This window comes from Vulpes vulpes, chromosome 12 (assembly GCF_048418805.1).
Source record: "Vulpes vulpes isolate BD-2025 chromosome 12, VulVul3, whole genome shotgun sequence".
NCBI classification, from domain to species: domain Eukaryota; kingdom Metazoa; phylum Chordata; class Mammalia; order Carnivora; family Canidae; genus Vulpes; species Vulpes vulpes.
The window spans coordinates 74,395,137-74,467,225 of NC_132791.1; the positions used below are offsets into that span (position 1 = coordinate 74,395,137).

At 44.4% G+C, this 72,089-nt stretch overlaps 1 protein-coding gene and 3 pseudogenes across 1 annotated transcript; 2 read left to right on the forward strand and 2 right to left on the reverse strand.

The window, feature by feature from the left end:
- Nucleotides 1-24,276: 24,276 nt before the first annotated feature.
- Nucleotides 24,277-28,625, forward strand: LOC112912134 (putative olfactory receptor 2I1; annotated as a pseudogene).
- A 1,594-nt stretch (nt 28,626-30,219) lies between these two features.
- UBD (ubiquitin D) lies at nt 30,220-31,267 on the reverse strand. Its single transcript, XM_072731925.1, is given in 4 exon segments — nt 30,220-30,482; nt 30,485-30,535; nt 30,538-30,736; nt 31,244-31,267. Coding segments are annotated over 4 exon segments (537 nt in total).
- A 6,317-nt stretch (nt 31,268-37,584) lies between these two features.
- Nucleotides 37,585-39,373, forward strand: LOC112912132 (olfactory receptor 2H1-like; annotated as a pseudogene).
- Nucleotides 39,374-65,227: 25,854 nt separating this feature from the next.
- LOC112912131 (tripartite motif-containing protein 26-like) lies at nt 65,228-71,847 on the reverse strand (annotated as a pseudogene).
- Nucleotides 71,848-72,089: the final 242 nt, after the last annotated feature.

Consider the following 72,089-nt stretch of genomic DNA (forward strand, 5'->3'; position numbering starts at 1 on the left):
ACCTGCCATTCTCTGAAGTCTGTTTCCATAAGACAAACCCTTTGGTTGACAAAAAGTCCTCTAAGCAAAATATTTAGTCTCTAAGATCAAGAAAAGCATAAAGAGCAAAAGTAATTTCCTTCTTTGAGAAACAAGGCTCCTTGTCTTCTGACAGTGTCTCAGACATTCCTCTTGCTCCTTACCTGTTAGACTTGCATTCTCTACCTTGGAAAGTCATGTTTCACTCCCAGGACTCTATTACTTGTCTCTTCCACCATTTGAAAGAACACAGGGCTACCTGGAGTCTCCCAATCTTTTATCTCTCAAAAATGTTGTGACTTTAGAATTGGGGCATGATAGACATTTTGATGTTGGGGAAGTAATTTCCCATTTGCAATTAAGCAAAACTCATGGAGAATGGAGCTTGGGCCATGGGGAAAATATTAAAAATAGCATAAACTGTTTACAAAGCAAATGAATTCTCCCTAATTCTGTCATTTGGCTTTCCTTCCTGTAGAATAAATTCTGCATTTTTTAAGGTCTTTCCTATATTTTTTTCTAACCTCAGTATTTATAAGCACATCCCAGCTTCAAGGAAAATTTCAAATCCAACCATGATTCTCTTAGGGTCATTTTACTGAAATATTTATTTTTTTCCCCAAGAAATCAATGCTTCCTTGAGAGCTGAGAATTGTGGGGAAAAATACATTTTCTAGATTGAATTTTAATTCTATAGTCCTTCTTGATAGATGATAGATTATAGATAGATAGAGATAGATAGATAGATAGATGATAGATAGATAGATAGATAGATAGATAGATAGATAGATAGATATGCAAACTCATAAATCTCAAAATGAATATTTAGGGTTTATTTTGTACAAGGCATCTTTTCACTAGAGCTTAGGATGAAATATATTATTTACCCTTCACTAGAGCCTCACCCATATAGTATATTATCATACTTCTGGATTTCTGTTTTTTTCCCCAGGCTCTAAGTACTATAGGTACTTAAAAAAAAAGATAGGCATATTTATTTATTTATTTATTTAATTTATTTATATTTCTTTTTCAAACTGATATTTGAGAAATGATGTTTTGTTGTCATTTTATTTTTGAATTTTTATTATTATGAATGAGGCTGATAATTTAAAAATACATTTAAAAGCCACTTGCCCATTTGTGAAATATCTGCTTATACTTGAAGACACTGCTGCCCATTTCACTATTAACCTACAAGTCTTATTCTTCTTTATTTTGGGGAGCTTTTTGTATATTAGGGCTTTGGCCATTCGCCAACAATATAAAAGGAAATTTCTTGGTTACCATTTTGGCTTGACTTTTCTTTTTACATTATTTTCCATTGAATTACAGCATACATACAGAAAAATGTAAAACTCATACACGTATAGCTCGGTATATTTTTAGAGAAGAAAGATTCCTGTAAGCAGCACACAGAGTTAAGAGAGAATATATCCACCAAGTCAGAAGTTCCCCATGTGGCTCATCTAAGTCACTATCTCCTCAAACATGATTTTAATTATTAAAATTATGTTATATTTTCTTGGGTTCGAAATTTAGATAACTGAATTATGTGGCATATACAATTATGTATCTATATACTATTTTATATCTCAACATTATCTTTACAAGATTTATGTATGTTTTTATATATACCGTCATTTCACTCATTAACATTACCATATACTTCTGTATTTATGAATATGATGCAACCTATTTATTCTTCCTAATTTGAATAGTTTCATTGGGATATATTAAAAATAATGTTGACACATATATGTCATACATATAATATACAAATAATATATATTTTATAATATACACACACATAATGTATAAAAACATAAAATATATAATAATACATATAGTATAATATGTATGACATATTTATAACACATATAACATATATATGTTATTGTGCATATCTTTCAGTGAACAAATATATACATTTCTTTGAGTTTATACCTAGGAATAAAATTTCTGGTTTAAACAGTATTGAGAAAATCCATTTTTAGTACAAACTGCCAATCAGTTTCCAAAGTGGTTAAGATAATTTATTCTCCCACCAGAATTTATAAACATTCACTTCCCCCATAGCCTCTCTATTTGGTAACATCATCTTTTGAAAAAAGTATCCTTTCTATTTGGCATATAAGGGGTATCTCATTATGATTTAATTTTCATTTCCCAAATGACTATGAGGATGGACTTTTGAAATTAGCCATTTATGTATCCTCTTTTCAAGCATTTTATGCATTTTTTTCTATTAGATTTTATTTTTGCCTGACTCATTTTTTGGAGCTCTTTATATATTTTGGATACAGGTACTTTTAAAATAAGTGCACTAGAAATATCTTTTCCAATTCTGTACCCTACATTTTTACTCTTTTAATAGAATCACCTAAACTTTTAATGGAAATTTTTAAAAATAGACAAATGTAAGAGAATAGTACAGTAGATCTGATGTATCTATCATACAGCTTTAAGAAGTATCAATATGAAAAAAAAAAGAAGTATCAATATGTGGCCCAATTTGTCTAATTTATACCCCTTATTACCACTTCAATACTTATTTTTAAACAAATCCTAAGCATCATTTATTTCATCTTATATATTTCAGTATTCATCTTGCTTAACCTGCAGACCCCCCAAACTGACCCATGAGTATCCCTAATGCCCCACATACCTAAAGCACACCCCTACATGGCCAACTCCTAGATCTCACTTCTATGCAGGATGAGTGTGACTTTTTGCAGATGGATAGCAAACAAGCACAGAAAACCAGCCTGATTCCATTGATCTGGGAAAAGGCTCACAAACATGAGCATTTTTAGGTGCTAGCCTAGGGAAAACAAGTAGGAGGCTCTCAGCACTCATCATGGCTTTGTGGGATTGAGAGAAGCCATACAATCTTAATAGTTATACATCTGCCAAGGGAGAACAAGAAGTGTAGAGAGGAAGCATCCATAAAAAAGTTCTGACAGCCTCAGAATTCCTATCCAGATTGACCAATGAAGGCCTCTCTCCCTCTCTCTCTCTCAAACTTTATGAATAAAGACTGGAGGAGGTGTCTTCTTCAAATGCAAAGACAGAAACACCAGACTTTAAGGAACATGAAAAATTAAGGAAAAATGATACCACCAAAAAAGAACAAAATTTTCCGGCAACCAGCCTCAAATAAATGGAGATCTATGAGTTGCCTGACAAAGGATTCAAAATAATTGTTTTAAGGAAGCTCAGTGAACTACACAAGAACACAGTTAAACAGTGCAATGAATCAAGATAACAATACACAAACAAAATGAGGGATTTAGCAGAGTTAGAAATCATAAAAACAAACAAAATTCTGAAGCTGAGTAACACAATGAATGACATGAAAAAAGTGTTCAAGCACAAGAAAAAAATCCATGAGCTTGAAGACAGATCATGTGAAATAAACCAGAGAAGAAAAAAAGAAAGAAAGAAAGAAAGAAGAAAGAAAGAAAGAAAGAAAGAAAGAAAGAAAGAAGAAAGAAAGAAAGAAAGAAAGAAAGAAAGAAAGAAAGAAAGAAAGAAAGAAAGAAAGATAGATAGATAGATTAAAGAAAGCAAGCCAGTGTGAATTATGGGAAACACTGAAGCTATTAACAATATCAAATTAGTGATTTCAAAATGCTTCAGTCATCCCCCCTCCCTTCCATAGGGGATACATTCCAAAACCCCTAGGAGTTGGCTGGAATCACAGGTAGTATAAAACCCTATATATTCTATGTTTTTCTTATTCATACATACCTATGATAAACTTTATTTTTATTTTTTTATAAACTTTAATCTCTAAATAAATCACAGTAATAAATCAACAATAACTATAATAAAATAGAACAATTATAAAAATATAATGTAACTAAAGTTATGTGAATGTGATCTTTCTCTCTCGAAATATCTTATTGTGCTATACTCACCCTTCTTCTCCTTGTGCTGCAGTGAGATAATAAAATGCCCACGTGAAATATCAGAAAGGGAGACAGAACATAAAGACTCCTAGCTCTGGGAAACGAACTAGGGGTGGTGGAAGGGGAGGAGGGCGGGGGGTGGGGGTGAATGGGTGACGGGCACTGAGGGGGGCACTTGACGGGATGAGCACTGGGTGTTATTCTGTATGTTGGTAAATTGGACACCAATAAAAAATAAATTTATTAAAAAATAAATAAAATAAAATAAAATAAAATAAAATAAAATAAAATGCCCATGTGATGAGGTGAAGGTGAGTGACACAGGCTCTGTGACATAGTGTTCAGCTACTACTGACCTTCTGAGGATACATCAGAAGGAGATCACCTGATTTCTTCCCATGTGTAACTGAAACTGCAGAAAGCAAAATAGATAAGGGGGAACTGCTGCAAAGGATCATACACCACAATCAAAAAGGATTTATCCATGAGACACAAGGATGGTTTAGTACATGAAAATTACTAAATGCGATATATTACATTAACAGAATGAAGGATAAAAATAATATTTTCATCTCATTAGATGCAGAAAAATCATTTGACAAAATTCAACATTCTTTTATGATTAAAAACTCTCATCTAATTAGGTATAGAAGACTATACCTTGTCATAATTAAGGCCATATATGACAAGCCTCTGGCTAACATTGTACTCAGTGGTGAAAGCTAAACGCATTTCCTTTAAAATCAGAAACAAGACAAGGGTCCTATTGTCATCTATTCAACATAGCATGTGAAGTATTGGCCACATAATTAGGCAAGAAAAAATAAATAAAAGGATTCCAAATTGAAAAGGAAGAAGTAAAATTTTCTGGGTAGATAATATGATCAAATATATAAAAAATACAATAAAGGCTCCACCAAAAAAAAACTGTTTGAACTAATAAATGAATTCAGCAAAGTCTCAGAATAAAAAATCAACATGCCACAATCAGTTATGCTTCTCTACAGTAAAAAGAGCTATATGTAAGAGAAATTAACAGGGCAATCTCATTTACAATAGCATCAAAACCAGCAAATTTTTAGGAATAAATTTAACCAAGGAGATGAAAGATCTGTACTCTGAAAACTATGACATTCATGAAAGAAATTGAAGGAGAGTCTAATGAATGGAAAAAGGTGGATTAAGTGATAGAGTGATATGAATTACTATCTGCTTTTTTAAACCTTTAATGGTAGTAGCAACGTCTCTGATACCCCTGGAGCTTCAGTTTATTATTTTAAAGGAGGAGGGCAATTTGAAGGGACTTCCTCTTAACTTTCCTTCCATAATAGTCTACATTCAGTGAGTATATTTCCCTTTTTTCATTGTACCCTGGTAAAATGCCAAGGCTAAAGGTAGATTTGTATACATAATCATTGTAATGTCTTCAATTTTTCCTCAAGGAAATCCAGTCTTTTTTCATTCAACGAGTTCTGGGTCTGTTCTCTGGCTAATAAGAACTGTATGTCTATGTCCTCCTCACCCGCTTCCCCCAGATCCCCATTCCCACCCAGATACTTATGTGGAAACTCTAACCCCCAAGGGGATAATATGAGGAGGTAGGGCCTCTGGGAGGTAATTAGTGTCCTTATAAGAATAGACAAAGACTAGCTCCCTTTCTCTGACATGTGAGGACGCCATAGAAGACAGCCATAGTCAAACCAGGAAGCAGGCACTGAATGTGCCAGGATTGGACTTCCCAGTCTCTAAACCCATGAAAATAAATGTCTGTTGTTTAAGCTACTCAATCTGTGGTATTTTGTGATAGCATACCAAGCTGACAAAACGTCCAGCATGAAGTAAAAGTTTACGATTACAAATGACAATAAAAAGCAAGACAAGTTTACAGGGGAACCACTCAAAGGAAGCATACCCACAGACAGCCTAGCTGCTAGAATGCTCAGACAGGGCTTTTTAAAAACTGCAATGATTACATTTAAAATTTTAGTGATAAAGGTAGACCATGAACAACTGGGGTGCTTCAGCAGAGAGATGAGCTTTATATAAAAGAAGAAAGTGTAAATGTTAAGTTAAGAAAAATACAATACCAGAAAACAGCAGAGCATCTGCATTCTGTAGAATACTAACTCCTCTAGCACATGAATAATTGGAACTCCAAATGTGCCAGTAGAAAGGAAGAAATAGAGAAATTATGTGAAAAGATAATGACATACACTTTTACAAGATACACTAATTACAACACCACAAGTTAGAAAAAAAAACCCCTCACCAAACCCAAAGCAAGATGAATAAAAATAAAATCAGGAATACTTTGGTGACTCAGTGTTTGAGCGTCTGCCTTTGGCTCAGGGCATGATCCCAGGGTCCTGGGATCAAGTCCTGCATCAGGCTTCTCATGGGGTGCCTGCTTCTGCCTCTGCCTGTTTCTCTCCCTCTCTCTGTTCCTCATGAATAAATAAAATCTTTAAAAAAATAAAATTACATGTAGCCACTTTTTTATTGGAGTTCAATTTGCCAACATACGGCATAACACCCAGTGCTCATCCGATCAAGTGCCCTCCTCAGTGCCCATCACCCAGTCACCCCAACCCCCCGCCCACCTCCCTTTCCACTACCCCTTGTTTATGTCCCAGAGTTAGGTGTCTCTCATGTTTTGTCACCCTCACTGATATTTTCACTCCTTTCCCTTTATTCCCTTTCATTAATTTTTATATTCCCCAAATGAATGAAACCATATGATGTTTGTCCTTCTCTGATTGACTTATTTCACTCAGCATAATACCCTCCAGTTCTATCCACGTCGAAGCAAATGGTGGATATTTGTCGTTTCTAATACATGTAGCCACTTTATGAATAATTGATGGATATGAAAGCCAGTGAGACTAGCTTAAGAGAAACCAGAGAAAAATAAACATTGAATAAACAAGATAATAATGGTAATAATGATGAGTAACTTATCATGAGAAACACTGAAAGCCATGACAATCAAATGTCATCTTTCAGATGCTAGGAAAACCTATTGACCAAGAATATTATGTTCAGTGAAAATATTCCTCAAAATGAAGGGAATGTAAAGATGTTTCAGATTCTATCATCTATCTATCTATCTATCTATCTATCTATCTATCTATCTCTCTATCATCTATCTACTATTTTTAAAGATTTACATATCTATTTTAGAGAGAGAAAGCAAGGGGAGGAACAGAAGGAGAGAGAGAATCCTCAAGCAAATACCCTAAGCACAGAGCCTGATGCAGGGCTTGATCCCAAGACCTTGAGATTATGACCTGATCCAACCAAGAGTTGGACACTCAACTGACTGAGCCACCCAAATGTCCTTAGAGAATTTCAGATTTTAAAGTTAATAATTTGTCTGCAGAAGAGCATCACAAGAAAAATTCAAAGTCTTCCAGACTAAAGGGAGGTCTCATCATCCAGACATAGAATATAGATTGTTTAAAACAAAAATAATGAGAGTGTATTGTGTGGTGCACAGTATGAACTGAATGAGAGCAAGGAACCAGGAAGGAGAAGGACAGATGGAATTTATTGCTGTAGGTTTCTCACATTGTTTCTGGTTAGAATAAAATTGTTTCATTATGTACTCTGATAGATTAAATATGTGTCTTTTAACCACTAAAGTAACTTTTTTTTTTTTTTACTGGACTTCGACTTGCCAACATATAGCATAAAACCCAGTGCTCATCCCATCAAGTGCCCTCCTCAGTGCCCGTCACCCAGTCACCCCCACTCCACGCCCACCTCCCTTTCCACCACCCCTTGTTCATTTCCCAGAGTTAGGAGTCTCTTATGTTCTGTCTCCCTTTCTGATATATCCCACTCATTTTTTCTCCTTTCCTCTTTATTCCCTTTCACTATTTTTTATATTCCCCAAATGAATGAGACCATATGTTTGTCCTTCGATTGACTTATTTCACTCAGCATAATACCTTCCAGGTTCATCCACATTGAAGCAAATGGTGGATATTTGTCATTTCTAATGGTTGAGTAATATTCCATTGTATACATAGACCACATCTTCTTTATCTCTCCTTCTATTCTGAATGAGAGCCTTGCTGGATAAAGTGTTCTTGGCTGCATGTTCTTCTCATTTAGGACCCTGAATATATCCTGCCAGCCCTTTCTGGCTTGTCAGGTCTCTGTGGAGAGGTCTGCTGTTAATCTAATATTTCTCCCCATAAAAGTTAGAGATTTCTTGTCACTTGCTACTTTAAGGATCTTCTCTTTATCTTTGGAATTTTCACGTTTCACTATTAAATGTCAAGGTGTTGAGCAAATACCACAGTTTCTTTATCCATTCATCTTTCGATGGACACCGAGGCTCCTTCCACAGTTTGGCTATTGTGGACACTGCTGCTATAAACATCAGGGTGCAGGTGTCCTGGTGTTTCACTGCATCTGTATCTTTGGGGTAAATCCCCAACAGTGCATTGCTGGGTCGTAGGGTAGCTCTACTTTTAACTCTTTGAGGAACCCCCACACAGTTTTCCAGAGTGGCTGCACTAGTTCACATTACGACCAGCGGTACAAGAGTGTTCCCCTTTCTCCACATCCTCTCCAAGACTTATTTCCTGTCTTGTTATTTTTCCCCATTCTCACTGCTGTGGTTTTGATTTGTATTTCCCTGATGGCAAGTGATGCAGAGCATTTCCTCATGTGCGTGTTGGCCATGTCTATGTCTTCCACTGTGAGATTTCTTCTTTTTTCCACTGCAAGATTCCTGTTCATGTCTTTTGCCCATTTCATGATTGGATTGTTTGTTTCTTTGCTGTTGAGTTGAATAAGTTCTTTATAGGTCTTGGAAACTAGCCCTTTATCTGACACGTCATTTGCAAATATCTTCTCCCATTCTGTAGGTTGTCTTTTAGTTTTGTTGACTGTATCCTTTGCTGTGCAAAAGCTTCTTATCTTGATGAAGTCACAATAGTTCATTTTTGCTTTTGTTTCTTTTGCCTTCATGGATGTATCTTGCAAGAAGTTACTGTGGCCGAGTTCAAAAAGGGTGTTGCCTGTGTTCTCCTCTAGGATTTTGATGGAAGCTTGTCTCACATTTAGATCTTTCATCCATTTTGAGTTTATCTTTGTGTCTGGTGCAAGAGAGTGGTCTAGTTTCATTCTTCTGCATGTGGATGTCCAATTTTCCCAGCACCATTTATTGAAGAGACTGCTTTCTTCTAGTGGATAGTCTTTCGTCCTTTACCGAATATTAGTTGACCATAAAGTTGAGGGTCCACTTCTGGATTCTCTATTCTGTTCCATTGATCTATGTGTCTGTTTTTGTGCCAGTACCACACTGTCTTGATGACCACAGCTTTCCTCAGTGAGAATGGGGAAAATTAACAAGAAATGAAACCAAAAATGTTGGAGAGGATGCAGAAAAAAGGGAACCCTCTTACACCGTTGGTGGGAATGTGAACTGGTGCAGCCACTCTGGAAAACTGTGTGGAGGTTCCTCAAAGAGTTAAAAGTAGGCCTGCCCTACGACCCAGCAATTGCACTGCTGGAGATTTACCCCAAAGATACAGATGCAATGAAACGCCAGGACACCTGCACCCCGATGTTTCTAGCAGCAATGTCCACAATAGCCAAACTGTGGAAGGAGCCTCGGTGTCCATCGAAAGATGAATCTTTATGATGTTGTATATGTATACAATGGAATATTACTCAGCCGTTTGAAATGACAAATACCCACCATTTGCTTCAGCGTGGATGGAACTGGAGGGTATTATGCTGAGTGAAATAAGTCAGTAGGAGAAGGACAAACATTATATGGTCTCATTTATTTGGGGAATATAAATAATAGTGAAAGGGAATATAAGGGAAGGGAGAAGAAATGGGTAGAAAATATCAGAAAGGGAGACAGAACATGAAGACTCCTGACTCTGGGAAACGAACTAGGGGTAGTGGAAGGGAAGGAGGGTGGGGGGTGGGGGTGAATGGGTGATGGGCACTGACGGGGGGCACTTGATCGGATGAACACTGGGTGTTATTCTGTATGTTGGCAAATTGAACACCAATAAAAAATAAATTTATTATTAAAAAATAAAACATCTCCAAATTTAAAAAAAAACTTCAGATCATTCATAAGAAGATATGTTCAGTTAAAAGAATCATGGAGTCAGAAGACATAGACCACAGCATTTTGCCTGCTGTTTATTACTCGTCTTTTTTGGCTTGTCACAAGACTTCTACAATACCCAGTTTCTATCCAGTTAAAAAAAAGGATAATAATGTCCACAAAAAGTCTTTAAGACGCGGTAGACAAAAATGCATACTATGTGGTATATTGCAGTATATATCACATATTGTATGTATACGACAAAACACAAAAGTTCTTACAATTATTTTCACTTATATTAGCCTTGTATGTAATAAAAGAGTAATAGTAATGATGCTTTTAATCTCAATCCAAGATTAAGAAAATAGCTGTCTTTGGAAGTTGATGACTTCTCTTCAAGGATAATTGTTTTGTTCTACTTTGTTTTGTTTTTGTGATTCTGAGCAATAGTCAATATGCATTAATTGCTTAGGTGAGACTCTGGATCCCAAGGTGTCACCAGTGCTCCTGGGAAACTAATTAGTGATAACTGACAGCACAGCTGTGGCTCCTTCTGGGTTACTTTCCCCCAGGAGGACATGAAAGCTCGCTTTTTAATTGGGTCTATGAATAGGGATGGTGACAAGAAGGAGAAGCCTCATTCCACCAACATGAAAATTCAGAGTGATAAATGCACAAAAGTGGCAGCAGTCTAGGGATATTTCTGCTCTGTTTAGATATAATGATGCATATTTATTTTGTACTTCAGAAAATATAAGTTTTCTTCCAAGTTTTTCATGGCTGAATTATTAGCGCTGAAAAATTCACTCAGCTGAATTAGGGTAACTGGGAGAGAAATTAGGTTGTCTTGGGTAGAGTTACTAGAGGTTTCTCAACATCAAGATAATTTGCATACAAAATTCTAGTTTTTGTACGAGGTTTTTTTATATTTAATTTATTCGAGAGAGAGAGAGAGAGAGAGAGAGAGAGAGAGAGGTAGAGACACAGGCAGAGGGAGAAGCAGGCTCCACGCAGGGAGCTCAATGGGGGATTCCATCCTGGGTCTCCAGGATCACTCCCTGGGCTGAAGTCGGCGCCAAACTGCTGAGCCACGGGGGCTGCCCTGTACGAGTTTTTTCTTTTTTACTTTATTTTTTCTTTTGTATATTTTTTATTGGGGTTCGACTTCAAACATACATTGTAGCACCCAGTACTTATCTGTCAACTGTCCCCCTCACTGCCCATCACCCAGTCACCCCATGAAACCACCCACCTCCTCTTCCACTATCCCTTGTTCGTTTCCCAGAGTTAGGAGTCTCCCATGTTTTGTCTCCCTCTCTGATATTTCCCACTCATTTTCTCTCCTTTCCCTTTTAATCCCCTTCACTATTTTTTATTGTCCCAAAAGAATAGAACCACAAAATGTTTGACCCTCTCACCTACATCACTCAGCATAATACCCTCCAGTTCTATCCATGTAGAAGCAAATAGGGGGTATTTGAATTTCTTTCTTTTTTATTTTGTAGAGTGTTTTTACTGGAGTTCCATTTGCCAACATATAGCATAACACCCAGTGCTCATCCCATCAAGTGCCCACCTCAGTGCCCATCACTCAGTCACCCCCACCCCCTGCCCACCTCCCTTTCCACCACCCCTTGTTCGTTTTCCAGAGTTAGGAGTCTCTCATCTTCTGTCTCCCTCTCTGATATTTCCTACTCATTTTTTCTCCTTTCCCCTTTATTCCCTTTCACTATTTTTTATATTCCCAAATGAATGAGACCATATAATGTTTGTCCTTCTCCAATTGACTTATTTCACTCAGCATAATACTCTCCAGGTCCACCCACGTCGAAGCAAATGGTGGGTACTTGTCGTTTTTAATGGCTGAGTAATATTCCATTGTATCCATATGCCACAGCTTCTTTATCCATTCATCTTTCTATGGACACTGAGGCTCCTTCCACAGTTTGGCTATTGTGGACATTGCTGCTAGAAACATCAGGGTGCAGGTGTCCTGGCGTTTCACTGCATCTGTATCTTTGGGGTAAATCCCCAGCAGTGCAATTGCTGGGTCATAGGGCAGATCTATTTTTAACTCTTTGAGGAACCTCCACACAGTTTTCCAGAGTGGCTACACCAGTTCACATTCCCACCAACAGTGCAAGAGAGTTCTCCTTTCTCCACATCCTCTCCAAAATTTCTTGTTTCCTTTCTTGTTAATTTTCCTCATTTTCACTGGTGTGAGGTGGTATCTCACTGTGGTTTTGATTTGTATTTCCCTGATGGCAAGTGATGCAGAGCATTTTCGCATGTGCTTGTTGGCCATGTGTATGTTCTGTGAGATTTCTCTTCATGTCTTTTGCCCATTTCATGATTGGATTGTTTGTTTCTTTGCTGTTGATTTTAATATGTTCTTTAGAGATCTTGGATACTAGCACTTTATCTGATATATCATTTACAAATATCTTCTTCCTTCTGTAAGTTGTCCTTTAGTTTTGTTGACTGTTTCTTTTGCTTTGCGGAAGCTTTTTACCTTGATGAAGTCCCAATAGTTCATTTTTGCTTTTGTTTTCCTTGCCTTCATAGATGTATCTTGGAAGTAGTTGCTGTGGCCAAGTTCCAAAAGGGTGTTGCCTGTGTTCTCCTGTAGGAATTTGATGGATTTGTCTCACATTTAGATCTTTTATCCATTTTGAGTTTATCTTTGTGTCTGATGTAAGAGAATGGTCTTGTTTCATTCTCCTGCACGTGGCTGTCCCAGCATCATTTCTTGAAGAGACTGTCCTTTTTCCAGTGGATAGTCTTTACTGCTTTGTGGAATATTCGTTGACCATTGAGTTGAGGGCCCATTTCTGGGTTCTCTCTTCTGTTCCATTGATCTATGTGTCTGTTTTTGTGCCAGTACCACACTGTCTTGATGATCACAACTTTGTAGTACAACCTGAAACCTGGCATTGTGATGCCCCTGTCTCTGGTTTTCTTTTTCAGTAGTCCCCTGGCTATTCGGGGTATTTTCTGAATCCACACAAATCGTACGATGATTTGTTGAAACTCCCTGAATAAAGTCATTTGTATTTTGATAAGATTTGCATTAAACATGTAAATTGCCCTTGGGTAGTTTTGACATCTTCACAATGTTAATTCTTCTAATCCATGAGCCTGGAATATATATCAAAAGTACACGTGGAGTCTCCATGGAAATTGAATACCCTGAATCCTGGGATACCATCGTTTCTTGGTGGAAGGTTCTAAAAAGCATCTGACATAAGTGACCTGAAAAGCTATCCAAGTACATGTGGCAGTCCATGGAAAGGCCCTATGTTCAGCTCTCAGAAAGAAGCATTCCTTGAATGCAGCTTTTGACAAATCTCTCATATAAGGAGGGAAAATCTATGAACAGAGTCCCTTCAGTACAGATATCCCCTTCCCTCTCACTTGTCTTCATTAGGACCTATATCAAAAGTAGCTGAGGAGGCTCGAGGTAAATGCAGTCTGAGCTCTGAGAAACAATTGTTAACTGTAGGCAGCCTCAGAAAATCATCTCTCATATGGAACTTAGATCCTAGTCCACAGTTGGTGTGAGGCCCAATGAAAGGCCCTGAGCTCAACTTTCAGAAAGCAGCATTCCTTGAATACAGCTTTCGTCAAGGTTCTCAACAATGGAGTTCGAACCTAACTCCACTTTAGGTGAAGAGGTGCCAGGGAAATGCGCTGTACTGAAATCTAAGTAGCCAGCATTTCTCCCCTGCAGCTTTTAACTAGCCTCTCAGATAAGAGAGTTAGAAACTATCCACACAGTAGTGAAGGATTTGTGGAAATGCTCTGTAGGTAGCTGTGAGCAACCAGCGTTCCTTGAGCACAGATTTATAGACCCTCTGAACTAGCAGCAGAACCTACATCAAAAGAACTCCTAGAGGCTCGAGAGAAATGTGGCCTATTGAATGCAGAGAAACAAGCTTTCCTTTCAGGCCACCTCTGACAAATTCTAACTTAGCGGAGTTTGAGTCTTTCTCCACAGTAGTTGTGGAGACTCACAGGAAAGGCGCTGTGCTCCACTCTCAGTAAAAAGAATTCATTGAACGGAGCTCTCAGCTAGACTCTCATCTCCTGTGTAGAGGTCTTGGAAATGCTATGGAATGAACTGTGATCAAAAAGCATTCCTAGAGAGTAGCTATCCACTACTTCCTCAAATAGCAGCATTAGAAAATATATCAAAAGGTTGATGAATTCGTGTTGATTCGTGTTGAATCGTGAGGGAAATGCAGCCTACTGAACTTGATAAAGAAACATTCCTGGAATATTACTCAGCCATTAGAAACGACAAATACCCACCATTTGCTTCGATGTGGATGGAACTGGAGGGTATTATGCTGAGTGTAATAAGTCAATCAGAGAAAGACAAACATTATATGGCCTCATTCATTTGGGGAATATAAAAAGTAGTGAAAAGGAATAAAGGGGAAAGGAGAAAAAAAATAAGTGGGAAATATCAGAAAGGGAGACAGAACATGAAAGACTCCTAACTCTGGGAAATGAACTAAGGGTGGTGGAAGGGGAGGAGGGCGGGGGGTGGGGGTAACTGGGTGGCGGGCACTGAAAGGACACTTGACGGGATGAGCACTGGGTGTTATTCTGTATGTTGACAAATTGAACACCAATAAAAAATAAATTTATTTTTTAAAAAAAGAAGCATTCCTGGCAGGCAACTTCTGACAAGCCTCTAAAATAAAATAAGGCAGTTAAAAACAATGTCCACAGTAGGTGTGGAGGCCCAAAGGAAAAGCCTTGAACTCAATAGTCAGAAAGATGCATTCCTAAAAGCAGGTCTCAACTAGGCTCTCACCTATGGGAGTTAAAAACTTAGAAGCACGGTAGGTGAGATTGTGACCTGGTCATGCATTGTATTGAACTCTGTGACACAAGGCTTCCTGCCCTGCAGTCTTCCACTAGCCTCTCACCCTAGGGATGGTAGGCTATCCCCACAGCAGTAAGGTGCCATGGAAAGGCTATGTTGTGAAGTGAGCATCTAGCGATTTTTTTTGCATCTAGCGATTTTTAAATGCAGATTCCCACTACATTCTCAGGAACCCGCATTTGAATCTACATCAAAGAAGCCTGTGGAGGATAGGGGGCATTAGGTCAACTGAAATATGAGAAAACATCTTTCCTTGTAGTCGGATTCTCCCACATCTCTAACAGAAGGCATTGAGAACCTATGTCCACAGAAAATGTGGAGGCCTGATGGGAAGGCACTGTGCTCAAGACTCGGAATGAAACATTCATTGAATGCAGCATTCAAATATTATCCCCCACTCTAGATGAGGAGATGCCATAGAAAGGCACTGTACTGAACTCTGGGAGGGATGCAAACATCCAGGCCCTGCAGCTTTCCAACAACCACTCACGTACAGGAGAGAGAAGCTATCTCCACAGGAGTGGTCAGCTGATGGAGATGCTATGTAGTGAACTATGAGCAATGAGCGTTCCTGGAAAGCAACTTTCCACTACCCTCTCCCCTAGTGCCATTAGAACCTAGATCAAAAGCACCTGGGGAGGTTTCAAGGCAATGTGACCCTCTGAACTATCAGAAACAAGCAGTCCTTGCAGATAGCTTGTGACAAGACTCTAACAGAAGACAGATGGAAGCTCTTTTGAGAGTAGGTGTACAGGCCAGGTGGAAAGGCCCTGAGTTTAACATTCAGAAAGAATTCCTCGAATGAAGCTTTCAACTAGCCTCTCACCTATGGGAGTTACAGCCTAGTAGCTAGGTGAAGAGGTGCCATGGAAATGCGCTGTACTTAACCCTGAGCAAGAAGCACTCCTGCAATGCAGCAGTCAACGAGTGTCTCTCATATGGAGGTAGTTCTCTTCACAGCAGTAAAGGTGCCATGGAAATGCTACCAAGTTAAGTATGAGAAACAAGAGAAACCTGAGTGCAGCATATAAAGTCATTTGAACACATATCCAAAGGAATTGGAGTCTCTAGAGGGAAATGCGCCATACTTAACTCTGAGAAACAAGCATACCTTGAAGGCAATTTCTCAAGCCTCAAACATAAGTGATTTCAAAACTATGTCAACAGTAGGTGTGGAGGCCTAATGGAAAGGCACTGTGTTCATCTCTCAAAAAGAAGCATTCACTGAAGGCCACTCTCACCTATGGGAGTTAGAACCTAGCTGCACTAGAGGAGAGGAGGTGAGATGGAAATGTGCTTGAGACTTGAGCCCAGGGCCTTTCATTGGGCCTCCACAGCAACTGTGCACTAGGATCTAACTTCCTTATGAGATGATTTTCAGAAGCTGATAATGCTTGTTTCTCAGAGTTCAGTAAACTGCATTTCCCTCAATCCTCCACAGCTTCTTCTATTATAGGTTCTACAGGGGAGAAGGTTGGGGATAGCTGCACTGGAGGGAATCTGATTGTTCTCAGTTTGATCCATAGCATTTCCATGGCCCATCCACTCCTGTGGCCATTTAGATTAGTCTTATAAGAGAGACTAGTCTAAAGCTCCATTCAAGGAATGCTTCTTTCTGAGCGCTGAGCACAGGGCCTCTCCATGGACTGCCACACATACTAGGACATAGCTTCCAGATCCTTTATGTTACACGCTTTTAAGAAGCTGCCTTCAAGAAATGCTTCTATCTCAGAATTTGGTACACTGCATTTCCATGGAGGCTCCACACTTTTGATCTACACTCTCTTGCCGGGATCCGTGGGTGGCTCAGCGGTTTGGCTCCTGCCTTTGGCCCAGGGCGTGATCCTGGAGTCCCAGGATTGAGTCCCGTGTCAGGCTCTTGGCATGGAGCCTGCTTCTCCCTCTGCCTGTATCTCTGCCTCTCTCTCTCTCTCTCTCTGTCTATCGTGAAAAAATAAAATCTAAAAAAAAAGCCTGGTTTACACTCTCTTGCCGATAGGTAAGATCATTGCCAAGAGCTGCACTCAACAAGTGATGGTTTCTCAGTTAAATATACAGCACTTCCACGGCCCCTCCACACCTGTGGAGATAGCTTCTACATCCTGTAGATGAGAGGCTAGGGGAACGTTGCAGCGAAAGAATGCTTGCTTCTCAAAGTTAAGTTCAGCTCCTTTCCAGGGCACCTCCTCTGCTACAGTAGAGCTAGGTTCTAACTTCCCATAGGTGAAACGCTATTTGAAATCTGCATTCAAGCTATGCTTCTTACTGAGAGTTCAGGACACTGCATTTCCATTGGATCTCCACATCTATGGTTATAGATTCTTGCTCTGTCATGTTGGAGGCTTCTCAGATGATGCCTCTGAAGAACGCTTGTTTCTCAGAGTTAAGTATAGCACATTTCCCTTGAGACTCCACACTTACTTTTGCTTGACGTCCTGATGACTTTATGTAAGAATGTAGTCAATAGCTGCACCCAAGGAATGACTGTCATAGTTCACTATTAGTATCTCCACAGCACTCCACTGATATGTGTAGATAGCTTCTAACTCCCTTATGGGAAAGGCTAGTTGAAAGGTGCAGTGCAGGAATGCTGCTTTTGCACAGTTAAAGATGACACATTTCTTTGGCACCTCATCACCCACTGTTGACTTAGTTCTATCTCTGATATAGAAGAGGCTCATTGAGAGCTGCAATGCAGGAATGCTGGATGTTCTCTGTTATTTCCAGTGAATCTCCTCCATGGCACTTTGTCACCTACAGTTGAGCTAGGTATACCTCCCATATGGGAGAATCCAGTTTAAAAGTACATTCAAGGAATGCTTGTCTCTAAGAGTTGAGCACCGTGCATTTCCATTCGGCCTCCACATGTACTGTGGACTTAGGTTCTAACGCCCTTATGTGAGAGTCTTGTCCAAAGCTGCCTTTCAGGAATGCTCATCAGAGTTATGTATATCGCGTTTGCCTCATGCCTCCACGACTCCTTTGGCTGTATGTTCTAATGCCTTTATGGAGAGCATAGTGGAAAGGCGCACGCAAAGAGCCCTGCTTTTCCCAGTTATCTTTATAGCATTTCCATTGCACATGGACTGCTGTGTATTTTCTATCGCTCTTATGTGAGAAGCTAAATGAAATATCAGTGTTTTTCTGAGATTTCAGAAAAAGGAATGTGTTTGTCTCAGCGTTCAGTAGAGTGCATTTCCATCTCACCTTTGCACTCCAGTGGAGCTATGTTCTAACTCCTGTTGGTGAGAGAATTGTTTAAGGTTTTTTTTAATTTTTATTTATTTATGAAAGTCACAGAGAGAGAGAGAGAGAGAGAGAGAGAGAGAGAGAGGCAGAGACACAGGCAGAGGGAGAAGCAGGCTCCAAACAGGGAGCCCGACATGGGATTCGATCCCAGGTCTCCAGGATCACGCCCTGGGCCAAAGGCAGGTGCTAAACCGCTGCGCCACCCAGGGATCCCGAGAGAATTGTTTAAAGCAGAGTTCTGTTTCTTTTCAAGAGATGAGCACAGTGCTTTCCACTAAGACTCCACACCTACTGTTGACGTTGGTTCTAAGTCCCTTATGTTTGAGGCTGGTCAGAAGCTGCCTTCAAAGAGTATTGGTTTCTCAGAAATAAGTGCCGCATTTCCATCGAGCCTCCACAGTTCCTTTGGATATGTGTTCAAATGCCTTTATGTGGGGAGGAGGGGCAAGATGGCGGAAGAGTAGGGTCCCCAAATCACCTGTCCCCACCAAATTACCTAGATAACCTTCAAATCATCCTGAAAATCTACGAATTCGGCCTGAGATTTAAAGAGAGACCAGCTGGAATGCTACAGTGAGAAGAGTTTGCACTTCTATCAAGGTAGAAAGACGGGGAAAAAGAAATAAAGAAACAAAAGGCCTCCAAGGGGGAGGGGCCCCGCGAGGAGCCGGGCTGAGGCCGGGGCAAGTGTCCCCAGGACAGGAGAGCCCCGTCCCGGAGGAGCAGGAGCTGCACCGACCTTCCCCGCGGAAAGGGACCCACAGGAAGTTAAAGCAGGACCCAGGAGGGCGGGGATGCCCTCAGGCTCCCTGGGACACTAACAGGCACCTGCGCCCCAGGAGAGTGCGCCGAGCTCCCTAAGGGCTGCAGCGCGCACGGCTGGACCCGGAGCAGCTCGGAGGGGCTCGGGCGGCGGCTCCGCGGAGGGGGCTGCGGGGCGGGAGTGCGAATCCAACAGCACAGGTCCCAGAGCACAGGGCGCCAGGACACAGCCCAGGATCCGGCCTCCCCCCGGGACAGGCGGAGGCCGGGAGGGCCCAGGACAGCGAGGACGCTCCTTCCCCGAGCTGAGCAGATCAGCAGCCCCGCCCCAAGCCTCCAGGCCCTGCAGACGGAGAGCCCCGGAGCTACTGCAGGAGCTGACTCCAGGGCTGCAGAGCTGGCCCCGCCACTGCGGTTGTTCCTCCTGGGGCCTCACGGGGTGAACAACCCCCACTGAGCCCTGCACCAGGCAGGGGCAGATCAGCTCCCCCAAGTGCTAACGCCTGAAAATCAGCACAACAGGCCCCTCCCCCAGAAGACCAACTAGACGGACAAGTTCCAGGGGAAGTCTGATTCCAGACTTAAAGTATACAGAATCAGAAGATACTCCCCCGTGGTTTTTTTTTTTCTTTTTGATTTCTGATTGCTTCCCCCACCCTTTTTTCACCTTTCTTTCTTTTTATTTCTCTTTTTCTTCTCTTTTTTCCTTTTTTTCTTCCTTTTTGATTTTTTCTTTTTCTCTTTTCTTTCCTTCTCTCTCTCTCTTTTTCTCCTTTTCCCAATACAACTTGTTTTGGGCCACTCGGCACTGAGCAAATTGACTAGAAGGAAAATCTCACCTCAAAAGAAAGAATCAGAAACTGTCCTCTCTCCCGCAGAGTTACAAAATCAGGATTATAATTCAAATTCAGAAAGCCAATTCAGAAGCACTATTATACAGCTACTGGTGGCTCTAGAAAAAATCATAAAGGACTCAAGAGACTTCATGACTGCAGAATTTAGATCCAATCAGGCAGAAATTAAAAATCAATTGAATGAGATGCAATCCAAACTAGAGGTCCTAACAATGAGGGTTAAGGAGGTGGAAGAACAAGTGAGTGACGTAGAAAACAAGTTGATGGCAAAGAGGGAAACTGAGGAAAAATGAGAGACAATTAAAAGACCATTAAGACAGCTTAAGGGAGATAAACGACAGCCTGAGGATTAATCGTTTAAACCGACAGCCCTACGTTTAATCGGGATTCCCGAGGGCGCCGAAAGGGACAGAGGGCCAGAATATGTATTTGAACAAATCATAGCTGAAAACTTTCCTAATCTGGGAAGGGAAATGGGCATTCAGATCCAGGAAATAGAGAGATCCCCCCCTAAAATCAACAAAAACCGTTCAACACCTCGACATTTAATAGTGAAGCTTGCAAATTCCAAAGATAAAGAGAAGATCCTTAAAGCAGCAAGAGACAAGAAATCCCTGACTTTTATGGGGAGGAATATTAGGGTAATGGCAGACCTCTCCACAGAGACCTGGCAGGCCAGAAAGGGCTGGCAGGATATATTCAGGGTCCTAAATGAGAAGAACATGCAACCAAGAATACTTTCTCCAGCAAGGCTCTCATTCAAAATGGAAGGAGAGATAAAGAGCTTCCAAGACAGGCAGGAACTGAAAGAATATGTGACCTCCAAACCAGCTCTGCAAGAAATTTTAAGGGGGACTCTTAAAATTCCCCTTTAAGAAGAAGTCCAGTGGAACAATCCACAAAAACAAGGACTGAATAGATATCATGATGACCCTAAACTCATATCTTTCACTAGTAACTCTGAACGTGAACGGGCTTAATGACCCCATCAAAAGGCGCAGGGTTTCAGACTGGATAAAAAAGCAGGACCCATCTATTTGCTGTCTACAAGAGACTCATTTTAGACCAAAGGACACCTACAGCCTGAAAATAAAAGGTTGGAGAACCATTTACCATTCAACTGGTCCTCAAAAGAAAGCAGGGGTAGCCATCCTTATATCAGATAAACTAAAATTTACCCCGAAGACTATAGTGAGAGATGAAGAGGACACTATCTCATACTTAAAGGATCTATCCAACAAGAGGACTTAACAATCCTCAATATATATGCCCCGAATGTGGGAGCTGCCAAATATTTAAACCAATTAAATGCCCAGGATTTAGAACTGGTTTCTTATCCTATGGTGGATTATTCATTGCATTTGTAGATTGTGAAGACTTTTTATACATTTTCATTGTCATATCTCATTCCCAGTTCAGCATTCCTGCTTCTCTACATATTCTCAAGTAAATAAGTGATCTGAGTACTAAAATTGCAATGAAATAAATCATTCAGTACAGATGAGTCTGATTGCTAATTTTCTTTAAGTGTTAGAAAAAGATTTCTTCCCCAAGTGAATTTTTGATACAATTTAGTTTTACGAGTCAAAGAACCAAAAATGATATTTGGCATATCATTTGATCTTAAACAGGAGTGGTAGGTTTTACTGTGTGTAAAACACGTGTGAAAGTCAAAGAAAGATACTCTGAAGCCAGCCTTTCATGGAGCTCCAGCACAGATTGAATAATTTCTCAAAATTTCTCCCAACTATACCGCTTAGAATCCCATGGGCTTCTGAGAAGTGTTCCCTCATTAACCTACTCTTTATTCCAGTCACATCAAATCTTTCTATTGTCCTCTCAGGGATTTCCCAAACCTTGAAAGACTTCTCTTTTACAAGAGGTACTCCAATGTCTACAATCTCGACTCAGACTTTCTTCTCATTCTTGTCAATTTTTCTTGAGTAAAAATCCTTCAGGTGTTTTATTACTAGGTCAAGGAGTAGCACTATGGAAGAATACTTAAAAATGTGCTCCCTTGTAGAGCTGAGTTAGGGATATGAAAGAGAAGTTGTATCAGAAGCTAGATGTTAATATCAGAAAGGGAGACAGAACATGAAGACTCCTAACTCTGGGAAACGAATTAGGGGTGGTGGAAGGGGAGGAGGGTGGGGGTGGGGGTGAATGAGTGACGGGCTCTGAGGGCTCTTGATGGGATGAGTGCTGGGTGGTATTCTGTATGTTGGTAAATTGAACACCAGTAAAAGTTAATTTATTAAAAAAATGGATGAAAGATCTAAATGTGAGACAAGGTTCCATTTAATGCTAGAGGAGAACACAGGCAACACCCTTTTGGAACTTGGCCACAGTTACTTCTTGCAAGATTCATCCACGAAGGCAAAAGAAACAAAAGCAAAAATGAACTATTGGGACTTCATCAAGATAAGAAGCTCTTGCAAAGCAAAAGAAACAGTCAACAAAACTAAAAGACAACCTACAGAATGGGAGAAGATATTTGCAAATGACGTATCAGATAAAGGGCTAGTTTCCAAGATCTATAAAGAACTTATTAAACTCAACATCAAAGAAACAAACAATCCAATCATGAAATGGACAAAAGCCATGAACAGAAACCTCACAGAGGAAGACATGGACATGGCCAACATGCACATGAGAAAATGCTCCCCATCACTTGCCATCAGGGAAATACAAATCAAAACCACGATGAGATACCACCTCACACCAGTGAGAATGGGGAAAATTAACAAGACAGGAGACAACAAATGTTCAAGAGGGTGTGGAGAAAGGGAAATCCTCTCCCACTATTGGTGGGGCTTCAAACTGGTACAGCCACTCTGGACAACAGTGCAGAGTTTCCTTACGAAGTTAAAAATAGTGCAGCCAGGGTTACTCAGAGGTTTAGCACTGCCTTCAGCCCAGGGCTTGATCCCAGAGAGCCCAGGATCGACCCCCATATCGGGCTCCCTGCATGGAGCCTGCTTCTCCTTTTGCCTGTGTCTCTGCTTCTCTCTCTATCTGTGTCTCTCATGAATAAATAAAATCTTTTTAAAAAAAAGAAGTTAAAAATAGAGCTACCTTATGATCCAGCAATTGCACAACTAGGTATTTATTCAGAGGATACAAATATAGTGACCCAAATGGCACATGGACCCCATTGTTTAGAGCAGCAATGTCCACGGTAGACAAACTGTGGAAAGAGGCCAAAGGTCTATCTACTGAGAATGGATAAAGATATGAAATATATGTGTGTGTGTTTGTGTGTGTGTGTGTGTGTGTGTGTGTGTGTGTGTATGCAATGGAATCTTAGCCATGAAGAAGAATGAAATCTTACCATTTGCGATGATATGGATGGAACTAGAGGGTATTATGATGAGTGAAAGAAATCAGTCAGAGGAAGACAAATATCATGTGATCTCACTCATTTGTGGAACTGAATAATTTAAATGTAACACTGAAACCATAAAACTACTAGAAGAAACCCAGGAGAAAACCTCCCTGATATGGCAAGGATTTTTTGGATATAACATCAAAAGCACAAGCAACAAAACCAAAAATCAACAAGTGAGACATCAAACTAAAAAGCTCCAGCACAGAAAGAAAAATCAACAAAATGTAAAGTCACCCTATGGAATGGGAGAAAATATTTGCAAACCATGTATGTGATAAATACATATATAAGTATATGAAGAACATATACAACTCAATAGGAAAAAACCCAAATGATCCAATTAAAATGGGCAAAGGGTTTGAACTGACATTTTTCCAAAGAAAACATATAAATGGCCGAAAGCTACATGGAAAGATGCTCAACAGCACTCATCATCAGAGAAATGCTAATCAAAACCACAATGAGACAAAACCTCACATCTCTTAGAATGGCTATTATCAAAAAGACAAGAGACAGCAAGTGTTGATAGGAATGTAGGGGAAAGGGAGCCCTTACGCACTGTTGATGGGAATGTGAACCAGTTCGGCCACTACAGAGAACAGCACAGAGGTCCTTCAAAAGATGAAAAGCTACCATGTGATCCAGCAATTCCACCTTGGGGGATATACCCAAAGGAGATGAGCATACTCTCTCAAAGAGATGTCTGCAGGCTGTGTTCACTGCAGCATTGCTCACAAGATGTGGAAACCGTTTGGGGTGTTCACGGATGGATACGTGGATAAGGAAAATGCAATGGGATGCTGTTCGCCATGAAACAGGGAATCCATCTGTGATACCATGGATGAACCTTGAGGGCCTTGTTAGGTGGAGAAAGACAAATACTGCATGATGCCATTTGAATGTGTAATCTGAAAGCATTGGGCACATAGAAACAGGGTAAAATGGTGGCTGTCAGAGCTGCGGAGTGGGGGACATGGGGGGATATTGGTCAGAGATTCTAAACTCCAGTTACAGTAAGTTCTGCGGATCCGATGTGCCACATGGTGAGTACAGTTAACATACTGTATCGTGATTCACAGCTGATACAAGGGTGGACTTTGAATGTTCTCAACAACACGATGGCAATCATGGGAAGTGAAGGGTGTGTTCACGAAGTTCAGTGTGCTGATCACTTCACAGTATATACGTGTATCAATCAGAACACTGAACACCTTAAAGTTACACCATGTAACATGTCTCAATAAAGCTGGAAGAATTACAAATAAAGTGAATACTCATGAAGGCAAAATGAAACTTCTCAGATGGTTCTGGCCTTCCCTCCAGCCACAGTCGGCTGAACAATACAGGGAAAGGGTTAGGATTTTATTCAGATAGGATAATGACTTGGCCAAGGGAGGACAAGAAGGGGGGAAGAGGCAGGATGTTGTGACGGACCAGGGAACCCACGCTCAAGAGAGCAGTGGAGACAGGTGGCCTTGGGGACCTTGACAAACTTCCCGACGCCTGCCGGGGAGGATCTGCCAGGAGGGAGCACATCATCTGTGTGGATGCTGATCTATCAAAAACCAGATGGGCTGTCCTGGGAGATGGGCTGAGTCAGGGACAAAGCAAAGGCAGTGACCACCACCAGAAGGGGTGGTGGGGAAGGCCAATGACAGGAGGGTCAGCACTGAGGATAACGCCACCAGACCTCAAACCTCTTCCACAGACAAGGGCTTTCTCCCCGTTTTCATGCTGACCCTGAGAGTCACAGGTTCCGGAGCTGCCCAATGTCTCTCAATCCCAGAACCAAACCCTAAGCCATCTGAATGCTAGGAGTACTAGTGATGGGGAGGAAGCCTGGTGCTACCTGAGGCCTCCACACAGCCAGGGACACATCACCATCATGGGCCTCTCCCTCCAGAATGTTCCCCTCCCTGCCCTGGGGGACTCTTCCCTGGACAACTCCACACAGATGCCAGTTAAGGTAGTGGGACACGGCTCCCCTAGGGCCCCATCCTCTCAACAACAGGGAGAGTGGATTCCCCTGCTTCCTCTCCAGTGAGCGGCTCATCAGCATCCCTGTTCTACAACTGCTGTCCCTTTGGAATCGGGAAGGCTATTTCTGCTGCCAGCTGCAGCTGATGCTAATCTGCTACCACTTTGAGACTCAGGTCCCACCCCTGCCTGGACCCCCAGTGCCAGGCTGTCCGAGTACCGACACTGCAACCTCTGTCTCCATCTCAAGGCTCCTCCGCTCTCGGGTGGCTTCTGGTCCAGACACATTGTGTTCATGCATCTGCTCACAAGCAAGAGGGCTCCCACCCTGTGTCCTGTTCCTGAAGGACCTGGCTCTGGCCTCAGGCACCCATTCTCTGGTGGAGACCAGCTCAGCATCTGGAAACTGAAGGGCTGAGCATTAGTGCCAGAGACTCAGACATGAAGGTAGGAAAAAAGGTCTTGCAGATGCAGGCACATCCTAGAATACCTAGTGAGGTTTGGGGACACATTCCAGAACATTTTTACAACAGATTTGCCTCCTGGATGCTTCAGGGGAATTATGGGGGGCTGTGTCTGTGTACATATGTATCTGAGTAGGTATCTGGGAATGGGTGCATTCGTGGAGTACAGGTGTTGTTTTTGTGATATTATTATCACGTGCCTGTCTGCAGGGTTTGGCTGCTTGGAGGAGAACTGTTCAGGGCTTGCCTGGCTGAATGGGTGTGTGTCTACGTGATCACAGAATTAGAAAACTTGACTTTTTAGGACAATATCACTAGCACCACTGGGCCATTAGCCCAAATGTCAGCTCTGGCCTATATTCATCTGCAGTATGACCCCAATGCTACAGAATCATCTAGAGAGCGAGATCAGGATTTGTATGTGCTTTTATCCTCCACAGCCTCTAGTATGTTAGAGCCTGGCTTATAAAAAAATAAAAATAAAAAGCAAGGTTCTCAGAATTAGTAAGACTTGGGTTGAAATCCCAATAAGCATTTACAAACAGTGTGATCTTGGGCAAGTTATTTAACCTCAACTACCCGCCTACCTTACTCTCTAAAATAGGACTACTTGCCTCACTTTCCAGTGAATAAAGCCCAAAGTTAAATGAAAAGAGACACAAACTCACACACTGGTTCTGCCACCGCCTGATGTAGCACCTCTCTGAAAACCGCTCCTGATGTGTGAAATAGGGATGATAAGAGTCAGCATTTACTGAACACCTACTCTGTGCCAGCCACTGTTCTAAGAGCTTTGGGTGCTCAACCGACTTAAGCAATTCTACTTCCAAGTGAGGAAGCTGGCCCACAGAGAGGTTAAGCAACATGCCCAGGGTTGCTCATCTAGGAAATGACAGAGCCATGACTGGAACTCAGGCAGTCGGACGCGCTGAGCCTTGTTCTTAATCACATGAACCCCTGTTCTGCCTAACAAGGATAAACTGAGAGAACCATATAAGCATGATGTTCTTTGAGAGGAAAAGAGTTTCTCCCTGAAAAATTAAAAAAAAGAAGGGATTATGATTTTTGAATTCAGAATAATGAATATGAAGGTAATCTGTTTCATGCCACCTGTCAGGAAACATAGCAAGATTTCTCTGTGATGCTACATCATCATGTCAACTATATAGTTTCTGTGCTTAGGAAATGTGACTCAGCATCACTCCTCAGGGTTAAAAGGCTTCCGTGTCCTGCCACCTTTTCATTCATTTGACAAATATTTATTGCAATTAGAGCTGGAGGGTGAGCCAGGAGCCAGGGAGGTCATCTCATTCAGACTCCTCCTTTTACACATAGAAACACAGAAGCAAGGGTAATGCAGTGACTTCTCCGTATCAAATAACCAGACTGGCCAAAAGCAGTTCTGCTACGGGGGACCCAGGGCTCCTGGCTTCTAGCTCAGCATTCTGCTAGGCGACTCCAGGTGTCAAGACCCATGGATCATGACCATCACAGTAGGTAGAAGCAGGACCCGCATGGACATTGGCAGTAGCCAGGAAGAGGGATTCCCCACAGATTAGCACTGAGTAGTCAGCATCTAAAGGTTATACTCACAGAAGTACGGTCCCTGAAACAAAGAAGGTGGGGGATAGCACTAATCTACCAAGTGTTGGTTCTACCAAGCCTGGGGTATTGCACTTATTCTTAGGCACTGCACCCTTTCCAAGATGGGTAGAGAAGCTCAGGGGGAAATCTGTCTTCAGATATCTGAAGGACTGTTATACAGGAGGAATCTCAGTTTTCTACTCTGGCTCCTAGGAATACAATCAGAACCCGGGAAGCAGCCCAAAAAGCAGATTTGGGAATAAGACAGGCCTGACTGCATGTCCCACAGGCCACTCACTAGCTGTGACCTTGGGACAATCTCCCCTTTCTAAGTCTAAGTTTGCTCATCTACAAAGTGGAGATTCTTTCTCACCCCCCCCCCCCCACCACAGAATCTGCTAAATACGTCAGCTAAGGTAGGGCTGACTAGCTTCCTCAAGTCAGGACTCAGATGTGTGAACGAGAAAGCGAGGCGCACGCCCGCATGCTGCTCCTGCGCACCCATCCTGTCCCGCACGCCCACCCATCCCCCACGTGACCCTTGTGCCCCGGGATCTCCTTCGCCTGCAGGAGCTAGTCACCCTTCACTCTGCGTCCTTCCAAACAGTCTGGGAGTTTCCTCTCTCACAGGCCAACCACACAGCACGGAGGAGCGCTTCCTCCTGCTGGATTTCTGCGCCTGGCCGGTGCTGCAGCCCGCCCCTCTTCGCCCTCATCCTGCTCTGCTACCTCTTGACGCTGGCCCGCAACTCGAGCCTCCTGCTGCTGGCGGTGCACTACCGCGCCTGCACACGCCCATGTACTACTTCCTGTGCCACCTGGCGCTGGTGAACACGGGCTTCACCACGAGCGTGGCGCCTGCGCTGCTGGCTGGCCTCCGTGCCTGGAGCTGTGACTGCTGCGCGCCGGCCTGGCCCAGCTGCGCGACCCGCTGTGTGCCTCCTGCTGGCGGCAGTGGCGCTGGACCACACGGCAGCGCGGTCCACTCACTGCATCACGCCCGCGCCCGCCTCGCCTCGCCTGTTGTCACGCGCTGGACGGAGCCTGGGGGCTGAGTGGTCTGGCCAACTCGGGGGCGAAGACCACACTGCTGGCCGCCTGGCCTCTGTGAGCGCCCTGCTGTCCGCCATCGTCCTGGCCTCGTCCGCGCCGTGGCCTGTGCTGTCAGGGGCATCTTGTTGGGGGCGGCTGCAGGAAGGTGATGGACAAGCGAGGATCCCACCGTCTGCCTCTACTATGGCTCGGCCATCCTCACTTACCTGCAGCCCACGCAGCGTTATGACCAGGGCCAGGGCAAGCTCATTTCGCTCTTCTACACCCTGATCACCCCGGCACTCAACCTCAGGAACAAGGAAGTGAAAAGGACAGCCAGGAAGCTCCTGGGGAGTCTAGGACAGGGCATGCTGGACAGTGAGAGTGCAGAGGAGGGAAGAAAGTGCTAGTGAAGGCCCAAGGATGAGAATGTCCCTTGGGAAAGCAGTGAACCTTCAACCTGCCCATTTCCCTGTGAGAATCTGAAAGATCTGTCCTCAGGAGCCCAAGGTCACTGGGGAGGTCCTGTGCATCCCTCAGGAAATGTTCCTGATTTTGAGGGTGAATTCCCGTATCCTCTACACAGATTCGGGGAAGGGGAAGTGGCCTCGGAGCTTTCTCCTAAGCTGATGAAGAGAGAAGGCAAGATTTGGAAAGGACCTTCCCCCATCCTCAGGGGGTGCTGTGACCACCCCTGAAGAGTCCACATGCTGGTAAGATCATGGATGACAGGACAATTAATGTTCACTCTCTCCCAGGCTGATGGCACACACCATGAAGAACCCTATGGTGTCTGGCCTCAGGAGACCCCCAAACTGACAGAGAAATCATGGACTCTACCCTGCAGGAAACCCCATCCAAAAAAACAGAGGAGTTTGCTCATTTCAGGAAATCAATCCAACTTAATGCCCACCTAATCAAGTCACTAGTGTCCAGCAAGAGAACTTGACCCCAAAGTGTAACAAGGAACTCCCCTAAGTGTGGATTGGGTTGAGTGGGGTTAAACTGGGAAACTCGTCTGATTGAGGCAGTTCTGGGGCAAGTTTAAAGAACAAAAGGACACAGATATGTCTTAGGCAGTGCAAAAAACATGTTGGTTAAAAAAAATATAAAAAAAAAATAAAAAAAATAAAAATAAAAAAAATAAAATAAAAATAAATAAAAATAAAAAAAAAAAACATGTTGCTGGCCACTCATGAGGTACAAGAAGGACAATGAGAAAGAGGAGTGAGGGCGGGAAGATGGAGGAAGGGACCCAGGTTCCCCACAGAGGAGCAGACATCTGTGCAGGACACAGTTCTGCCTGCCAGATCTGGGGCAGAGCCTTGGGAGTCAACGTGGAGACCAACCCAAAGCCCCCACTCAAATAGATACCCCCAACCCAGGGAAGACCTGCTCGACCTCAATGCAGGCAGGACAGAGACTGGTCCAGAAGCACACCTCCCCAAGAAGCACCCCCCACTAGAGACACATCTCTGGGTCCCCAGGGAGAATCTCTTTCTAAGCCCATCCTCATTCCCAGAAAGAAAAACAGTTGAATTCCGTGGAATTTCATACCAAACAGCTGTAAATGAAGACAGAGAAGGTAGTTCAATTGAATTTCTAAGTTCTTTATTAATTAGACTGTAATCATATCAGAGGAATTAATTCACCTCATGATAAATCATCTCACTGTCCTCTGTAAGTAGAAATTCAATTTGGTTCGACATATTGAGTGATATTACAAATGAAATATATTGGTGGAAACACAGAAATTAGGGGAGCATGGATCCTAATATGTAAAACTTACTATCTTGTTGGACAGAAGAACTAGGAATTTTTCTGTTAATCAGAGGGAACCAGGAAAGGATTACATTGCAAGCTGGCTTTGATGCCATCTCTACTATACCTAAAACGTTATTTTCCATTTCTAGTAATATACACAATATACACCTGGTCAATTGTGTAAGATCAAAGAATCATGGAGTTAGAAAGTATTGTGCGGTCTTCCTCCCCACTTCACCCCTAAACTTTGCTATTTATCTTCCTGGTTCCTTTGGGGAAATCATCACAGGATGTGGGTGGAATAAGAGCTAGCAGTAAGCTCTTCTGCTCCTGACATGAGCCATCCCTGGCGGGCCCACCCCCAATGTGGTGGGCTGTCAAGAAGAGTTCGTTGCCCCTTCTGATGCCATAATCCGCCATGATCCTCCCATCTTCCAGCCTCTTGCCATTGCAAGTCACAATCTGTTTCTTAGGCATTATAGCAGTCTTAGTCTCTATTATCGTTTTACCTGGGCCAATGAGCTGGACTTTTGCACCTGGAAGAGGTGCCTCTCCCTTCATCATCTGACTCCACCAGAACCAAGGGCAACTCCTCATCACTGGGTTTCACCACCTTCAGAGTGAGGTGGATGGTCATCTCCTTGTCAATGCCAGATGATGACAGTTTCCTCTGGGGATTTAGAGTCTTGGAGCCCAGCAGAAGTACCTGGTACTGCATGGCAACCTTGGTCTTAGCCCAGACATGTTCACTGACCTTCTTCACTCAGTCCCTCTCATTAACAGTGAAGGTCGTTGATGTGCCTTCCTCAGAATGGACTGTCACCTGGGCAATCGTGGACAAAAGACCTGGAATCAGGTGCCTGGAGTGCCCGCCACCTGTCACGGCACTGTCCCCCCTTGGCCAGCCCCATCCTTCTGCCTGCCTGCCCCTCAGCTCCTTACAAGATGTGGCCCACCCTTCTTTGGCCCTCCACTCCCAGAATTTCAAGCTTGTGACACAAGAAGATCAGTCTTATTCCTTTATAGGCTTACCTCTCATTCACCCAATGTCATTGGTGATTTCTCACATCATTTGCCTGCCTCTTGTCCAGATAAAGTCTGTCAAATGTTGAAAACTAAACACGACTACAATGCATCCAAAGTTATATATGGGCTGCTAAAAACAACCCCCAAAGAGAATTCCCAAGACTTGGCAGTGTGGGACACTCCTCACTGCCCTCCATGACTATGGTAGAAGGAGGCCCCAGCCAGGACACAAGGGTACCGCATTCCTGGTTTCTTTCTCCATGTCCCTCACATGTGACGGCAATGCTGTGTGCAGCGTGACTCTGTACCTTGTCTTGGTATCCACCTACTGCCAAACACAATGTCCTCCTGTAGGCAGACCAGGGTCTACTCCCAGAAGGCAGGGCCAGAGGGAAGTCTTCCCTCCATAATCTGACGCTGGGTGAGCAGACCGCTGCGTTGTCCCAGGAGAGCCTGGGAGGCCCTCGCTGCCACTTCCATCAGAACTGCCTTCCCTCTCTGGGCAGCACAGACCTTTCCTCACTGGACATGGGCCCCTCTGTGCCCAGCATGGCCCTGATTCCAGCCCTTGGCACATGGCACAGACTCCTTATAGGGTCGTGGATCAGCTTATTAACAATGACAGTAAATGAGTTTTGTAAACCTGTGGGAGGAGGAAGGTGACAAGCCCGGGGATCCCTAAACAGAAGAAGGTAAAGGGCTCTGGACAATATTTCCATAGTTTCAAGTTCTGCCGGCCCTCTGAGGGCAAAGCTCATTCCCATATCCTACCATGTCCCCTAACAGTGGCCAGTGAGGTCTGACAAGACAAGGGGGAGACCAATGACAGGCTTCTAGTCCCAGAACCTTCCTTCCCCCTTCTGTAGATATCAGCTCCTATGCTGTCCCCTTCAGGTGCCTTCCCAGCCGCTCTGCCCCCCAGCCCCCATGGACCCCTGACATTACCCCCACCCCCTGGAGGTTCCCCCACAAGCCTGCCCCAGGGCTCCAGCCCCTGTGAACCTTGACACTACACCTCACCCCAGGCAGGTGCTTCCCTCTCCCCCTCACCACCTTCAAGCCCCCATGGAGGCAGGAAGCACTGGATGCCATGTGTGTGATGCAGGGAACAGAAGCAGGAGGCTGAGGAAGGAAGGGGACTTGTGTCCACTTATGTACAAGCTCGGTTGGAAAGCCCCTGCCTCTGCCCTTTGTTCTCCTATGATCTCATGCATTTTCTTTCACTTTTGCTTTTTCTTTCACTTTTGCTAGGGCAGAGTCAGTAAACAAAGAATACTTTCTGATCAAAGACATCCCCATCAGCGAATCCATCCACCCTCCTGTTTATGAAATATTCTTTACAAAGGACCTTACACCCCTGGGTCCTGAGCTCTCTAGGGCTCTTCCTATCCTGTTCCAGAACCTGCAGACCTAGTCCAGTACTTGGGACCATCCCAGGCCAACAGTCAAGTGCTGAGTCCCCCTTCCTTGTAGGACAGCACACATTGGCTCTCACCCCGGGTGACTCTGTTTCCCCACCTTGAAGGCTGGACACTTCCTACATATCCATGCTGCTGCTTCCTCCCTGGCTCTGGAGGTTTAGGTCCCAACAAAAAGGGAGGGCACAGGCTGTGTACCCTGGGGAGTTTCCTCAACTACTCTGATCTTCCTCATGTTCCAAAGGAATTAGTGCCCTCTCCCGAACTCTCAGGACAGACCCGCAAAACCCATTCTCAAAAAAGCATTTTATTAAAGGTGCTCCCAATTTTTTCACAGTGAAAATCCCATTAAAATGCTAAGTTATCATCTCTTTTGCTCTGTTCTTAGTGACCATTTACGGTACATTCCCCACTAATGCATGTCAAATGATCCCATGTTCCTGCAGGACTTTCCCTCCTGGAGCACTTGGGTTTATAGAAGTGCCCGTATAGGGTAATGTGATCCAAGACCCAATCCAGTAATTCACAGAACTTAACATAAATCACAGTCTTCTATTTGGAGCTCTGCTTACGTAGGGGTAAACTTGGGGAAATTATCATTTAAATGTCTTCTGTGGGGTGAACACACTTTGCAAACCCACAGGATGGGTGTGCAGCAAGCAGAGTGCCTGATGGACTTGGAAGCGGTGGGCCCTGCCCATGTCCCTTCAGGCCTCTTGCGGCTCCCATCACCCACTGTGAGTGGGAAAGAACCACCCTGCGGTCTTGGATCTCAGCAGTGGCCCTGCACCCAGCATCCAATAGGATCTGCGGGTTCTGAAGCATCACCAGTAACCGAGCAGGGTACTTGGGTTGAGGGTGGCTGGGAGCGAGCCGCAGCAGGAAGAAGAGACAGGGACGCTTCCAGAGCCAGACTCCTCACCTCCGCATTTCATCCGCATCTGTGACCTTCTTAGCCCTTTGCCTCATTTCTGGAAGGTAAAGCAGAGCATGGGCGTCTAGCACTGCTTGGCATTAAATCACTTTTTCATCCTTCCCGTCTGCGGGTCCCCACCTTGGCAATCTACACCATCTTGGGGCTGATGCCCCCTTTCTCAGGGAGGCAGGGAACCTCAGCTCCTGCAGAGAGAGCCTGGGGATGACGTTCCTCAGGAGCCCACAGCCCAGACCTGAGCTGCAGATCTGCACAGTTCCGGGTTCAGTTCAGAGTTCCCCACATGTGCCTGGACATACCACTGTCTGTTGCCAGGTCAGGGAGCATGCGTCTCCTTCCAGGTCTATCCACTGTGTCAAGGACTTACAGGGGTAGAAGATGTAAGCAGCCCCTCCTCCAGGAAGCCTTCCCTGGCTCCCTTCCTCAGAGCAAGTTTCTCCACCAGACAGATCCTCTGCTTACTTGTCTCTCACCCCCCTTAAATAATAGGAATCTCGGGCATCAGGACGGTGATTAGGTCATGAGGGTAGAGTCCTCATGAATGGGATTGGTACCTTTGGAAGAAGAGGCCAGAGAGCTAGGTAGCTTTCTTTCTGTCCTATGAGAATCCAAGAGGACAATCATCTGTAAACCAGGAAGCAGGTCCTCACCAGCCACAGAATCTGCTGGCACTTGATCTGGACTTCTCAGCCTCCAGACTGTGAGAAATAAATTGTTTGTTGTTGTTGTTTTTAAAAGGACTGTGTTGTGATTTACGTGGGTCTCCAGCACTTCCTGGGTCTGCTGTCTGCTTAATATCTACCAAATGCATGAATGAACTAAACAAATAACTGTATAAGTAAGTGAATGACCAAAAATGGAAAATAACACTTAATGAGTACTTATTGTATTTTGGGAACTACACGAGATATTGGTAAATGTAACCTTGAGTGCTCTAGGCTTCTCATGATGTAAATATCAGTATCCCCACTGAGAAGCCAGCTGTGGTCACACCCACACTCATCTTAGCCAAAGCTGGTGAGCAGGTATTCAAAAGCAAACCTCTGCTTGCTTGTCCTCCTACTAATCCTCTCCCAGTGGAAGGGAAAGGGGGTGTGCCGGGCATGCTTGCCCTGGCATTATAGGAAGGATGCACATCAGATGAGGAGGAGAGACAAAAGACAGCAGAACTTGCATGGAGCCTGTGAGGAAGGAGCAGGAGAGCTCCATCTCCGTACGTGGGCAGGAGCATCCCTGGGTGCTGGGCAGTGGCCAGCAGAGAGCCTGTGAGCCCACTAGGCACAGCCTGGGGGTGGAGGGCAGCGGCCCCAGTCCACTGTCACACTGGCCTCAGTGGGTGGGGATTTCCAGCACTGGGCCACTTCAGGGCCAGCCAGGAATGTTCCCAGGAAAACCTGGTCCAGGGGGTTCCCTATCCAGACAGGATCTGGATTCCGATAAACACTGTCCTTTCCAGGAATCTGAGTCCGGGACCTCACTCCCTCTCTTCCCCCTCCTCCCTTCCTCTGGGTCATTCCCATCCATGCCAAGGCAGGCCAAGGGCAGTCCTCATGCCTTCTTTCTGACCACATTTCAGATGTCATCCCAGGACCTGACCTCCGACCTCCTCCCCACTTCTTCACAGACTGCCAATCAGACTTTCTTTTCCTCTGTGTCACAATAAATGTTTTCTGTTTGCCCTTTGACAAATTCAGGGAACCAGCCGAGGTAAAAAGTCATGCAGATCTCACCAGGTCATAACACAAATGTCCCAGATACACACATACCTCCCAATGTGGCTGCTTTGCTGAGGGGCCATCTTGGGATGGTCACTGCCCCGCTGAAGCCTTACTGGAGCCTCCCTAGCTGATGGGCAGCCTTGGGCTGGTCACTGCTTCCCTGAAGCCCTCCTGGAGCTGAGACCTCCCTGAAGGAGACAGGTCTCCTTCATGGTGCTCAGGAAAGAGTTTCTAAAACTGCTGTGACATATAGAAAATTGCTTCAGAAATGCGAACCAAAGTCCCTCAAAAAACTACTGTGACTTTTCCCTTATTGATGATTGGAAAAAAAATTCATCCACTCTCAAAGGACAATTTGGAAATACTTATACGTATTTCTGGATTTTTCCATTATGTTCCATTGATCTATGTGTCTATCCTTATGTCACAACGATACTGTCTTTATTCCTCAAGATTTATAACAAGTGATAATTTGTCCTTTACTTTACCTGGATGTCCTGGCATGATCCAGACCATGGGCCCTCTAGAAGCATCAGTGATGTGGAGGGCCTTGAATCTTCATAGGGTTCATCTCCCACCCTCTGGAGCATATTTGTCTCACTAATCCTGTCTCATCCATCCTGCTTGATTAACAAGATGTCATCAACACTTGATGGGATGAGCACTGGCTGTTATTCTGTATGTTGGTAAATTGAACACCAATAAAAAATAAATTTATTTAAAAAAAACAAGATGTCATCAACATGATGGAACAATGTGATGATTTCTGGAAGGTCCAGAAGGCCATGTCCAGAGGATGCTGGAGCTGCCTCATATAGTCTCATGAGAGCTGACGTAGATTTTCAGGCATTTTGCAAACCGGTTGTTAAATTACAGCCATTATTAAAAATAAGTTAATATAAACTTATAGTAATTTATATTAAAAGCAGAGATAATAAATATTTAAAACTGATCACATCCTTGTTACTTTACTATCTCTTATGATTTTTTTTACTTTTATTTGCATTTATTTTATGTAGAATTTACTCTCAGGCCATAAATTCTTATTTCTTCAGTTTCTTCTGGGATATCTTTCTCTTCTGTGCAACCTAGACTTTTGGTTTAAGAACAATCTGCTCTTTCTCAGTAGGGATCATCTCAGTACAGCAGGGAGAACTCACATGTGGGTGAATCCAACCATGAACCTGGTAAGTTCTGGGCCACAATGTGGGGGCTTTGTTCACCTGGATGTGCTCAGTGACCAGAGAATCTACATCTAAACCCTTCAGCTCAGCATTACCCTCTGCATTTTTAAGCACGTGCAGTAAAGTTTCATCACTCTTTATGGGCCACCAGGCTGGCATAGTCACCATATTGTTGCTCACAGGTGTCATTTACCCACTTTCATTGCCTGCGTGCAGCCCCACTGTTTTGCCTGGGCACACCTCTCAGCCTCCGCCGTGGTAGCCACGGAGTGGCACACATTTTTTCTGCAGTGACATGCCTCAGGTACTGGGCTGGCTTTCAGATATGCATGGTCTTCATGGCCTGGGCAGTTTCATGTGTGTTCATAAAGTGAACCTCTTGATTGGCGCGATTTTGTAGCGTTTTCTGGGTCAAGGTACTAGTGAGCCATTTTCAGAGATCACCTCAGGCCGCTAATGGGAAAAGCTAAATGTTATTATTTTCTATGCTTATAGACATCTACTGTGTCTGTGATAAAAAGAAAATACTAAAAAAAAAGAAAGAAAATACTACAACATACTGCATGGGGATGTGTTACCATGAACATCACTCCAAATCTGCATTTTTGGTAAAGTCACACTGGCAGCTTAAAATCAGGTGTGGTACAAATATACACATTCAGAAATCAGCAAATAGGACAAATCAAGGCTTTTCTGTGTATATTATGGGCACATACTGTCCATGTCCCTTTGGACCCTATTATGACACCAGAGTCCTAAATGGATAGTTGTATACACGCCATGTAGATGCAAACTGCTCCCATCCTCCATCCTGATAGTATTTGAAAAAAAAAAACACGTTGCCATTGGCCAAAAGCCACCTAACAGACCCCAAACCATGTTACTCAGACATGAAAGCTGCTGTTGGGGCTGCTACTTGTTTGAGTTTGTGGTGGCCCACTGTCATGCTCCAGGATCTACCTGGTGTTGTAGTGACCAGAGTGGTGAATGAAGTGGACATGATAGGAACAACCATCTCCTGCATCCTTTAGAGTGGCATCAATCTCTACCATTTCCTTTGGATTGATATTGCTCTGGACTTCCTGTCTTTGTGGGGAATGGGGTAGAGATTCAGGGCTCCTACCTGGCTTCCTCCCACCATATCACTTACCCCACAAGCCCAAGAACCAATGTGGAGATTCTGCCAACCACCAAGTGTACATGTTCCAATGACACAGTCAGGTACTGTAAAAATGACTCCTGGGTAGGCCCATGGACCTCGCAGAGCCATTGTGATTTGGACAAGGGCCAGGTTGCCATGGATTAGTGTGAACCTCATGACCGCAATGGAGGATGGCATGGTAACACCTAAACTATGTTGTGTGAGGATTAGACCAAATGTCCTATGGGCTCTCCAGCCCTAGGGTGTTGTATTCTGTGCTGCTGCAGTCAGGTCCCACTCAGAGAGAAGTCGATGGAACAGAAGAAGTTGAGAACTTTAAAAAGTGGGATCCTAAATGGTTGGATCAGAGGCTTAAGAGGAATATCTAGAAGCCTGGGGCAGTCTCTGGAGGGCTAAGGAGGAGACCTGCTGGCTCTTCCTACTGATGGAAAGAAGCAGAGGTGAGCTCCTTACCTACACAGTGATAGCGAACGCTGGCATGCTTCCTCTAGATATTCCCCTGCCCCTCTACAATAGTCAGGGACTAATCATCAGTGGACTGTGGGACCCCTGGGTCTTAATAGAATTAATGAGATCTTTCTCTCCATGGGACGGGTGTCATGCAATCCTTCCATGCCCCTGAGACAGCTTACCATCTCCCCAGCCTGAGGGCAAAGGCTATTCTCATGGAGAGGCCTCTGACCTCTCGGGCCTCACCTTCCCTGCAGGGACATGGTGGGATGAGGTTGGCACATAGCCTCTGCAGCCAGCCCACCAAGGTTCAAATATCAGCTCTCATGCTCACTGACTGTATTGTCCAAGGCAACGGATGTCATCTTTCTCTGCTTCAGATTCTTTAAATCAGAGGGAGAGGGCACCCAGAGCAGCTCTGCAGACAACCAGAGATGAACTGGTAACTGTTTGGCAACCAGCTTTTTTGGGGGAGACACAGACCCTGCTTGAAGGACTGACCAATTTCCATGGCGTACTGCCGCCATGGCTCCTCCCAGCTGCCAATGGCATAATCCTCTCTCACAAAGTCTCCAAAAGTTACCATCAAGAGCAATCAGAGCTCCCCTGGGGGCTTCCTCCTTCTGGACTTCTCAGAACACCCAGAGCTAGAGAGAATCCTCTTTGTGGTTGTCATTTCCTACCTCCTGACTTGTGGGTAACACCCTCATCATCCTGCTGTCCGTGTGGGACCCCAGGTCCCACTCCCTGATGTACTTTTTCCTCTCCAACCTATCCTGCTTGGACCTCTGCTTTACCACAAGCTCTATCTCCCAGCTGCTGGTCAACCTCTGCAGCCCAAAGACCACCAGCTTCCTTGGCTGCTTTGTTCTGCTCTTCATTTTTCTGTTCCTAGGAACCACAGAGTGCATCCTCCTAACTGTGATGGCCTTTGACCTCTACATGGCCATCTGCCAGCCCCTCCGCTATATTACCCCTGTGCTGGCAGCTGGGGTCCATGGCCTGGGCCATTGGTCTGCTGGAGTCAGTGGTCCAGACGCCACCCACTCTCTACCTGCCCTTCTGTCCACACCGGCAGGGGGATGATTTCATGTGTGAGGTCCCAGCTCTAATCAGACTGTCTGGTGGGCACACCACCTACAACCAGATCCAGATGGCTGTCACCAGCATCCTCATCCTGTTTGTGCCTGCCAGTCTCATCCTGGTCTCTTACTGTGCCATTGCCCGGGCAGTACTGAGGATTAACTCAGCCAATCAGTGGAGAAAAGCATTTGAGACCTGCTTCTCCCATCTCGCGGTGGTCACCCTTTTCTACAGATCAGCCGTCACTGTCTACCTCTAGCCCCAGAATGCCTATGCCCAGAAAGGGGCATAGTTCTTCTGTCTGTTCTATGCTGTGGGCACTGCAGAACTGAGCCCTCATTTACACCCTGAAAACCAAGGAGGTAAAGAGGGCTGTCAGAAGGTTGCTGGGGAAAGACAGGGATACAAGGGAGAGCTGAGCCCGCTCTGTGTGCTTTCCAGTCCAGCAGTGGTCCTCAGAATCCTGTCAGAGGAGCTCCCCACACCTGTGCCCTCACTCATCCCCCCACACCCATGGACGATAGCTGTGTGTGTGCACATGTGCATTTCTGTGTGTGCCCTACTTGCACGGCAGAGCCTGGAAATGGGCTGAGGAGGGACACACACCTCCATGTGAAGCAGTCTACAAATCATTTTACTTCCTCTTTGCTCTATTTTGTCTTTAATGGTCTTTGCCTCCACCATGATGTGCCTAAACCATCTGTCATAACATGGTTCCACCCCCATTTTGATCCCCGCCACATCATTTGCTTCTCTGCCCAGCTTTTCCACTTACTTATATTTTGCATTGTCCATCCATTCATCCTCACAAAGGACAGCAGGAGGGCAGCTGAGGTCAGGCCAGCTCTGAAACCAGCCCAAGAAATGCAATTTAGACCAAAGATCCAAGCCATGCATGCTCTCTTATGGTCTTCATGTGTCCCAGCTCTTTAGCTTGGGGACAGAGGAACCAAGGGAGAAAGAGGTGAGGGTCACCTGGGCACCTGCATTTCTCTCCTCCTACATCAGAGGACACCTGTGTGCCACTATATCTCCACTCTCCGCCAGATCCCTATGGGTGACGTTGGGACCTGCATTTCACTGCACCACATCACTGGTCACCTCAGATATAGTGTTTCTCCCTACCCCCAACCCACAGGTCATCTCGGCCTCTCCATTCCCTCCCCCGGTGTCCAGGGATCACCTCGGCCTTTCCATTCCTTCCCATATTGTGCACAGGGTCTCCTTTACACCTCCATTCCTTCCAGCGGCATCCACTGGTCACCTAGGACCCTCCATTCCTTCCCTGGCATTCACGGGGACCTGTCTGCCTGTCTATTCCTTCCCTATTATCTACAGGGTCACCTCAGCCCCACCTCCACCACCCCCAGTCTCCACTGGTCACCTTGGCCCCTCCTCCCCCCAGTCGTCCAGGGGTCACCTCGTGTGGGCACCCCTTCTGCACACCCAGGAGCCCGAGGTCAACCTTAGAGCCAGGGGCGCCTCCAGCAGGTGGGCTCTGGCAGTCTCTGCCAGCGAATGGTGGCACTGCACCTGGCTTCAGGGCTGGGACCTAAGGACCCTTGGAGGTCATCATCAGTCCCACTCTCCACTCAGGAGAGATGGTGGGCAAGTCCAGGGAGCACAGGAGAGGCACACTTTTCTTTTATGGACAAAGGGGTGAGAGAAGAAGGCTGTTATGAAGTATTCATGCATCGCAGTAGATGGGGAATCGGAAGTCTGCTGGCTTCTCACTGCTGGAGCTGCTCTGGGGGTGGGGGATGAGAAAGCTCCCTCCCTCCTGCTGGAACAGGAGACTGGTATCCATCTGCACCGGCAAGTCCCCATAAGGCCCCTCCCTCTCTTCCTCCTGTTGGGGCTGCTGCCACCAGGAGTGGTGGGACTGACTACTCCCCCTGCTGGCCTCCCAGCTCTATGGCTCCTGTTCATAAAACAATCAAGAGGTCACACCAAGTGTATGAGTGCTTGGGTGTGTGGGAACCAGAGGATTCCCCCTGGAGGTTGGAGCCACCGCAGTGGGAGCAGTTAATATGAAATATTTGCCAAATTACCGTGTGTAAAGAGCTAAGCTGCCTTGCATATAATGATGGGAAGCTCTGATTAAGGAGGAAGGCAGAGATGTTAGGAATGCGAGTCAGCTACTGAATTGGATAATGCTGAAAAAGGGTCTCTTACAAATGTTTGAAGCCTGTGAAATTTAGGTCCTATGAGGAGGGGCACTTACCTACCCACCTAGTATAACACTTGAGTTGGAAGCATTTAAGGGATGGCATTGAATCATGAAATGGACAAAAGACATGAACAGAAATCTCACAGAGGAAGACATAGACATGGCCAACAAGCACATAAGGAAATGCTCTGCATCACTCGCCATCAGGGATATACAAATCAAAACTACAATGAGATACCACCTCACACCAGTGAGAATGGGGAAAATTAACAAGGCAGGAAACAAATGTTGGAGAGGATGTGGAGAAAGGGGAATCCTCTCGCACTGTTGGTGGGAATGTGAACTGGTGCAGCCACTCTGGAAAACTGTGTGGAGGTTCCTCAAAGAGTTAAAAATAGATCTGCCCTACGACCCAGCAATTGCACTGTTGGGGATTTACCCCAAAGATACAGATGCAATGAAACGCCGGGACACCTGCACCCCGAAGTTTATAGCAGCAATGTCCACAATAGCTAAACTGTGGAAGGAGCCTCGGTGTCCATCGAAAGATGAATGGATAAAGAAAATGTGACATATGTATACAATGGAATATTACTCAGCCATTAGAAACAACAAATACCCACCATTTGTTTCGACGTGGCTGGAACTGGAGGGTATTTTGCTGAGTGAAATAAGTCAATCAGAGAAAGACAAACATTATATGGTTTCATTCATTTGGAAAATATAAAAAATAGTGACAGGGAATAAAGGGGAAAGGAGAAAAAAAGAAGTGGGAAATATCAGAAAGGGAGACAGAACATGAGAGACTCCTAACTCTGGGAAACGAACAAGAGGTGGTGGAAAGGGAGGTGGATGGGGGGTGGGGGTGACGGGCACCGAGGGGGGCACTTGATGGGATGAGCACTGGGTGTTATGCTATATGTTGGCAAATTGAACTCCAATAATAAAAAAAGAAAACTGTGTGGAGCTTCCTCAAAGAGTTAAAAATAGAACTGCCCTACGATCCACCAATTGCACTGCTGGGGATTTACCTCAAAGATACAGATGCAGTGAAACACTGGAACACCTGCACCCCGATGTTTATAGCAGCAATGTCCACAATAGCCAAACTGTGGAAGGAGCCTCGGTGTCCATCGAAAGATGATGGATAAGGAAGATGTGGCCTATGCATACAATGGAATATTACTCAGTCATTAAAAATGACAAATACCCACCATTTGCTTCGATGTGGATGGAACTGGAGGGTATTATGTGGAGTGAAACAAGTCAATCGGAGAAGGACAAATGTTATATAGTCTCATTCATTTAGGGGATATAAAAAATAGTGAGAGAGAATAAGGGGAAAGGAGAGAAAATGAGTGAAACTATCAGTGAGGATGATAGAACATGAGAGACTCCTAACTCTGGGAAACGAACAATGGATAGTGGAAAGGGAGGTGGGCAGGGGTTGGGGTGACTGTGTGATGGGCACTGAAGTGGGCAATTGATGGGATGAGCACTGGGTGATATGCTATATGTAGGCAAATTGAACTCCAATTTAAATAAACAAACAAACAAATAAATAAATAAAAAATAAGGGATGGCATTGGGAAACCTCAGCGTTTCAGCTGCCTCTTCAGTAATGGTCATCAGTTCCCTTCTGTGGAGTTCACTGCATCAGTAGATGTGAATGCACAGGGCCCAGCTCCCATGTACCCTCCCACCCCTGGTGGAGCCAGGCTTCCTGTTTTGTCTGTGCAGAATTACTTACCCCTGGAGGGGACCAGAGGATGCCACCAAAATAGGCATCTTAAGCCAAGGCCACTGAGGTCCAGCCATGCAGGAGGAAATGCACATCTGTGAAGGTGCCATCCTCCCTGAACTCCAAGACTCCTCACACCTTCTGTCAATGGTAAAGTCATTGACTGAATTCTGCATAACCAAGCTTACTCTGCACCCCTCGTGTACCACACCTCCCCTGACCTCACTCCTCAACTATGTAGAAGCCCAAGCCCCTTTCCTTTTGTTTGATATACAATGGTAAGCCCCCCTATAACCTGCCCCTTGGGTCACTCATCCCTGGTGTCCCAAGTGTATGTGTCTTTTTCTTGTGAACCTCTCTTTTGCTTGTCAGTGAGTCATTAGTGATTCTACATGGTCCTGCTGGAGAACTTGAGATGGAAGAGGAAACTGACCAGAAGCCTCTACCCCTCTCCACACACATGGATGGGGCACTCTGCCTGCTGCGGGGGGTGTCACAGTGCCCAGTCCACAAAGCCTCAGTAGGTTCCACCCTAGCAGCCGCCGATGCCAGGGCTTACTTTCCCTGAGACAGCCGCTAGCGTTTCGTTCCTGGGCCCAGGGTACCATATAAGGGGCTGACATATTGGCAAAGCCTTCTGAAATCACTGCTGTTTGGCTGTGCAAGGGGGAACCTGTGCTCTGACTACCCTTATGTTAATGGACCACGAAGTGCAAAGGAACAAAATTCCCTGGTCCAAAAGCCTGAGTGAATAAACCAAAAGACATCAGTCCAGAGTGGCCTGAAATGACAAAGGATCATGGGAAGGTCCACAGTTGGCAGAAAAAGCTAGTGTAGGGCTGCCAGCCCTGAGGTGTCTAGGAGTAGAGGCCTAATAAGACTCTGAATGCAGCAATGAGGTAAGATTGGTTGGTCAGCTTGGGGTGTAGACAAGCAGTGCAGAGAGGGGGAGTGAATCTGGCTTTGGTGAAGGCAGACCAGATGCAGCAGGTGATGTGCAGAGGCAGCTGCAAAATCATATGTGTCCCATCCCACATGGTTTTTTATACCGTAATGCTAATCCCAAGACTAGGGGTCTGTGTTTCTTCCCCTTGAACTTGCAAGGCCTTGTGACTCCCTGGACGAATGGGATTTGGCAGAAGTGATGCTACGGGACTTCCAAGGCTATGGCAGGAAAAAGACACAGGGTCAACCTAGTTGGCTCTCCCTTCCCATCTCTCCCAAGACACACCCCATTGGATCCCAGCAACTGAGTCACAGGAATCCCATACCATGTGGAAAGGCCACAGGAGGGCTCCACCTGACAGTCCACTGAGGTCTCAGCTGACAGCCATCGCCCAACTTTAGACCTTCCCAATGACTCCAGCCCCAGCCTTCAAGCTTCCAGTGCCTCCCCACCATGCACTGTGTGAGTTCCTGCCCCACAGAAACCAGGAATAAAATATGACTAGTGTCTTAAGCCACTGTTTTAGGGTAACAGGTTCTACAGCAGTAAAATCCAAAACATGCAGCTTGACAATGGACTCCAATCTTTGTTGGTGCTGTGACCCTGGATAAGGGGCTTCCTCTCTGAGCTGCAGTCTCCTTGCCAGAGTACATGACACATTCCTCCTTACAGGGCTTCCCCGAGCCTCACAGCTGAGGACTGCCAAGCCCAACACTGCTGGTTGCTCTCCCACCGACTTGTTTCTGTACTCAACCTGCTTCCTTCCTTCTTCTGTCTTCCCACAGTGAGATTGTGCATCCGTGAAGCCCTGACCCAGAGGAATGCCTGACCCAGCAGCATTCCCAATCAAAACTTGTTTATTGGAGTGATAAGATGGCCAAAAGCAGGGGACCTTGTTTCATCTGATCCTTTGAATTTAGCTAAGATAACTATCAAATCATTCTGAATACTCATGAGTTTAACCTGAAATGTAAGACAAGAGTATCTGGAACTCTCCCAGTAGAAAGTGACCACTTTTTTTGCAAGGGAGGGGTTACAGAGAATTGAATCTGAGGGGAGATATCAGGAGATAAACAGCAGGGTGGAGCTTCCATAAACTGGCTCCCGGGAAGTGATAAAGACTGGGAGGGCAAAATTGAAGCCCTTAGAAATTTGCCCCAGTGAGAGATATGCCTTCCTAGAAGGTGCTCAGGTAGTAAAACAGATAGAATTCTAGGTGGAGCGGTGTAGTCTCAAGGTATCTGAAGTCAGAGAATTAACAGGGGTACCTGAGCGGGTGGAGTTCCCAAGCAGAGGAGCAGGGAAACTGGTTTGGGTTGGTGAGCCCAGGTTCTCAACTTGGTTCCCCATAGACTGTGAGCCAGGCCCAATCAGGTGAACACTCTCTGCCTGGGAACGCTGCAGAGGACTGGAACTCCAGGACTCTCTGCCATCCCCTAGGAGGTGTAGAACAGGTGCACTTGGGACCACACAATAGCTCCCAGGGCAGGGGCCCTGTGAAGGATGGTACCAGGTGACCATCCAACTTCCCCAAAGAAGGCCAGAGTGGGTGTGCACAGGATCTTATGCCCTATAATGGGCAGTAAGGTAGAACCCCTCCACCTTCCCCAAGGAGGATGGATGTGGCTATACACAGCTGGAGTCTACAGACTGGCACACTCAATAGTGAAGGCCATTTACCCCTGAGGTTTTACTGAAGATAGGGGACTGGGATCTTCCAGTTCTGCAGCTAGAGATCGGGCAGCAGCCGTTTTTATTTTGATCCTCTAAAGAGGGGAAAAAGCCTTCACCAAACAAAAGTCACACAGAGGCCCAGCTTACACGGAGCCCAGCCCCTGGAAACTCCTCCAGGCACAGACACCTGAGAAGCAGCACAGCAGGCCCCTCTGCCAGAAGACCAAAGGACAGGCAACCACCGAGTTTGGAGTGCCAGGACTGTAAAACTCCAGTGTTGGGGGAAAATGGTATATAGAATTCAAGGGTATTTTCTCATGATTCATTTATCTTGCAACCTAAAATTTTCCATTTCTTTTTTTTTCTTTTTTCTCTTTTCAATTGGTTTCTTATTTTATCAACTCTTTGTCTTTAAGTCTTTTTTTAACTTTCATTTTTTATATTACATTTTATAGATATGTACTTGATTTTTGGCTTCCTTTCACTCTATTCAATTATATATATTATATAATATATAATGTTTTCTTTTCTTTACAATTTTGGAATTTAGTGTCTTCCAACACAGAGATCAAAATACACTCAGGACCAAGTGGATCACCCTGTTGTCCACTCTGTGACATTATATTCTCTCCCCAACCCTGCATTTTTTCTTCTTTCTTTTATTTTTTCAAAAAATATGTATTTATTTATGATAGTCACACAGAGAGAGAGAGAGAGGCAGAGACATAGGCAGAGGGAGAAGCAGGCTCCATGCGACATAGGCAGAGGGAGAAGCAGGCTCCATGCACCGGGAGCCGACATGGGATTTGATCCCAGGTCTCCAGGATCACGCCCTGGGCCAAAGGCAGGCGCTAAACTGCTGCGCCACCCAGGGATCCCTCTTCTTTCTTTTTTCTTTTCTTTTCTTTTTTTTCTGTTTTGATTTCTGACCTCATTGCATTTATTTAATGTGTATTCTGCTTGGATCATGGTTGATATTTTTTATTCTGTTCACACATTCATCCATTCTTCTCCAGGCAAAATGACTAGAAGGAGGAATTCACAACAAAAGAAAGAACCAGAGGTAATACTCTGTCACAGATCTAATTCATATGGAGCTGGAATTCAGGATAACAACTGTAAAGTTACTAGCTGGGCTTCAAAAAAGCATAAAAGACATTAGAGAATCTCTTAGTGCAGAAATGAAATCTAATCAGGCCAAAACTAAAAATGCTATAAAACAGATGCAGTCTAAATTGGATGCTCTAGGCAACGGGTTTGCTGCCAGAACACAGGTGTCCTGAAAACCACCGCTAAACCTAAACCAAAATAGGAACACAACAACATCATCGTCATTGGACACGTAGATTCGGGCAAGTCTACCACTACTGGCCATCTGATCTACAAATGTGGTGCGATCGACAAAAGAACTATCAAAAAATTTGAGAAGGAGGCTGCTGAGATGGGAAAAGGCTCCTTCAAGTATGCCTGGGTCTTGGATAAACTGAAAGCTGAACGTGAACGTGGTATCACCATTGATATCTCCCTGTGGAAATTCGAGACCAGCAAGTATTATGTGACCATCATTGATGCCCCATGACACAGAGACTTTATAAAAAAACATGATTACAGGCACATCTCAGGCTGACTGTGCTGTCCTGAATGTTGCTGCTGGTGTTGGTGAATTTGAAGCAGATATCTCCAAGAATGGGCAGACCTGTAGGCATGCCCTTCTGGCTTACACAGTGGGTGTAAAACAACTAATTGTTGGTGTTAACAAAATGGATTCCACTGAACCACCCTACAGCCAGAAGAGATACGAGGAAATTGTTAAGGAAGTCAGCACCTACATTAAGAAAATTTGGCTACAACCTGACACAGTAGCATTTGTGCCAATTTCTGGTTGGAATGGTGACAACATGCTGGAGCCAAGTGCTAACATGCCTTGGTCAAGGGATGGAAAATCACCCGTAAAGACAGGAATGCCAGCAGAACCACACTGCTTGAAGCCCTGGATTGCATTCTGCCACCAACTCATCCAACTGATAAGCCCTTGCATCTGCCTCTCCAAGACGTCTACAAAATTGGTGGTATTGGTACTGTCCCAGTGGGTCGAGTGGAGACTGGTGTTCTTAAGCCTGGCATGGTGGTCACCTTTGCTCCAGTCAATGTTACAACTGAAGTAAAGTCTGTTGAAATGCACCATGAAGCTTTGAGTGAGGCTCTTCCTGGGGACAATGTGGGCTTCAATGTCAAGAACATATCTGTCAAAGATGTTCATTGTGGCAACGTGGCTGGTGACAGCAAAAATGACCCACCAATGGAAGCAGCTGGCTCCACAGCTCAGGTGATTATCCTGAACCATCCAGGCCAAATCAGTGCTGGATATGCACCTGTGCTGGATTTTCACACAGCTCACGTTGCTTGCAAGTTTGCTGAGCATTCTGGAAAGAAGCTGGAAGATGGTCCCAAGTTCTTGAAATCTGGGGATGCTGCCATTGTTGATATGGTTCCTGGAAAACCTATGTGTGTTGAGAACTTCTCTGACTATCCTCCTCTGGGCCGTTTTGCTGTTCGTGACATGAGACAGATGGTTGCTGTGGGTGTCATCAAAGCAGTGGACAAGAAGGCAGCTGGAGCTGGCAAAGTCACCAAGTCTGCCCAGAAAGCTCAGAAGGCTAAATGAATATTATCCCTAATACCTGCCACCCCAGTCTTAATGAGTGGTGGAAGAACGGTCTCAGAACTGTTTGAGTCAATTGACCACTTAAGTTTAATTGTAAAAGACTGGCTAATGACAACAATGCATCGTAAAACCTTCAGAAGGAAAGGAGAATGTTTTGTGGACAATTTTTTTTTTTGTGCATGTGTGGCAGTTTTAAGTTATTAGTTTTTAAAATCAATACTTTTAATGAAAACAACTTGACAAAAATCTGTAACAGAATTTTGAGACCCATTAAAACAAAAGTTTAATGAGAAAAAAATAAATTGGATGCTCTAACAGCTAGGGTAAATGAGGCAGAGGAAAAAGTAACATAGAAGACACTTTGATGGAAAGGAAGGAAGCTGAGGAAAAAGAAAAACAACTAAGAGCCCATAAGGAGAGGTTTTGAGAAATCAGTGATGCCATGAAACAAACCAACCTCAGAATTATTGGGATGCCTGAGGGTGAAGAGGGGTGGGGAGCAAAGGTATATTTGAACAAATCATAGATGGGAACTTATCTAATCTGGGAAGGAAACAGGTCTTCATATTCAAGAGGTAGAGAGAACCCTACCAGAATCAATAAAAATAGATAAACATCCAAACATATTATACTGAAGCTTGCAAATTTCAATAAAGAGAAAATCCTGAAAGCCGCTCAAGACAAGATTCCTAATATACACAGGAAGAAACATTAGATTGTCATCAGACCTCTCCACAGAGACCTAACATGTCAGAATGGGCTATCATCCAGGGTACTAAATAAGAAAAACATGCAGCCAAGAATACTTTATCCTGCAAGGCTGTCATTCAAAATGGAAGGAAAGATAAAGAGCTTCCAAGACAGACAGAAACTAAAAGAATATGTGTGACCACCAAATCAGCCCTCCAAGAAATATTAAGGGGGATCCTGTAAGAGAAGAGAGAGTCCTAAAGTGCCATAGACCAGAAAGAACCAGAGACAATCTACAGAAACAAGGACTGTACAGGTAATACAATGACACTAAATTCATATCTTTCAATAGTTACTCTGAATGTAAATGAGCTAAATGATCCCATCAAAAGACACAGAGTATCAGATTGGATTAAAAAAAAAACCCAGGACCCATACATACTCTGTCTACATGAGACTCATTTTAGACCTAAAGACACTTTCAGACTCGGGGGCAAGATGGCGGAATAATACGGTCCCCAAGTCTCCTGTCCCCACCAACTTACCTAGATAACTTTCAAATCATCCTGAAAACCTACGAATTCGGTCTGAGATTTAAAGACAGAACAGCAAAAAAAAAAAAAAAAAAAAAAAAAAAAATAAAGACAGAACAGCTGGAATGCTACAGTGAGAAGAATTTGCGCTTCTATCAAGGTAAGAAGAAGGGGGAAAAAAAACTAATAAAGAAATAAAAAAGTATCCAAGGGGGAGGGGCACCCAGGAGGAGCCAGGCTAAGGCCGGCCAGCGAGTGCCCCCAGGGCAGGAAAGCCCAATCTCAGAGAAGCAGAAGCTTTACGAATCTTCCTGGATGGAAAGGTGCTCACGGGGAGTTCTAGCAGGATCCCAGGAGGGGCGGGGATGCCCACAAGCTTCCAGGGGCACTAACAGAGGAACTGCGCCCGGGGGAGACCACGCCACACACTGCAGGCCGAGCTCCCTAAAGGGCTGCAGCACGCGACCCGTGGGGCCCCGGGAGCAGCTGGGGCGGCGGCTCTGTGTGGAGGGAGCTGCCCATCCCCAGGAGGGCGATTCCAGCGGTGCAGGCCCCGGAACCCAGGGCACTGCAGGACACAGCCCAAGATCCGGCACTGCCCTCGGGACAAGCAGAGGCTGGGAGGGCCCAGGACAGCGAGGACTCTCCTGCCGCCAGGGGGAGGGGCACGCAGTGCAGATTGGCACCCCCTGCCCCTGGAGCATCCAGGCCCCTGCGGACTGGGAGCTACGGTAGTTACTGTGGGAGCTGACTCCAGAGCTGGAGAGCTGGCCGCCGCCACTGTTGTTCTTCCTCCTGGTGTAACCTTGTACCTGAGACTGGGCAGGGGCCTCACAGGATAAGCAGCTCCCACTGACCCCTGCACCTGGCAGGGGGCTGGGCAGCTCCCCCAGGTGCACACACCTGAGAATCAGCACAGCAGGCCCCTCCCTCAGAACACCAGTTGGAAGGACAGGGGGAAAACAAGTTATTGACCAAGCAGCACTGGAAAGTTCCAGGGGAAGTCAAGGGATTTACGGTATATAGAATCAGAGGATATTCTCCCTGGTTTTTGTTTTCTGTTTGCTTCCTCCCCATTTTTCCCCTTTTTTCTTCTTTTCTTTTTCTCTCCTTTTCTCCTTTTTCCAGTAGAACTTGTTTTTGGCCACTCTGCACTGGCAAAAATGACTAGAAGGAAAAACACACCACAAAAGAAAGAATTGGAAACAGTCCTCTCTCCCACAGAGTTACAAAATTTGGATAACAATTCAATGTCAGAAAGCCGATTCAGAAGCACAATCATAAAGCTACTGGTGGCTCGAAAGAAAAGCATAAAGGACTCAAGAGAAATCATGAATGCAGAATTTAGATCTAATCCGTCCAAAATTAAAAATCAATGACATGAGATGCAATTCAAACTGGAGGTACTAACGATGAGAGTTAACGAGGTAGAAGGAGTGGGTAACATAGAAGACAAGTTGATGTCAAGGAGGGAAACTGAGGAAAAAAGAGAAAAACAATGAAGAGATCATGAGAATAGGTTAAGGGAAATAAATGACAGCCTCAGAAGGAAAAAGCTATGTTTAATTGGGGTTCCTGAGGGCGCTGAAAGGGACAGAGGTCCAGAATATGTATTTGAACAAATCATAGCTAGGAACTTCCCTAACTTGGGAAGGGAAACAGGCATTCAGATCCAGGAAAAAGAGAGATACCCCATTAAATGGATAAAAACCGCTCAACACCTCGACATTTAATTTCACATTAAGTGAACTTGCAAATTCCAAAGATAAAGAGAAGATCCTTAAAGCAGCAAGAGACAAGAAATATCTAACTTTTATGGAGAGAAGCATTAGGATAATGGCAGGCCTCTCCACAGAGACCTGGCAGGCCAGAAAGGGCTGTCATGATATATTCAGGGTCCTAAATGAGAAGAACATGCAGCGAAGAATTTTATCCAGCAGGCTCTCATTCAGAATAGGAGAGATAAAGAGCTTCCAAGATAGGTAGAAACTAAAAGAATATGAGACCACCAAATTGGCTCTCCAAGAAATACTAAGGGGGGTTCTGTAATAGAAAGAGGAAGTCCAAGGGAACAAGCCACAGAAACAGGGACTGAATAGGTATGATAAGGACACTATATTTGTATCTTTCAATAGTAAGTCTGAACGTGAATGGGCTTAATGACACCATCAAAAGGCGCAGGGTGTCAGACTGGATAAAAAAGCAAGACCCATCTATTTTCTGTCTCCAAGAGACTCATTGTAGACATAAGAACACCTAGAGCCTGAAAATAAAAGGTTGGAGAACCATTTACCATTCAAATGGTCCTCAAAAGAAAGCAGGGGTAGCCATCCTTATATCAGATAAATTAAAAGTCTGTAAAGAGTCTGTAGTAAGAGATGAAGAGTGACACTATATCATACTTAAAGGATCTATCCATCAAGAGGACCTAAAAATCATCAATATTTATGCCCCAAATGTGGGAGCTGCCAAGTATATCAATCAATTAACAACCAAAGTTAAGATATACTTAGATAATAATACACTTATACTTGGTGACTTCAAAGTGACACTTTCTACAATCGATAGATCTTCTAAGCACAACATCTCCAAAGAAACAGGAGCTTTAAATGATACACTGGACCAGATGGATTTCACAGATATCTACAGAACTTTGCATCCGAATGCAACTGAATACACCTTCTTCCCAAGTGCACATGGAACTTTGTCCAGAATTGACCACATACTGGGTCACAAATCCCAAAATTTGGGATTGTCTCCTGCATATTTCCAGACCATAATGCTTTGAAATTAGAAATCAATCACAAGAAGAAGTTGGAAGGATTTCAAACACGTGTAGGTTAAAGGACCATCCTGCTAAAAGAAAAAAGGGTCAACCAGGAAATGAGGGAATAATTAAAAAGATTCATGGAAACTAAGAGAATGAAGATGCAACCGTTCAAAATCTTTGGGATGCAGCAAGGCAGTCCTGAGGAGAAAATACATCGCAATACAAGCATCCATAAAAACCTGGAAAAAACTCAAATACAAAAGATAACCTTAAACCTAAAGGGGCTAGAGAAAAAACAGCAAATGGATCCTACACACAGCAGAAGAAGAGAGTTAATAAAGATTCGAGCAGAACTCAACAAAACCAAGACCAGAAGAACTGTGGAACAGATCAACAGAACCAGGAGTTGGTTCTTTGAAAGAATTAATAAGATTGATAAACCATTAGCCAACCTTATTAAAAAGAAGAGAGAGAAGATTCAAAATTAATAAAATCATGAATGAGAAAGGAGAGATCACTACCAAAACCAAGGAAATACAAACGATTTTAACAACATATTATGAACAGCTATACGCCAATAAAGTAGGCAATCTAGAAGAAATGGAAGCATTCCTGGAAAGCTGCAAACTACCAAAACTGGAACAGGAAGAAATAGAAAACCTGAACAGGCCAATAACCAGGGAGGAAATTGAAAGAGTCATCAAAAACCTCCCAAGACACAAAAGCCCAGGGCCAGATGGCTTCCCAGGGGAATTCTATCAAACGTTTAAAGAAATCATACCTATTCTACTAAAGCTGTTTGGAAAGATAGAAAGAGATGGAGTACTTCCAAATTCGTTCTATGAGGCCAGCATCACCTTAATTCCAAAACCAGACAAAGACCCCACCAAAAAGGAGAATTACAGACCAATATCCCTGATGAACATGGATGCAAAAATTCTCAACAAGATACTAGCCAATAGGATCCAACAATACATTAAGAAAATTATTCACCATGACCAAGTAGGATTTATCCCCGGGACACAAGGCTGGTTCAACACTCGTAAAACCATCAATATGATTCATCATATCAGCAAGAGAAAAACCAGGAACCATATGATCCTCTCATTAGATGCAGAGAAAGCATTTGACAAAATACAGCATCCATTCCAGATCAAAACTCTTCAGAGTGTAGGGATAGAGGGAACATTCCTCAACATCTTAAAAGCCATATACAAAAAACCCACAGCAAATATCATTCTCAATGGGGAGGCACTGGGAGCTTTTCCCCTAAGATCAGGAACAAGACAGGGATATCCACTCTCACCACTGCTATTCAACATAGTACTAGAAGTCCTAGCCTCAGCAATCAGACAGCAAAAAGAAATAAAAGGCATTCAAATTGGCATAGAAGAAGTCAAACTCTCCCTCTTCGCCGATGAGGTGGGTGGGGGGTTGGGGTGACTGGGTGACGGGTACTGAGGGGGGCACTTGATCGGTTGAGCACTGGGTGTTATTCTATATGTTGGCAAACTGAACTCCAATAAAAAGAAATTTTAAAAAACAGACACTTTCAGATGAAAATGAGGGGGTGAAGAATCATTGACCATGCGAATGGACCTCAAAAGAAGGGCTGAGGTAGAAAACTTAACATTCAGATAAAATAGATTTTAAACCAAAGACTGAGTAAGGGATGAAGAGGGACAGTATATCATACTTAAAGAGTCTATCCAACAAGAAGATCTAACAATTATGAATATTTTGCTCCTAATTTGGGAGCTGCTGATAATATTAATAACCAAAGTAAAGAAACACATAGATAATAATACATTAATAGTAGGATACTACAACGCCTCACTCACAGCAATGCACAGATCATCTAAGCAGAAGATCAACAAAGAAACAAGGGCTTTGAATGATACACTGGACTAGATGAACTTCACAGATATAAACAGAACTTTCCATCCTAATGCAACAGAATACACATTCTTCTCGAGTGCAGAAGGAACTTTCTGCAGAATAGATCACATTCGGGTCATTAATCAGGTCTCAATCAATACGAAAAGATTGGAATTATTCCCTGCATATTTTCAGACCACAATGCCTTGAAACTTGAACTCAATCACAAGAAGAAATTTTGAAGGAATTCAAACACTTGGAGTTTAAAGAGCATCCTTTTTTTTAATAAATTATTTTTTTTTGGTGTTCAATTTACCAACATACAGAATAACACCCAGTGCTCTTCCCGTCAAGTGTCCCCCTCACTGCCTGTCACCCACTCACCCCCACCCCCCGCCCTCCTCCCCTTCCACCACCCCTAGTTCGTTTCCCAGAGTTAGGAGTCTTTATATTCTGTCTCCCTTTCTGATATTTCCCACACATTTCTTCTCATTCCCTTATATTCCCTTTCACTATTATTTATATTCCCCAAATGAATGAGAACATAGATTGTTTGTCCTTCTCCAATTGACTTACTTCACTTAGCATAATACCCTCCAGTTCCATCCACGTTGAAGCAAATGGTGGGTATTTGTCGTTTCTAATGGCTGAGTAACATTCCATTGTATACATAAACCACATCTTCTTTATCCATTCATCTTTCGATTAACACCAAGGCTCCTTCCACAGTTTGGCTATTGTGGACATTGCTGCTAGAAACATCGGGGTGCAGGTGTCCCGGCATTTCATTGCATCTGAATCTTTGGGGTAAATCCCCAACAGTGCAATTGCTGGGTCGTAGGGCAGGTCTATTTTTAACTCTTTGAGGAACCTCCACACAGTTTTCCAGAGTGGCTGCACCAGTTCACATTCCCACCAACAGTGTAAGAGGGTTCCCTTTTCTCCGCATCCTTTCCAACATTTGTGGTTTCCTGCCTTGTTAATTTTCCCCATTCTCACTTGTGTGAGGTGGTATCTCATTGTGGTTTTGATTTGTATTTCCCTGATGGCAAGTGATGCAGAGCATTTCCTCCTGTGCTTGTTGGCCATGTCCATGTCTTCCTCTGTGAGATTTCTGTTCATGTCTTTTGCCCATTTCATGATTGGATTGTTTGTTTCTTTGCTGTTGAGTTTAATAAGTTCTTTATAGATTTTGGAAACTAGCCCTTTATCTGATATGTCATTTGCAAATATCTTCTCCCATTCAGTAGGTGGTCTTTTAGTTTTGTTGACTGTATCCTTTGCTGTGCAAAAGCTTCTTATCTTGATGAAGTCCCAATAGTTTATTTTTGCTTTGTTTCTTTTGCCTTCATGGATGTATCTTGCAAGAAGTTACTGTGGCCGAGTTCAAAAAGGGTGTTGCCTGTGTTCTCCTCAAGATGGAATCTTGTCCCACATTTAGATCTTTCATACATTTTGAGTTTATCTTTGTGTATGGTGCAAGAGACTGGTCTAGTTTCATTCTTTGCATGTGGATGTCCAATTTTCCCAGCACCATCTATTGAAGAGACTGTCTTTCTTCCAATGGATAGTCTTTCCTCCTTTATAGAATATTAGTTGACCATAAAGAATATTAGTTGACCGAGTTCAAAAAGGGTGTTGCCTGTGTTCTCCTCAAGATGGAATCTTGTCTCACATTTATGTCTTTCATACATTTTGAGTTTATCTTTGTGTATGGTGCAAGAGACTGGTCTAGTTTCATTCTTTGCATGTGGATGTCCAATTTTCCCAGCACCTTCTTTTGAAGAGACTGTCTTTCTTCCAATGGATAGTCTTTCCTCCCTCCTTTATAGAATATTAGTTGACCATAAAGTTCAGGGTCCACTTCTGGGTTCTCTATTCTGTTCCATTGATCTATGTGTCTGTTTTTGTGCCAGTACCACACTGTCTTGATGACCACTGCTTTGTATTACAACCTGAAATCTGGCATTGTGATGCCCCCAGATATGGTTTTCTTTTTTAAAATTCCCCTGGCTATTCAGGGTCTTTTCTGATTCCACACAAATCTTAAAATAATTTGTTCCAACTCCCTGAAGAAACTCCATGGTATTTTGATAGGGATTGCATTAAACGTGTAAATTGCCCTGGGTAACATTGACATTTTCACAATATTAATTCTGCCAATCCATGAGCATGGAATATTTTTCCATCTCTTTGTGTCTTCTTCAATTTCTTTCAGAAGTGTTCTATAGTTTTTAGGGTATAGATCCTTTACCTTTAAAGAGCATCCTGCTAAAAAATGAATGGGTCAATAAGGAAGTTGGAGAAGAATTTAAAATATCATGCAAACTAACAAAAATGAAAGCACAACTGTTCAAAATCTTTGGGGTATAGCAAAGATGTCCTAAGAGGGAAATTCATCTCAATACAATCCTCCCTCAAAAATTGGAAAAATCTCAATTACACAAGCTAACTTTACACCTAAAGGAGCTGGAAGAAGAACACTAAATAAAGTCTAAACCCAGCAGGAGAAAAGAAATAATAAAGGTTAGAGCAAAACTTAATGAAATAGAGACCAGAAGAATTGTAGGATAGATCAACAAAACCAGGAGTTGGTTCTTTGAATTAATAAAATCTATAAACCTCTATAGACTTATCAAAGAGAATGGACTCAAATCAATAAAATCATAAATGAAAGAGAAAGATCTTTACCAACACCAAGGAAATACAAAGGATTTTAAGAATGTATTATGAGCAACTATATGCCAACAAATTATGCAGTCTAGAAGAAATGGATGCATTCCTGGAAACTTATAAACTATCAAAGCTGAAACAGGAAGAAATATAAAACCTGAACAGACTCACAACCAGCAAGGAAATTGAAGCTGTCATCAAAAACCTCCCAAGAACCAAGAGTCCAGCGCCAGATGGCTTCCCAGGGGAATTCTATCAAATGTTTAAAGAAGAAACCATACCTATTCTACTAAAGCTGTTTCAAAAAATAGAAATGGAAGGAGAACTTCCAAAGTCATTCTATGAGGCCAACATTACCTTGATCTCAAAACTAGACGAGGACCCCATCAAAAAGGAAAATTACAGACCAATATCCCTGGTTAACATAGATTTCAAAACACTCACCAAGATATTTGTATTCACCATGACCAAGTGGGATTTATTCTGGGCTGCAAGGTGGTTCAACATCCACAAATCAATCAACCTGATAGATCATATTAATAAAAGAAAGTACAAGAACCATATGATCCTCTCAATTGATATAGAAAAAGCATCCTTTCCTGATTAAAACTTACCACAAGGTAGGGATAAAGGGAATATTCCTCAATATCTTCAAAGCCATCTATGAAAAGCCCACAGCAAATATAATTCTCAATGGGGAAACACTGAGAGCCTTTTCCTTAAGATCAGGAACACGACAGGGATGTCCACTCTCACCACTGTTATTCACCATAGTACTAGAAGCCCTAACCTCAGCAGTCAGACAACAAAAAGAAAGAAAAGGCATTCCAAGTAGCAAAAAAGAAGTCAAACTCTCCCTCTTCTCAGATGACATGATAATGTATGTGGAAAACCCAAAAGACCCCACCCCAAGATTGTTAGAACTCATAGAGCAATTCAGCAATGTGACAGGATACAAAATCAATGCCCAGAAATCAGCGGCATTTCTATACACTACAATGAGACAGAAGAAAGAGAAATTAAGGAATCATCCCATTTACAATTGCACCCAAAAGCATAAGATACCTAGGAATAAACCTAACCAAAGACATAAAGGATCTGTCCTCTAAACTACAGAACACTTGAACAAGTTCAGGTTGCAGCCTCGTGAAGGACATTATCCCAGGAAGCATCCCCTCCCTCTGCTGCACCAATGGGGCTAAAATAGACTTTGCTTTTTGGAGCAGTTTCAGTGTCATAGAAAAAAGGGGAAGGTACAGACATTTCCCATATACCACCTGCCCCCACACTTTGCAGAACCCCATTACCAACATCCTACCACATGGTTACAAAATACAGCCCACATTGACCACCCTAATTCAGAGTTCATAATTTACATCAGGCTTCGGTCTCTGTGTTGAACATTCTGTGAGTTTGTGCAAGTATATGATGACCTGTATTCACCACTCTCCTAGGCAGGGGTGACAAGGCCTGTGGGTCACCCCGGAAGTGGTGAGCACCTTTCCTTGAGGGCCTACGTGTTTTGTGGTTCCCTGGGAAGGCTTCCATACACTGAAGCTTGTACATGTCTTTACTGATTTTCTTGTCTTGGAATATGTCAGAAGCCTCTCTGAGCCTCACTTTTTCAACTGTAAAATGGACATAACACTCTACTTTGTAGCCAGTGTTCATGAACTGATCGTATTCTTAACCAACACCAAATTGGTACACTAAACTGGTTAACATTTAGTGCCATAGAACTGGATGTCAGAAGACAGGGAACTCCCATCTCACAAGAAGCACAACAGACTGTATTTTCCCATGACCATTTAGCCACAAGTATTCAAATAAAAAAAGGGGAAGTTCTGGTTTCCTCCCAGTTTTATTGAAATATGGTTGACATACAACACTGCATAAGTTTAATATGTGCAGCATAGTGACTAGACATGCATGAACATTGCATAATGACCACAGAAAGTTCACATCCATCAGCTCATCTAGTTACAAAATAATGTTTTTCCTTTTGACAAGAACATTTACAACTGTTCTCCTAGCAAACTTCAAATAGAGTATATGGCATTGTAAACAGTGATCACTATGCTTTACATCTCAGGACTTATTTCTTGTATAGCTAGAAGTTTGTACTTTTCTTTGTCTAAATTCTTTATTTAAATTCAATTTTGTTAACATATCCTGTATTATTAGTTTCAGGAGTAGAATTTAGTGATTAATCATTGCCTCTAACACCCAGTGCTCATCACATCATGCCCCCTCCTTAATGTCCATCACTCAGTTACCCCCTTCCCCCTACCTCCAACCCTCCAGTGACCCTCAGTTTGTTCCCTGGAGTTAGGAGTCTCTTATGGTTTGTCTCTCTCTCTCTCTCTGATTTTGTCTTATTTTATTTTTTTCTTCCTTCCCCTATGATCCTGTTTCTTAAATTCCACATATGTGTGAAATCTTATGATAATTGTCTTTCTCTGATTGACACTCACTCAGCATAATACCTTCTAGCTCCATTCATGTCATTGCAAATGGCAAGACTTCATCCTTTTTGATGGCTAATATATTCCAGTGTGTGTGAGTGAGTGTGTGTGTGTGTGTGTGTGTGTGTGTGTGTGTGACATCTTTATTCACTCACCTGTCGATGGACATATGGGCCTTCCCATAGTTTACTGCAATGGACTTTCTGTTTACAACAGTCCCTTCCAACTCCTGCTTTCCTCTATAAAAGACCATCCCCCGCCTTGTCCTATGGTGTTGGAGTAGCTTGTTTCTATGTATGGCAGTTCTCTGCTGTTTCTGAATAAACCCATCTTTTGCTGGTAAAATAATGGAAGTTTTGTTTTTAAAACTGCTGTTTTAGCAGACCCGATTAATTTTAAGGAACATCAGACATAAGAAAACTTCTGAAAACCAAGAAGTTGCCCTCTGGTACATTTACATTTACAAGGAAAATTTCCATTTGTACTAGGAAGAGGGGGATGATTCTAAATTTCTAGAGACTCTTATCAATCGGGAAGGCACAATTATCACCATACCCTGGTTACTCTGCTTGCCTGATGACCTCCCTTAACTGACTCCACCTCCCCAAACATCTTTTGTCTTTAGCAAGTAATGTCACTGTAAGGTGGTGGCTTTAGGCATTTTGAGGACTTTACTCAGTTTTCCTAGGTATCTCCCATGTACACTGGACAAATCCATGTTATTAAACTGCTTTTTCTTCCCCACTTCATCTGTCCTTTATTACCAGGGGCATGTTAACAAAAGAAATGCTAAATGAGTATACTTAAAGATCAACTAGGCTTTATTAAATGATTCATGAATTTTGCAACATCTCATGTAGCAAATATAAGAAAGTTCTACTGAATTAAACAAAAGAAAGGTTTTTTAGGCAGAGAAAGGGAATAAAAAAAGAAAGAGAAGGAGGAGGAGGAGAAAAAAAGAAGGAGAACAAGAAGAAGGAGGGAGAGATAAAGGAGATGAAGTAAAAGGACGAGGGAGGAAAAGAAAGACAAGAACAAGAAGGAGAAGAAAAAGGATAAGGAAAAGAACAACAAGATGCAGGAGGATGAGAGGGAAGAGGAGAAGGAAAAGAAGAAGGAGGAGGACGAGGAGGAGGACGAGGAGGAGGACAAAAGGAATTTATCCACAGGCAATACAATGTTTAGATAAGTTTGCTCTCCCAAGGGGAGTGGAAGAGGGGTCTATCAGTAAACCATCTACTCTACACCAGGAAATACCGTGCCGCCTGATTACAGGTTACATTCTTGAGGAATTGAAACCACAATTAGAGTAGGTATTAAGTCTCTGGTTCCTGACGGTGATATAGTTTGGACTTGTGGCTTTCTTCTTAAAAGGCATCTTCACCAAGAGCACAGGAAGAAACAGAATACTATTTTTCCTCCCCTCCTTCAACAGAAAGGAAGCAACTATCACCCCATATAAAGGCATTGATGAACATTATGTATATATTCCTAAGTGAAAGAATCCCAGCCACACACTGTAGGACCCTATATATAGGACATTCTGGAGAAGACAAAGCAACGAACATGATGAACAGATGGAGTGTGAGGTTGAAATATTTTGTGGGGCACTATCGTAATGAATATCTACAGTATGCATTATCCAAAACATATCAACTTTTAAAGTCCAAAGATTAAATCACCATCTATTAAAATTAGGTTATTTAGGATGTGGGAGTATCAATGAATGAAGTAGAGAATGTGACAAATAATCTAGCTCTACTAGAAATGCATGAGAAAAATCCCTTACTGGATGTCATAGGGCAAAGGATACTGACCTAGATGATCTGAAAATAAATGAAAACTAGAGACTAAAGGCAAAATTTACTAGATCTAAAAAACAGTGGACCCTTTAAAGAAATCGCTAATACTAGGACTGAGTGAGTAAACGTAGAACCAAGGATGATCTTGAAATATCAGAAAATTACAAAGTACCGGAGTGGTGGCAGGGAGGGCTGAGGATTGATGGGAGAGCCGAGGGGTGACAGGAGGGCCGAGCATTGACGGGGAGGACCAAGCGGTGGCGGAGTGGGCCGAGTGTGCCCCGAGGCCCCAGGAAAGCTGAAGGTCTGGATCTACGCGGAGCCCAGGCGTGACCGCAGGAGCATCCCGGGGTCCAGGGAGCCCACCCAGGAGCAGACGGGGGTCCAGGTGGGGGTGGGGGTGACCTGCCCTGGCGGTGAAGGCCGAGGGTTGACAGAACAAACCAAGGGGCCGGGGGTGGGAGGGGTGAGGGGGTGGGCGGAGGGCGGCTCCGGGGTCTCATTCCCAGAGGCCAGGGGCAGAGAACCCCCGCCGCCTGCTCTCTCTACCTGCGCGGCTGCGCGGGTGGAGGCCCTGAGAGCTTCTTGGAGCAGGCCACGCTCTCGCCGCACGTGAGGTTCTAACGCACCTGAGGCCCAGGACGCTCGGTTTTCCGCGCGGTGCTCAGGACTGCAGAGGAGCTGCGACCCAGCGCGGCCCGGGCGCCTCCGGGATCCCGAGCTCTGACACAGTGCACAGCCCTGGGAACTGTCCCTAGCCTGGCCACAGTCTCCCTGGGCAGCTGTGTGCTGGAGAGAGGACAGACTTCCCGAGGACACCGGAACACAGGAGGTCTTGTTCTTACAGGTCTCCTCACGGTCTTCCTCCTTCAGCGCAGGAGCGCCAGCCCACAGGTCAGGTGTTTCAGCTGCATAAAAGAATGACAGAGAGCAGAGTGCTGCAACTCAGGATGAGCAAACCCCAAGCAAACGCGAGGCTCATGGGGGGACTGTTGTGCAGAGTAGAAGGACGAAGGAGCTTCCAGATCCTCCCCGTGTCGTGGCAGATGCTCCGGGTTCCTGCAGATCCCACTGCAGCCCTGCATGCGGTCCAGTGTCCTCCCCCAGGGCAAGGGGCCTCATGTCCACCCCTTCCAGCCTCCCTGCAGTGGAGAGGGGGAGGGGCGAGGTCGGTGTGGGCGCTGCCCCCACAGCCCGCAAGCCGGGGACCCAGGGACCCTCATGGAGTGGGGTGCCTGGTCCACAGGTATAGGGGAGCCAAATTGGGGTCTCCGGGGTCACCAGGCCCTAGGGACAGGTGATGGTCCCAGGGACAGTGACCTGGCTCAGATCCACTGCTAACTACGGTTCTATCATCAGGCACAATATTTTTCCTAAGGTTTTGGTTTTCCTGCTACTATTCTTTCTACTTATCTGTCTAGTAAGTATCTCATGAACTTTTGGATGAAAAAAATAATTCTAAAATTATGTGTTTTGAGCACAAAAACAGACACATAAGTCAATGGAACAAAATAGATTCCAGAAATAAATCCACATTTTTCTGGGCAATTGGTCTATGACAAAGGAGGCAAGAATATAGGATGGAACAATGTCTCTTTAACACATGGAGCTGGGAAAACTGGACACACACAGCCACATGTAAACGAATGAAAGTGGACCATTCTGATTCCATACACAACAGTGAATTCAGAATGTGGGAACCAAAACTGTAAAACTCCTGGAAGAAAACACAGGCAATCACATCTCTGACATCAGCCATAACAGCATCTTCCTAGATTTGTCTCTGGAGGCAAGAGAAACACAGGCAAAATTAAACTATTGGGACTCCATTACACAACAAAGGAAAACCATCAGCAAAACAAAAAGGCAACCTACAGAATGAGAGAAGTTATCTGCAAATGACGTATCCAATAAGGAATTAATATCAGAAATACAAAGAACTTATACCACTGGACACACATGCACACAAAACCCACAAAGAATCCAATTAAAAGTGGCCAGATTACCTGAATCAACAGTTTTCCAAACAAGATGGACGTGAAAAGATGCTCAACATCACTCATCACCTGGGAATGCGTATGAAAACCACAATGAGATATCACTATAGATCAGTCAGAATGCCTAAAATCAACAACACAAGAAATAACGAGTTGGTGAGGATGTGTGGAAAAAGGAATCCTCATGCACTGTTGGTGGGAATCTAAATTGGTGCAGCACCTATGGGAAACCCCTATGGAGGTTCCTCAAAAAATTAGAAATAGAATCACCATATGATCCAGTAATTCCACTACAGGCATTTGCCCAAAGTAAACAAAAACACTAATTTCAAAAGGTATGTGCACCCCTATATTTATAGCAGCATTATTTATAATAGCCAAGATCTGGAAGCAGCTCCAGCGTCCACCAACAGAAGGATGGACAAAGAAGATGTGAGACATACAGGTATATATGGTCATACACTGTGGAATTGGGCTCAGCTATAAAAAAGGGAATAAAATCTTGCCATTTGCAACAACATGGATAGATATAGAGGATATAATATTAAGTCAAATAAGTTAGAAAGACAAATACCATATGATTTCACTCTTGTGTGAAATTTAAGAAAGAAAACAGATGAACAAACAAAAGAGACAAACAAAAACCCAAACTCTTAAATATATTGAACAAACTGGTGGTTGCCAGGGGGGTGGGGGGGAGGAAGTGGGGGAAATGGATAAAAGGGATGAAGAGGTACAAACTTCCTGTTACAAAATTAATAAGTTGTGGAGATGAAAAGTACAGTGTGAGGAATGTATTCAATAATACTGTGATAATGTGTGGTGACAATGGTGACTCTGCATATTGTAATGAGCACTCAGAAATATATAGAATTGTTGAATCGATCTGTACACCTAAACCTAGTATAAAACCACATATTAAAGTATACTTTAATTGCAGTTTCACCAGCATCTTGCTAGCTTCTGGCTCTGTTTTTCAGTGATTTACTACTCATATTATGGCTCACATTTATTTCCAAGCAAAATCACTAGAACATTCTCTATATCCTTTGCCACAACATCTGTTCCAGGGCCTATAAGTGGTTAAACACAGAGAACATGTCATAAAACGTGCAGGTTACAGCCCTTGGCGGTTCATCATACAGAAAAGCTGTGGTTGCAGACTGGTTTGCCTGCTGTGGATGGGTCTGTGTGCATTGTTGGCAGTCTGTGTTACTCACTTGTGTGGATGGACAGCGACACAAACACAGGAACCTGTATTGTTTGGTCATGTTTTCCAGCACCGGGTGTCCATACAGCTGGACTATCAAAGCAGATTTCCCCACCTCTCCCAAACCTAGGAGCTGACATGTGGGGACTTCCTCATAGGCACCTAGCATCTGCTCCCGGGTTGTGAGGGGGCTGACCTATGCACCTCCTGATGAGATCGCCTCTTGGTGCAGAAGCTGAAAACATTTCCCAGTCTCCCTTGTTGCCGGGCATGGGCAGGTACAATCAGGCGCCCTGATGCCAGGTTGTAATGATGAAGAACTATGGCCTGTTGTACCATCTGTTTCCTGAGGCCACTGTTTCTTCACGTCTCCATTCTCATCTCTACATACCTACTAGTATGCCCGGGATTCCACCAGGAGAGCTACTCCTAAGAACATCTCTGGCTCTGTGTCTGTATTGATGGCATTTTTCCTCCTCTGCTTGCTGCCATGTCCTATCCACTGTCCACTAGCATGTGTGTTCTGTGTACACACAGACATGCTGCTCCCTCAAGCTCTTGATGACCCCTGCCTCCTCCTTCCTCTGGCTGCAGCTCCCATACTGTCTCCTACTCTGGCTTTCGTGGTGACATGGTAGTGCCTCCCAAATTTGCAAGTAGGTAGACATGGACATCCTTCCCTCTTGGCACCTGGCACACCTCAGTATATTTCCCTTCTAAAAACAGCCAGATTTGTTTTCTGCTGCTTATCCTTTGACACAGTCACTCCTTATCATACTTTCATCTCAGTAGCGGACAAACCAAATCAAAGACAAGAGAAGAAAAAGATTAACAACAGCACATATTTTAATAAGCACTTTAAAGACATTTCAATGCATTCCCATGCAGAGAAAGTATACCATGTGTTATTCCCATTTTACAGGCAAAGCAGAGGATAAGAACTCCTGCTTCTGACACGTTGCTCCCATCATCTGGGCATTCAGAAACCCAAATGGATGATCTAGCTGAAGTGGAAAGTTGGGAATGAACCGAGCCATACAGGACCAGTGAGGCCTTCTCTCAGGGCCTCAGAATAAGTATGGATCTCATGCAGTTAAGCCACAGGAAAAGAAAAATTCTCCCTGGGAAGGAAGTGGAGAGTTCAAAGATGAACTCCTGAGTCATAGGATTGGTAAAGGTCACCTTCCTGTCATCATAATCCAGAGCAACTCTAATCTGCCTTGGGCAATAGGACAGGATCTGGAAAGGCTCAGAGTCAGTCCCTATGGACACTCCAGCAGAAGATGGCAGCACCGTCCAGAACCCTTCCTTGGGGCTGAAGTTGAGAAATTCTCTTCTCACCACCAACTCTCTTGCCACCCCTACCAGGCAGAATTTGGACCATATCCCATTTTCCTGAGGTCACTCCTCTTCCAAATCTTCATTCTCATTTTTATATCCAGTGTAACTGTAACTATCTGTGGTGCCCATTTATACACCAAAAAATCTCTTGCCAAACACACCCCCATCTCCACCTCAGTACTTCACTGCCTCTTCTTTCTCCTCTGCTCCCCCCATATCCTGTTCACTTTCTCTTCCCAGTACACTCTGCCCCTCGTGAGTCCCTTGTAGCATCCCTTGCAATACCCCATGCTCACGTTGAATCTTTGACTGTGCTGGTACTTGTTCATTCACAAGCCAGTGAATATCATGCTCTTCCCACTCAGAGACACTGACAGGTAGCCATTGGCTGTCTGAGAATTCAGGATGATCCTCACTGTGTGGACCAGGGGATAAAGGTTTTGTGTCATAAGATATCAGAGGATATTTTCCCCGTGGGTTCTGGTGCCTTTCTATCCACAGTGGGAGCCTCCCTTCAGGGAACAGGAGACTGACTTCATTGTACCTTGTGCTCATACTATCCAGAAGGTAGAGAGAGCCCAGGGAGAAAATTCAAGAGCACGAGCAGCACAATGAGCCTCAGGAGGAAAAGAAAGATAAGAGCTGGTATCATCATGGCCAATAAACACTGGGGAAGGATGTGTGGTTTCAAATTTTGCGACCTCAGATAAAGAATGTGGTCACATTAGCCACCACAAAGAACTTCCTGGTTTTTTTAGAAAATTATTTTTTATTGGTGTTCAATTTGCCAACATATTCAATAACACCCAGCGCTCATCTGATCAAGTGCCCCCTCAGTGCCCATCACCCAGTCACCCCAACCCCCCGCCCACCTCCCTTTCTACCACCCCTTGTTCGGATCCCAGAGAAGGTGTCACTCATGTTCTGTCACCCTCACTGATATTTCCCACTCATTTTCTCTCCTTTACCCTTTATTCCCTGTCACTATTTTTTATACTGCCCAAATGAATGAGACCATATAATGTTTGTCCTTCTCCAATTGACTAACTTCACTCAGCATAATACCCTCCAGTTCTATCCACACTGAGCAAATGGTAGATATTTGTCATTCCCAATGACTGAATAATATTCCATTGTATACATAGACCACATCTTCTTTATCCATTCATCTTTCGATTAACACCAAGGCTCCTTCCACAGTTTGGCTATTGTGGACATTGCTGCTAGAAACATCGGGGTGCAGGTGTCCCGGCGTTTCATTGCATCTGAATCTTTGGGGTAAATCCCCAGCAGTGCAATTGCTGGGTCGTAGGGCAGGTCTATTTTTAACTCTTTGAGGAACCTCCACACAGTTTTCCAGAGTGGCTGCACCAGTTCACATTCCCACCAACAGTGTAAGAGGGTTCCCTTTTCTCTGCATCCTCTCCAACATTTGTGGTTTCCTGCCTTGTTAATTTTCCCCATTCTCACTGGTGTGAGGTGGTATCTCATTGTGGTTTTGATTTGTATTTCCCTGATGGCGAGTGATGCAGAGCATTTCCTCCTGTGCTTGTTGGCCATGTCTATGTCTTCTCTGTGAGGTTTCTGTTTGTGGCTTTTGCCCATTTCATGATTGGATTGTTTGTTTCTTTGATGTTGAGTTTAATAAGTTCTTTATAGATCTTGGAAACTAGCCCTTTATCTGATACGTCATTTGCAAATATCTTCTCCAATTCTGTAGCTTGTCTTTTAGTTTTGTTGACTGTATCCTTTGCTGTACAAAAGCTTCTTATCTTGATGAAGTCCCAATAGTTCATTTTGCCTTCGTGGATGTATCTTGCAAGAAGTTAATGTGGCCGAGTTCAAAAAGGGTGTTACCTGTGTTCTCCTCTAGGATTTTGATGGAATCTTGTCTCACATTTAGGTCTTTCATCCATTTTGAGTTTATCTTTGTGTATGGTGCAACAGAATGGTCTAGTTTCTTTCTTCTGCATGTGGATGTCCAATTTTCCCAGCACCATTTATTGAAGAGACTGTCTTTATTCCAGTGGATAGTCTTTCCTCCTTTATCGAATATTAGTTGACCATTAGTTGACCATAAAGTTCAGGGTCCACTTCTGGATTCTCTATTCTGTTCCATTGATCTATGTGTCTGTTTTTGTGCCAGTACCACACTGTCTTGATGACCACAGCTTTGTAGTACAACCTGAAATCTGGCATTGTGATGCCCCCAGCTATGGTTTTCTTTTTTAAAATTCCCCTGGCTATTCGGGGTCTTTTCTGATTCCACACAAATCTTGAAGTAATTTGTTCTAACTCTCTGAAGAAAGTCCATGGTATTTTGATAGGGATTGCATTCAGATGCAATGAAACGCCGGGACACCTGCACCCCAATGTTTCTAGCAGCAATGTCCACAATAGCCAAAGTGTGGAAGGAGCCTCGGTGTCCATCGAAAGATGAATGGATAAAGAAGATGTGGTTTATGTATACAATGGAATATTACTCAGCCATTAGAAACGACAAATACCCACCATTTGCTTCAATGTGGATGGAACTGGAGGGGATTATGCTGAGTGCAGTAAGTCAATCGGAGAAGGACAAACAGTGTATGTTCTCATTCATTTGGGGAATATAAATAATAGTGAAAGGTAATATAAAGGAAGGGAGAAGAAATGTGTGGGAAATATCAGAAAGGGAGACAGAACATAAAGACTCCTAACTCTGGGAAATGAACTAGGGGTGGTGGAAGGGGAGGAGGGCGGGGGGTGGGGGGGAATGGGTGACGGGCACTGAGGGGGACACTTGACGGGATGAGCAATGGGTGTTATTCTGTATGTTGGTAAATTGAACACCAATAAAAATTAATTTATTAAAAAAAAAAAAAGAAAAGAAAACTTTTGGTGCCCCGAGACCTTACGCGAGCTCTGCTCCCTCACCTTTCGCCCTTGCGGTAGTGAAACGGTCACAGTTGCTCAGCAAGGTGCGCAGGGGGGCGGGGACGGTGCGGCCACCCCACCTCCACCTGACACAGAAGGGCAGGCTCCGCCTATAAATCAGCTCGCGGGCATCCCCAGCTATGCGTGAGTGATAAGGGGAATAACTCGGCACATAATGAGCAGAATTCCCAAACACCATCTCCAACGGACTGCCTGTCGTTCATTCTTAGGAGGCAAAGTTCCTTTTTTAAAAAAAAAATAATAATAAATTTATTTTTTATTGGTGTTCAATTTACCAACATACAGAATAACACCCAGTGCTCATCCCGTCAAGTGCGCCCCTCAGTGCCCGTCACCCAGTCACCCCCACCCCCCGCCCTCCTCCCCTTCCACCCCCCCTAGTTCGTTTCCCAGAGTTAGGAGTCTCTATGTTCTGTCTCCCTTTCTGAAATGTGTGGGAAATATCAGGAGGCAAAGTTCCTTGACCTTGCACGGCCCTGACCCGGAGCAGGCCCGACGGAGCTTGCTGACCGCCATCCTTTCGGGGGGAGGCCGCGGCCAGGTTGAAAAGGGTGAGTCGTCTAACCCCTGCCAGGGGGGTGGGGGTGGGGGGGCTGCCTCCTGGCCTCCGGGCGCGGCTAGGGAGGCCCAGGCGCCCCTTCTGTGTGGGTGTCGCTTCTGAAGTAGAGGGGGTGAGGGGCGGGGGCCGCGGGGGCCGCGGGAGCCAGGTCTCTAGTCTCTATCCCGGGTCCAGGTAGGGGCCAGCGCTGCTGGCTGCGAGGTGAGAGGCGGGGGGGGGGGGGAGGGGCTCGCGGGGGCGGGGCGCCCCCCTGGGACGGCGCGGGAGGCCCCCATCGGCCACTGCTGACCCCGAGGTCCACGCACCCGGTATGCAGCTTCTTAAAAAATCTTTGTTTCTTCATGAGACACGCGGCAGGAGGGGCAGGCCCCATGGGGCCCCACCCGGGACCTGGGCTCGCCCCACCCGCTGAGCCCCGGATGCCCCACCCACCCACCCCCGCTGAGCCCGGGGCCCCCGGGTGCGGGGAAAGGAAACGATGGAGACGAGGCCCCTGCCCCGGGCGTCTGCGCTCCGCAGCCTCAGCCTCGCTGCCCAAAGCGGCGCCTGGGGCGGAGGAGGCCCCTCAGGCTGCCGGTGCTGTGCCAGCGAGCGGCTGGGCGCCGGGGGCTGGGGGCCGAGTGCCGGGGGCCGGGGGCCGGGGGCCGGGTGTTGAGTGCTGGGTTCCGGGGACCAGGTGCTGGGGGCCGGGCGCTGGGTGCCAGGTGCTGAGTGCTGGGAGCCGGGTGCTGGGTGCCAGGTGCTGAGTGCTGGGAGCCGGGGGCTGGATGCCAGGTGCTGAGTGCTGGGGGCCGGGCGCTGGCTGCTGGGGGCCAGGTGGTGGGGGCCGGGTGCTGGATGCCAGGTGCTGAGTGCTGGGAGCCGGGTGCTGGGGGCCAGGTGCTGAGTGGTGGGGGCCGGGTGCTGGGGGCCTGGGTGCTGGGGGCTGGGACCCCGCTGGCAGCCCGTGCCCTCGTGGAACTCGCGGCGCCTCCAGAACGAGCTGGATGTGAAGGGCGCAGAGAGGCCCTGGCGACGGTCCCGCGGTTGTGTCCCGCGGTTGGCGGCTCCTCCCTTCAGAGCCCAGCAGCCTGCACTGTCAGCTCCTGGGGGGCAGGACCCAAGGCTCTGCGCACACAGCCACGGCGCCGGCAGGTCCCGCTGCAGGGGTCGCGCGGGGAGCAGCGCTTCCACCTGTAGCTGCGCGCGGGGGGGGGGGGGGGGGGGGGGGGGCAGGGTGCCAGGACTGGGCTCAAGGCACCCTCGGGAAATCCTGCTTGTAATAGCCCCAAGTATACAGGACCTTAATACCCGAAAAGAAGAGAAGCACCATGTTCAGAGTGGACCATCAAATAGGATAAACTGGGCAAAATGCAGCCACACGCACCTGTGTAAAGACCTGTAAAAATCTGTATGTGTAAGGTCTGGCAGATGCGTAGGTGGCAATTATTTTTAAAAGCGAGGAAGTAATTATACAGATCACACTAGGGTTACTTCCACAGGGAAAGGAAGGGGGTTGCTGGGGGCCTGTGGGAGCAAGACAGGCACACAACTGAAGAGGGACCCCAAAATCTTAAGTGATCAAGATAAATATGATCTTATGCAATATTTTGTAAATGTGTAAATGATAGACCTCTAATAACAGAGAAAATGTCAACATTTTAAGTGAAGACAAGCTGGGGGATGAGGGGGGCAGAGCTGGAGCTATTCTTTTCTTGGCCTGGTGGTGGGTTATATATGCATATATGTTTGTGTTTGTTTTCATTGGGTTGTTTAGGTAAGTTCAGTACACTTTTCTGTACACGTGTTATATTTCAAAAAATATTATATTGCAAAAGGCAGTAGAAATGGACACAAGAAGGCTCTAATTCCCTGTGATCTTTGCTTAAGCCCCATATTTCTGTCCTGTACTGAACATTCCTCCCGGTTTGTTTTAAATTCTAACATTTCTTTTATAGAACAACAGTTCGGGTGCCAGATAAAATCTTCAGTGATTTTGACAGTAGGTTTAGATTGTTCATCAGAAAGTTGGCTCCAGGTTTGCCTATATTTTGGCACCCAAATGTTCAATTTAACTCCAGGTACCAACCTGCCTTATGGCTCTGGTTCATACTCAAGTAATTAACCTTCATTATAATAATTGGTTCGCATTAGAACAATTATCTAGTTGACTGCTCTAGTGTAAATGTAGTCATGAACATGCCCTGTTTTTTTTTCATATTTCTTAAGATTTTTTGTTTTCCACACCTTACGCCTATTTGACCCCAGTGTAGTCACGGAGATCTGTCTTCTTCTAAGGTTTTAATAAATCTTATTCAATATTTCATAAAAAATAAAATAAAATAAAACATTATATTGAAGAATTTGGACCTTGTATTGTAATGGAACTGTGCTATAAGGATGAAGCTAGGGTCCAGCAGAATTCTTACCCAATAAGGCAATACAGCCTTCTCCAGGAGAACAGCAGTATGATGCCTATGCTCCCGGGACTCTCAGCATATAGCACACAGTATTTGCTGGTCACCCTTGCAGTAATAATGGAGCTTCTCCAAATGTAGCCCCCACAGCTTCTCCACATTTTGCTCAGGTGGTCTGTCCTCTCTGGGTGGTCTCTCTTCATCTACCTTCATCTTTCAGATGTTTTCCACTAAGCTTGCCATCTACCACACATGGTGAATGTTCTCTTTCTTAAAGACGGTCTTGCAGAGAGAACAATGCAATGGCTGCATTCACATACTCGAATTATGCAGTGGTAGCAGAAAACATGATCACAGTTGATGGCTACGAGGTCCCTCAAGTAGTCGAGGCAGATAGAGCAGAGGGCCTCACCCTCCAGCTCTCTCAGAGGGGAGGCAGCAGCCATGGCAGCAGTGCCCAGACCCTGCACACAGCTCCTTCTCAAAGCAAGCAATCACTTTCTAAGAAGACATGAAGGACAAAAGAAATTATGCGTTTAATCAACATCAAGCTAGAACCTGTGAGAAGAATTTTTATATTTAGTCTGTTCCCAACATATATTTAAGTGGGGTATTCTAGAAGATTGTGGAAAAGTAAATCCCCAGTGAAGTCTAAGGAATCTGCTTCACTCTTGGTAGATAAGCTCAG